Source organism: Nomascus leucogenys, chromosome 13 (assembly GCF_006542625.1).
Source record: "Nomascus leucogenys isolate Asia chromosome 13, Asia_NLE_v1, whole genome shotgun sequence".
NCBI classification, from domain to species: Eukaryota; Metazoa; Chordata; class Mammalia; order Primates; family Hylobatidae; genus Nomascus; species Nomascus leucogenys.
The window spans coordinates 91443234-91514281 of NC_044393.1; the positions used below are offsets into that span (position 1 = coordinate 91443234).

A 71048-nucleotide genomic window follows, 5' to 3' on the forward strand; every position below is an offset into this window, starting at 1 on the left:
ATCTTTTACGAGTAACTTAACACATTCCTAGGTTCCAGGGATTAGACCTGGACGTGGTTGGAGGGCCTTTGTTCTGCCTACCAAACCTAGGAACTTGGTAAGAGGGAGGAAAACAAAATGATCATCTGGAAACCAGAATACTGACCACCGTTTTACACCCCAGGCCTAACAGACACAAAAAGGGATGGAGCCCACAAGGAAACAGACACCTCAGGTCTCACAAGCTCGTCTGTAAACTATTCGCTCCTTAGGATGGGCAAGTCCCCTGGGGTGCAGGGGACTCAGCAGTATGCCTCTGTGCCAACAGCAAAAATGTGGCCCTAAACTGCTCCTTCTTGTTTAGCAATTAACCTAGTTGACCAACCCACAGAGCATAGGCTTCTCTCAGCTCTGTACACTGTACATCCTGAGAGGAAGTCGGTTTCTGAGATGCAAGACTCTTTTATAAGGAAAAGGCCAGATGTAAAGATTAATAAACGATGAACTTTGCTAGAGGTAAAAATAAGATGTAAATCAACTCTGGAGCATTTAATTTCCAAATGTTTATGAAAAAGACAATCTTCTTCCGGTTTTACTGTAGAGATAAATAATGAGAGAGATTCTGGACTCTGGGCTTTGCAAACTCACTAGAGTTCAAGAATAAATACACTCAGAGAGGTCTTTCACTGCAAAGAAGAGCTTTGAAATCGAATGAACTTTCAGGATATCAGTTTGGCTCCTGTATCTCTAACAATGCAGTTGACATGCTTGCTTTTCCTGGGGAGATCAGGGGCCAACTCCTAACTCGCTTGTGGATAGTTGAAGTGCATTCAAAGGAGTAAGAGCACAGAGCCATCAGGGAGAGGAATAGGAGAGTTTGCAGAGAATCTGGCTTTCTGTAAGACAATGAGTTCATCTTGAAATAATTGGAGTGTGAGGTGCAGATGAATATAGTTGGCAAGATCCTAGGTAAGATATACTATACAGAAGGCTTTATGAATTGCTAATATCAAGACAAATCCACAGGGAGCCTCCGTAGGTGTGCATTTGTGTCTCAGATCAATTACAGTTCAGTCCTGCCCGATTCATCTCCCAGAGATGCAGCCTCCATTTATTTTATTTTATTTTATTTTATTTTTATTTTTATTTTTATTTTTTTTTTTGAGACGGAGTCTCGCTCTGTCGCCCAGGCTGGAGTGCAGTGGCGCGACCTTGGCTCACTGCAAGCTCCGACTCCCGGGTTCACGCCATTCTCCTGCCTCAGCCTCCCGAGTAGCTGGGACTACAGGCGCCTGCCACCGCGCCCAGCTAATTTTTTTTTTGTATTTTTAGTAGAGACGGGGTTTCACCATGTTAGCCAGGATGGTCTCGATCTCCTGACCTCGTGATCCGCCCGTCTTGGCCTCCCAAAGTGCTGGGATTACAGGCGTGAGCCACCGCGCCCGGCCGCAGCCTCCATTTAAATAAGGAGTTTTCAAATTGGGGGTGGTGGCCCATTCAGTGACATCACTGACAGATGCACCTTGTGTGGATAAAATGTCACCAAATTCATTTCTTTGCTCATGCTCACAGAGGCCCTGGTCTGGAATGTTCCACATCTGCTCTCACTCTGCCATGGGCTCTTGGACCCTCTGTGTGTCCCTTTATATCCTGGTAGCGAGTGAGTTCTCCAATATTTATTATGGTCATGCTGGACCTCTGTCTAGATGACTCCTTATATTTTCCTTATTCTGTCCCCCAGTTCTGTCTTCTTTTATAGCACACACAGATGCTGGCATTAACCAGTCGCCCAGGCATAAAGTGACAGAGATGGGACAATCAATAACTCTGAGATGCAAACCTATTTCAGGCCACAGTGATCTTCTCTGGTACAGACAGACCTTGGTGCAGGGACTGGAATTGCTGAATTACTTCTACAGCCGGACCCTCGTAGATGACTCAGGGATGCCCAAGGATCGATTCTCAGCACAGATGCCTGGAATGATACATTCCAGATGTATCATTCTCCACTCTGAGGATCCAGCCCACGGAACCCAGGGACTCGGGCCTGTATTTCTGTGCCAGCAGCTTTGCCACAGCACTGCAGAATCTCCCCATCTCTGTGCAGAAACCCTGGTGCTTCCTCTTCTCCCCACAGCTCTCAGCAGTCATGAGTAAAGTCTTTCCTGCTCCTCTCTCACCATAAAAATTAAGTGGGTTTGGGGCATGACAAAGACAGAATATGGTAGGATATTAACATAAAAAATCATGTGTAGGGGATAATGTAGAAAATGTGTTTTGTGAATTTCTCACAAATTGTCTAAGGAGTCAGAATTCACAGGCATGTAAGATAAACCTTAATTACCCCCACTGTAGGGTTCCTTGCCTCCAGGTGTTTGCCATCCGCATTAGCAAGCTGAGAGCTCCTGAGAATGGCTATGTCTTTTGAACTAGTCTGCCCTCTACATTCTATTTTCACTCTAAGCTGTGAATACAAATTTCCCCTACAAGTTTTCTTGATTGTAAAAGAAAATTCTTTTCTATGGCATTTCTTATAATGTTAATTTCAACTTACCATTTATATAGGGATTTTGCATTGCACTTAAAGAGTAAACCTCCTGGGGGTAATACAGGCAGTGAAATAGGTTAGATGTAAGCTGCTCCTCCTGGACTCTAGGGATCTATTTGTCTTTATCCTGCTTAAGGAGAGCCAAGTTCTAGCTGAAGGCCTGTGCCAACTCACAGGACACTGACGTGGTCTCTTCCACTGCCTGCTTGGAGCTATCCACATGTATCCACACAGGCTGTCTAAAAGCACACAGGCCTGGCCAGTCTTACTTTCCTCCCTGATGCTGTGTCCTGGACACGCATATCTATATATTTTTTCTGGTTTATGCCGCATATTTCTACACAGCGCTTGCAATTCATTCTGAAGAGTCATAATTTCTTTCTTCTATAGTGGTACTTACATACTGATCACTTCTCAACCCCTATCAGGGTATCACTGGCAGTTGTAGCAAACTATTCCTGTATTTTGAGTGCCCAAGGCAATTTGAGTTTGACAAAGAGCACATTTGTGCTGTTCCTGCCTACTGGCCACTAGGAGGCACTGTGGCCTCATTGTCATCCAGAGTCTATGGGGGAGGGGCTGGGATTGCTCCCTGGAGGATCCTTAATGAAAATCCTGGAGTTGGACCTCGATTCAGGGAGCTGGGTTGGAGGTGTCTGCAATGAAGGCTGAGAATAAAGGGATTAGAGACCAATGCTTTTGCCTTTATTGATGCGGAGATGGGTTTTGCTCTAAATTGAGATTTGAATGGGGCTCTGAGTAGCAGACATGCTTGCAAGTGGATATACCTCTGAGCTCACTGAAGATGTGGAGGCACAAGGAGCTGGGGTGGTGAAGCGCCCGTGTTCTGGGCTGGGGAAAGCAGAGAAGCAGTTTTTGTGTCACAGGAGCCTTGTAGAGCCTGGCCCCAAGCCAGCCGAGGCTAGCCCTACCTGTTCTGTCAAATGTAGAGGGAAGAGCAGGTAGAAATGGAGGCGCTACTCTGGACCATGTCAGAGGGAGCCTCTCCTCGGGGAGCTTCAATCACAATGATGCTACCAGCAGCATAAAAACACTTATTAGCAAGGCTTAGGGTGGAGTAGGACAGAATTTTCTCCCCCAAGAACTTTTGCTCTGGGCAGGAAAATGCCGCAATCTAGCTCTAACTCTATTACTCCAGATGCCTCTGTGTCCCTGGAAGAAGGTGGGGTCTGAGCATATAAAAGTTGTGTTTGTTGGTTTGTTTTGCCTGCGTTGATTTCGTTTTTACATGTGATCGCGAATCTGACTCTACCAGTATTTTGTATCCGGCTTCTGCCTCTCTCTCTCTCATGAGTCCCATGGCTACTATAAGGTATTCAATTTCTATTGCTGCTGTAATGAATTACCACTAACTTGGTGGCTTACAACCACACAAGTATTACCTTACAGTTCTGGAGGTCAGAAGTCTAAAATGGATGTTACTGGGCTAAAATCCAAGTGTTGTCAGGGCTGCATTCCTTCCTGAGGCTCTAGGGAAGAACTGTTTTTCCTCCTTTTCAGCTTCTAGAGGCCACCAGCGCTCCTTGGCTCATGGCCCCATTCAATCTTCAAAGCCAACAAGGGCTGGCTGAGCCTTTGCTCACTCTGCATCACTCTGATGCTCACTTTTCATCCTCCCTCTTCCACATTTTAGGACCATTGTGATTACGTTGGGCCCCTATATTAAGGTCAGCTGATTGGCAACCTTACTTCACTTGGAACTTTAATTCCCCTTTATCAGGTAATTCAACACATTCATAGGTTCCAGGGATTAGGCCTGGGCATGGATGAAGGGCCATCGTTCTGCCTACCAAACCTAGGCACCTAGTAACAGGGAGGAAAACATGCTGGTCCCCTTGAAAACTGATTGATGACCACCGTTTTACATTCTGGAACTAACACACACAACAAAGGGATGGAGCCCACAAGGAAACAGACACCTCAGGTCACACAAGCTCATCTGTAAACTATTTGCTCCTTAGGATGGGCAAGTCCCCTGGGGTGCAGGGGACTCAGCTGTATGCCTCTGTGCCAACAGCGAAAATGTGGCCTTAAACTACTTCTTCTTTGTTAGCAAATAACCTAGTTGACCAATTCATAGAGCAGAGGTTCTCTCAGTTCTCTACACTCTACATCCTGAGAGGAAGTCAGTTAGTGAGATGTAAGATTCTTTTACAAGAAAAAGGCCAGGTGTAAAGATTAAGAAATGCTGAGCTTTGCTAGAGGTAAGAATAAGATGTAAATCAACTCTGGAGCATTTAATTTCCAAATCTTTGTGAAAAAGACAATCTTATTTCTGATTTATTGTGTGGATAGAGAATGTGAGAAATTCTGTGCTCTGGGCTTTGCAAACTCAATAGAGTTCAAGGATCAATAAACTCAGAGAGGCCCTTCACTGCAAAGAAGAGCTTTGAAATCTAATGAGCTTTCGGGACACCGATTCAGCTCTTGTATCTTTAACAATGCCGTTGACATGCTTGCTCTTCCTGGGTAACTCAGATGCTAACTTCTAACTCATTTAAAGGCATTTGAAGAACTAGGAGCACAGAGCCACCAGTGAGAGATATAGGAGAGTTTGCAGAGAAGCTGGCTTGCAAAAAGGCAATGAGTTCATCTTTAAATGCTTGGAGTTTGAGGTGCAGATGGATATAGTTGGCAGGCTCCTAGGTAAGGCATGTTATGGAGAAGGTGCTATGAATTGATAATATCAAAGCAAATCTACAGGGATCCTCTGCAAGTGTGCATCTGTATCTCAGATCAATTATAGTTGACTTCAGTCCTGCCTGATTCATCTCCCAAAAATGTAGCCTCCGCTTAAAGGAGCTTTCAAGTTGGGGGTGGTGGCCCATTCAGTGATGTCACTAACAGATGCATCTTGTGGGGGTAAAATGTCCCAAAGTATCTTTTTTTGCTCGTATTCATAAGGGCCCTGGTCTGGAATGTGCCACATCTCCTCTCACTCTGCCCTGGACTCCTGGACCCTCTGTGTGTCCCTTTGTATCCTGGTAGTGAGTGAGTCCTCACGTATTTCTCACCCTCATGCTGGGCCTCTGTATAGATGACTTCCTGTATTTTCCTTATTCTGTTTCCTAATTTTGCCTTCTTTTATAGCATGCACAGATGCTGGCATTATCCAGTCACCCAAGCATGAGGTGACAGAAATGGAACAAACAGTGACTCTGAGATGTGAGCCAATTTTCGGCCACAATCTCCTTTTCTGGTACAGACAGACCTTCGTGCAGGAACTGGAATTGCTGAGTTACTTCCGGAGCCGATCTATTATGGATGACGCAGGTATGCCCACAGATCGATTCTCAGCTGAGAGGCCTGATGGATCATTCTCTACTCTGAAGATCCAGCCTGCAGAGCAGGGGGACTCGGCCCTGTATGTCTGTGCAAGTCGCTTAGCCACAGCGCTGCAGAATCTCCCCCTCCCTGTGCAGAAACTCTGTTGCTTCCTTTTCTCCACAGCTCCCAGCAGTCCTGAGCAAAGTCTTTCCTGCCTCACCCTCCCCACAAGAATAATTAAGTGGGTTTGGGGCATGTCAAAGACAGAAGATGATACAATATCAACATACAAAATCTTGTGTAGGAGATAATGTCGAAAATGCATTTTGCAAATTTCTCACAAATTGCATATGGGGTCAGAACTCACACACAGGTAGGATAAACCTTAATTACCCACACCATAGGTTTCCCTGCCTTCCTGTATTTGCCACCCCCATCCAAACAGTGGGAGCTCCTGAGACTGGCTATGTCTTGCCTACTTCATTCCCTTTTCACTCTAAGCCATGAACAGAAATTTCCCCTGCAAGTGCTCTTTATTGTAAATGAAAGTTCTTTTCTATGATTGTGGGCATTCCTTTATAATGCTAATTTCAATTTACCATTTATATGCGGATTTTTACATTACACTTAAAGAGACCTTCAGTGTGGATAATACAGGCTGTTTAATACATTAGAAGTAAGCTACCCCTCTTGGCCTACAGGGATCCATTTGTTTCTATCTTGCATAAAGCAAGCCAGCTGCTAGCTAAAGGTCTGTGTGCACTCACAGGACACTGAGGAGATCTCCTCCACTGCCTGTCCTGGAACTATCAATATGAATATACACAGGGTGTCTAAAAGCACACAGGGCCAGGTGTGGTGGCTCATGCCTGTAATCTCAGCACTTTGGGAGCCTGAGGCGGGAGGATCGCTTGAGGTGAGGAGTTCAAGACTAGTCTCGGCCTCCCAAAGTGCAGGGATACAGGCGTTAGCCACCATGCCTGGCCTCTCCACCCAATTTTTAAGCCCATGAGAGCTATGGCTGTGCCTGCTGCATTTACCAACATTGGTGCCTGGCATGTGGGGACACCCATTTCACAGAAAATGGATGAGTGAATGAGAGGCTGAGCAAGTGATGAGTGGGTGGAAAAATCAATAGCAGGAACACGCTACATCTACTGTAACCTGGCAGAGACCTAGCATTAAGTACAAGAAAGCCCACCCCTTTGATTGCTGGCCCAGGTCGGTCTTGGAAAGTGATGGGTAATCACCATCATGGCAGCCACACCTGGGTCAAGGCTTCCTCTTGGCGGCTGCAGCACAAGACCTCCTCCAGGTCTCTGTGCTCTCCTTCAGGGTCTTTCCCCACAACAAATCGAGACAGATCAGAGATCCACTTCTAGAATTCCACCCTTAAAGGTTATTCCTTGAAACCACTTCTGGTAAAAAAATCTCCATTAAGTTTACAACAATAAAACAGGGCCACTACAAGTTTGAGAGTGTAACAGATTTATGATCAGAATTAGACTTTACGCATACGCGGGAGTCGCTGAGGAAGAGAAGGTCTGGAGGAGAGAAGTCAGAAGGTGAGGGAGCCAGTCAGTAGCCAGGGCTTCTGGAGCTCTGGGCAGGACAGGCTGGATTGGCAGAGACATGGGAGGATCAGAGCATGCCAGGCCATGCAGTGGGACCTTGAGCCAGGAGCAAGGAAAAGGCCAAGGAAACCTGCTTCTGGGGAAGCTGTTCCCACTCTATGGGGGCCACCCCTGCAGGTGCACTGCCAAACACTGGAGGCAGCCTGGCTGCTGTTTGCCAGCATCTGGGAAGATGAACTGGACACAGAGTGCAGAAGGAACAGGACTTCCTAGGTCTTTTGGATGCCTCTGTATCTGCTGGTCACAGACTCTCACTGTCTGACCACAATGACCTGCCAAGTGTAATAGTGACTGCTTTTCCTCTGTCTTCCAAATTTTACCAAATGTATCCTTGACCATCTCTACCCCAGAATGATAAGATAAATGGCATTCTGGGAAAGGCAGGCTCTTGCTTTGCAAAGTTGACTTAACACAATTCAGCCCAGGATGGATTCTCCCAGATTAAGGCTTTGGATCACACAACTGCCTCAACCTGCCATGGTCCCTGGACTCTTCTCCATGGACACCTGTGTTGCCCAGGTGAATGTGGACACAATTTGTATGTGGATGTTCCAGACACTGACTACCAACTTTTCTTTTAATCCTGTACCTGAAATCTACCTCCATCCAGCTGGTCTATATATGTATGAGATTTATTTTTTAAAAAGCAGAGAATTTGAATTCTATTCTAAATCTTTACTTGGGACTGTCCATAGAGCATTTTTGACCCTACTAAGCTATATTGTGGGTGTATTTGGCAGCCCAGAGTGCGGCAGACTGTTCTTGGGCCCATACATTTGCGAGTTAGACTGGAGATGCCTGTAAACATGACAGATTCTTGGTGTTGTTCACTCTCAGTCCAGGCCTCTCTGGAATGTCACAGACTACCATCAAACAAATAGATCCACAGTATGAAGAACATAAGGACATAAAAATTGCCAAACAGTATATCTAGTAATGCCTCATACAATCACTGAAAACAAAATAGTAAGTCAAACAGTTGATGAGCTGCTCCTGTGTCAATGATGGATCGGCAGGAGTGATCTAGAACGCAGCACAGAAAATTAAAAATGAAATATGAAAAAGTTAAAGAACAGGGAAGAAAAAAAGGATGTTTCCCATATATTAGAATATGCATATTTTCATAAATTCCCATTTTTTCTTGCATATGATTGCAGTTTTAAACAGATAAAATAGGTAGAATGTTATGAGGTGATATTTATGAGATGTTAGCTGAGAATTATTTAGAGGTGTTTAAGGACCTAAATTCAGAGTTTCCAGAACCAAAGTGAATCTCAAGTAAGACAAATAGTCAAGTCATTGGGAAATTGTAGAACATGAGGGACAAAGAGAAGATTTTGAAAGCAGTCAGAAAGAAAACAGAAATACCTCCCATAGGAATAGATGGAGAACAAGAGTAAGTCAAGACAGTGGTTAAAAATAACCATTAGCTCAATTGTCATTCTCCTTCATTTAAGGTGACATTGATTAAAAAAAAAAACTGTTATAAGTAGAATATGGAAAAAGACCGCTGTGGGTTTCTACCAAGGTATCTTTTCTGAATTACAGTTAACAAAGGTGGGAAATTATCCCAAAGAGAGGCATGAGGGCAGTTCGTGAGGGAACGCATGTGATGGCACAGACCCATTGGACATGTGTGATGGGAGGAATGGAGGAGGCTGGGGCATGAATGGGGATGGCAGAGGGGACCTTGACTGGCAGGAAACACAATGAGCTTAAACCCTTTGTGCCCTATGTTAGGGGCGCTGTTGGTACATCCTACAGACAGAGGAGCGGCTGTGGAATGCAAAGATGAACTCAGACAGGCAGCATGAGGCCTCTGTTTCCAGACAGCTCTGGAGCCCAAAGCGATGAGCCAAGCATTGATGTTAAAAAGGAGGTTATAAATATTTAAAGCATCACCTAAGTGTGTTCTAACAGAAATGCTGTGGCCCTGACATCCTGGGGATTGAGAGAGGAAGTGATGTCACTGTGGGAACTGCCCTGTGGAGACAAGGACGTCCCTCATCCTCTGCTCCAGCTCACAGCGACACCGATCTGGTAAAGCCCCCATCCTGGCCTGACCCTGCCATGGGTACCAGGCTTCTCTGCTGGGTGGTCCTGGGTTTCCTAGGGACAGGTGAGTCCTCAGAACACAAAGTAGTTTCATTTTTTTTCTGTGTGTAGGCATGTGTGTGTGTGAAGACTACAAATATTTTCCTTATTCTGTTGCCAAATTCTATTTCCACAGATCACACAGGTGCTGGAGTCTCCCAGTCTCCCAGGTACAAAGTCACAAAGAAGGGACAGGATGTAGCTCTCAGGTGTGATCCAATTTCAGGTCATGTATCCCTTTATTGGTACCGACAGACCCTGAGGCAGGGCCCAGAGTTTCTGACTTACTTCAATTATGAAGCTCAACAAGACAAATCAGGGCTGCTCAGTGGTCGGTTCTCTGCAGAGAGGCCTGAGGGATCCGTCTCCACTCTGAAGATCCAGCGCACAGAGCAGGGGGACACGGCGGTGTATCTCTGTGCCAGCAGCTTAGCCACAGCGTGGCACAGTTGCCTCCTTCCTGCTCACAAACCTCATCCTTCTCTCTCCTTGCAGCTCCTAGAGACCCTTAACAGAGGGCTCTCTTTACTCCTCACTTTTCTTGGGAAAAAGGCAGATGTGGACCTCGCTGTCCTTTGGGTAGGAAGAGACCACAGATTCATTCCTGAAACACAGTGACTGCAAATGTAGGTGGTGAAAACAATTACGGCCCACTGCACTCTAGGAGTCCTCGGAGCCAGCTCACTGCTCCAAGCAAGGAGTGGGTGTCTTAGCCTTGGCCTTCAGGGCAGACATGCATCTTCTGTAGGTCTTGGAGGCTGCTGTGCTGCCCACATACATGAGGTTGTCATAGGCAGGAAACACGCTTCTTCTTCATATGTTGGGGCATCTGGCATCTGGAAGGTCTGAGGCTACATCCCCAGGAACATCTTTCTTCTGAAGCCTGTTCTACCCGGTCACCTTGGAAGTTTCTGCAACAAAATATCAAACATCTCTTCCTGTTTGAAGTAAAGGTCTTTGCAAATTTGTGGTCCTTATTGATAAATACAATCATGGTAACAGTAAGACTTCACTTCTTCTGCCTACTTCAAGCCACGTGTATCCTTTATTTTGTTTGCATTTGCCATTGCTGCTGTCCTGACAGACAGAAGCATACATTCACCACCCCTGCCCGTTCACCTTGATTCCCTCGGGAAATCTAATTTCTAGACTCCGAGGGTTTTCATTGCTGTCCAGCTCTTTTGATTTGAAATAATTTTCCTGAGGCCAACTCAAGATGTGTTTTATTTATAATATTGATTCTATTTCTTTTTCTTTTATTCTTCATATTATGTATTATTATATAGTACTTGTTATAAATAGAAGTACAATGATTATATTGTAATAGAATCTTCAACTCGTCTGTGGGTGATGCTGCAGTTTGTATCTATGAAAGCGAATGCACTGGCCAGAGCTGATGTGATTATGGATCATGGGTTTCGGGGAGTCCTCAGTGTCCCAGACGCAGCCATGATAGAGGTGCCCTGAGTCTTTCATAGCTAGGAGGGGCATCACAGCCCTCCCAAATTCTCTGATCAGAAATTGTGGTTGTACAGACACCAAATTTCTTTCCCCAGAGAATGATGGTCTCTGGTTGGGAGTTGCTCTAGACTCATTTTTTATTGTGCCATCATCAAATCATTCCTTGCTCAGGTACCCTGTGTCTCCTGGGACTGAGTAAGGCCAAGGCACAGATGGGAATTCCTTGTCTTCCTAGACCTTGTCTCTAACTGCTGCCACCTTCCTCCACGTGACTCCTGAGACACCTGGTCGTAACAGTGGACAAGCTCTGACACTGAGGCTGAACAGAACACAGTTCACAGTTGTAAACGGTGCTGCAACAACATGAAACAAAAGCAATCAGGACTTCCAACTTATACAGAGAATGAACATACAAGAGTAGCAAAGGGCAGATATTACTAATGAACAAATGTTTCCTCGCATGGAATATTCAGATGCTGGAGTCATTGGGAACAGAGATGGCCAAGCAGCTACATGTAAGTTGTGAACCACTTACAGCCCCACTATTATTCTAGGCACTGACAGACCCTGCAACAAGGACTATTTTGCTTTGGCAGCTAAGCAGCTCCGCACCAGTCAGGAATGACTCTGCTTTTACTTCAGTCTGAGAGGTCAGAAGGGTCACACCCTCAATATTCTCCTCTCCAAGACGGAGTATGGCCACTCTCCATCTCAGTCCCTGGAAGTTGTCCAGCGCTCCCTGAGAATCCCTGCTCTGGGGCAGAATCACCAAGGCTTATCCTCGCCAGCTCCCCACAGGCTCCAGCAGGACTTTCCTGCCAGGTGCAGGGCACAGGAATGGCTCTGCCTGTCTCTTAGTTAGAGGAATGCCATGCAATGGTATTTGTATCAGAGGGACTGGGATTCTGAGTCTCCTTTAAAGTACTTCATAATATTTTCTTTGTTTTTTGTTTTATTTCGCCATCTCACCAATGAGGAGAGAAATCCCTTGGTAGTTATATTGTTTTTGGCACTTGGGAAGGTTTTTATGGTTAAGTCACATTAAGAAATTGTGCCTTTTTTTTCCGGTTCAGATATAATCCAAGGCAGTGAAAGAAACAGCAATAATTTTGAAAGCAGTCACTTATGCATCCTATGATAAAGGTGTTAAGTTTCATTGCCCACATCTAACTTTCAGTCTAGTGAAAATGAAAAGGCACAGTTAAGGGGCATGTGAGCATGCCATGAGAGAGGTTGATGCCAATTGAGAAGTCTGTGCCAATCCCCAGTACTGTGGGATTGAAGGGTAGGGAGAGATGACCTCTCCTTCAGACCGTGCTCAACAAGGAGGGAGTGAGAGTTCATCCATGGGAACCTGAGGAGGAGCAAATCCCAGGGGCATCTAACTCAGGCTGCAGGAACAAATGCTTGGAGAGGAAAATGGTCCAGTTCAGCTGTCACAGGAGACAGGAGAAAGCAAAGTCATCTAATCCACAGTCCCCTGGCTGATTTGCTTCCTTATGATAGTGTTTTGCACCAGTGTGTCCTCATCTCCCGCTGCTCCTCTGCCACTTTCATAATCATCTCTTCCCTCTTTGTGGCTCAGATCAGTAGATGTGCATTGTACAAGCTGATCATTTCCTGTAGCAGCCCCTTTGCTAGTCCTAGCTATATCCATCCTTATTTTCTGCATTAGGTACTGCTCCCTCCACCATTGCTTATTGCCTTGTAACAGGTCTCCTTTATATATTTCAATTTTACTTTCTATTAATAGACATTTTTGACTTCATCTTTTGCTTATCTATGCTTTTGGGGTAACACTGTCATTTTTGGAGGGCATTTTTGTTTATCTTTAGTCATTCAGATTAAATAATCTCTTTATATTTCAACGTCTGTGTTTTCTTCCTATTTTCAACCAAATATTATTTCCTTTCATTCCTCTCATTCTGTTCCTCTTTCTTTAGATTGTAGTTTTAAGGGAGAAAAAGACTATAACTGGAGCTATGTGATAAGAGTTATTCAGAATGAGGATGGGATATTAAGATTGGTAATTCAAAGCAATAGTCAGGGTTAGAACTAGTGTTGGGATGAGGGTTTAGGGAAGCTGTTCCTAAAACCTGCGGGATGGCACTTCTGGAATATTCTGGCAGCTCACTCTGCAGACACTTCCCAGCATTCCTTGGGCCATTGCAGAAGAAACTAATGAAACTTCAGTTATTGGCCACAAGATGGCAGTGTGGTCCACTGGGAACTAAAGGGCTCTGGGGAGTCTGGGAGAGCAGCCTAGGAGGGAAAGGGTTAAGAAAAATTAGGGCTTGGATCCAATATTATGCAGATGTTGCAGCGGTTTTCAGTTATTGCTAGGCTACCTACGGCTATGCAAGTGATGGGACATCCCTCTAATCTTTAATGAGATCTACAGTTGAAGAATGTTGGCTGGGCTGCCTTGGTGTGGGGCAGGTTCAGAGGAGCAACTGCCTCAGAGAAACAGGGGAAAGCCAGGGGCACACTGTGCCCTGATCTCAGTGCATCTCTGTTGCACCTCATCTTCCCTGCAGGTCTCGCCAGGCAACAGCTTTAACCTGCTTGAGTGATCTGGGATTCTGCAAGTTTATAAGTCGTACTGATAACATCACCTTGGCTGAGATTCCATTGGACACCAAGCACCTGTACTCTGGAAGACAAAAAATATTGATAACAATTTCTAAAACACCTAACTAAACAAACTACTGAAGGAAAATGTTAATAGATGCACCAAAGTGTGCCGTTAGATCTGAAGATAATCGACTAGTAGAATTATCGAAAACAGACTATAAATAAGTCTCTACTAAGTATTTGTGGGCATCGAGCAGTGTTTGAGTCCCCTCAGGGTAGATTAAGGAAGGAATTCAGTTATTATCTTCATGTTGGCTTGGATTAAAATCCATGAGCTCCTCATTTTATTTTCTTGTAAAATATTACAGAATAATATTGAGCAAATATTTCATTTTTCTCTGGCCTGTATCCCTGTTTAGCACTTACAGGTAAAGCGGACACCTAGAGGCAAGGTTTCTTTAGTTGGGATCCATTAACTGCAGGACTGGGAGGTCCATAGCTGGGCTTCACAGGGATTGCAAACCCCATGTGTCTGTGCTGTGCCCAACTCCCCTCTGTGAGGCTGCCAAAGGGGGAGGGCTGGGTTCCCCAGGACCCCACTCACAAAGAGGGGAACAGACTGTTTGCTTGGCAAAAGAAATCAATTCATCAATTGGCCAATCTGTTGAAATTCAAAATGAAAGCCTCAATTGTGAGACTGATGAATGCCCAATTTCCCAATTTATGAAACGTATAGCAGCTCAGGGTTCTCAGAATGATTTCAACAGCATATGAAGATATTCTTAGAAAGCTTTTGTTTGTCTACAGCTTTCCTTGATATTGATCCTCACTTGTTTTTCAGCCCACTCATCCGTTGAGATTAATTTGATGCCAAATTTCAATGCTGCCTATTTCAGTCACTGAGCACTTCTCACATTCTCCATATCTTACATAGATATGTGTGCTTCTGTCTTTTCTTATTTTTGTGTGATTCATTTTTAAATTGGGCTGTGCAGAATACAAGCATACATTTGTAAATGACTCTCTTCTTTTATGCAATTTAGCTGTTTACTTTTCAGTAATACTTTTTATTAAGGTATAATTAATACAGTGTAAAACACAAATATTAATAGAAGGACATCCTGGTACATTTTGACAAATGCATCTGCCAGTGCAACAGTAACTGAAATGATTATAGAAAAAATTTCCATCACTCAAGAAAGTGTCCTCATGCTCCTTTCCAATCAATTTCTATTCCAGAGATAAAAACTTGTTATTTTTATCACCATTGACTAACTTCGTCTATTCTTGGGCTTCATATAAATGGAAGCATGTAGTATTTTTACTGAATTATTTTCCTACAAAATTGGTATTTCTGAACTGTATTCATATTGTTGTATCAGTAGGTCATTCTTTCTTAAGACTAATATTCCCTTGCATAAATAGACCACAACTTGTTTATCCAAGCTCCTGTTGATGGACATCCATGTTATTCCTGTCTTCAACTATTACGAATAAAGTTGTTGTGAACATTCTTGTGGAATTCTTTTTTTTGGACATATGCATTCTTTTTTTTTTCTTTGAGGTATAGACTTAAGAGTGGAAATACTGACTCACAGTGTAGATGTGTGTGCTAGCTTGAGTGTCCCCACAAAAGCTCATGTTGAAATTTGTCAATATAATGGTATTGGGAGGTGGGACAGCTATGAATAGGTCATGAGGGATCTGCCCTCAGAAGGAGATCAATGCCCTATTGTGGGAGTGAGTGAGTTGTCTTGGGAATGGTCTTCTGATAAAAAGGATGAATTCAGTCATTTTCTCTGTCTTGGGTGCTTGCTTCCCCTTCCTTCTGCCTTGGATAACAGCAGGAGGCCCTCAGCAGTTATGGCCCTTTGATCTTGGACTTCTCAGTCTCCAGATCTACAAGCCAAATAAATCTCTTGTCTTTATAAATTACCCAGTCTGTGGTATTTCTCTATAGCAGTAAGAAAGAAATTGAAAGAAAAAATGGTACCGAGAGTGACGCTGTTGCTATAGTACCTGAAAATGTAGAAACAGCTTTGGTTAATGGGAAATGGGTAATGGATAGAGGCTGGAAGAATTCGGAGAAGCAGACTAGCAAAAGCGTAGATTGCTGAAACCGAGCATTAAGGGCAATTCTGGTGAAGGTTCAGGGGGAAATGAGGAACAAGGTATCAGAAATTGAAGTAAATGCCATCCTTGTTTTAAGCAGCAAAATCCCTGGCAAAATTGTGTCCTGTTCTAGAACTTTATGGAATATAAAAATTATGAGCCATTCACTAGGATATCTACTGAAATAAATATCTAAGTGGCAAAGCATTTAGGCTACTGTGTGACTACTTTCAGGCACCAGGAAATTTAACCCAGCAAGAAGGGAGCCAACGAAATAGATTTTGCAAACCAGCACAGGTGGTAACCTTACCTCCCTCTGCTCTCCTGTCTCCCAGAAGCCAATCTCACTCTGGAGTTATAGAAAAGGGGAGACAGTTAACATGATACACTGGGGTCAGCCTCTGAAAGCAGGGTGGTTCTGGAGGGATTAATATAAACTGTCCAGAGCACTACATGTAGGATGGCCTTGAGGGTGCTGAGTCAGAAGCTGGCTAGGTCTGTGCTGTGAGCTGATAAGGCCCTAGAATTATTTCTGGGGAATCTGCACTCTTAATAATTTACAGACAACACAGGTCTCCTTTGGATCTCATCAGATGGACTAAATCTTGGGAACTCTGCCCCACTGGCCACTGAGGAAAGGGGCTGGGAATGTTGCCTGGGACAGGAAAATATAATAAGAAACATTGGTGTGAATCTAGCATCAGAAAGATGATGTGAGGACAGCAAGGAAGAGGTGCAACTTGAGGTTTAATCACAGGCTCCTCACCCTCTGCTGATGGGCAGGTGTGTGAGCTCCAGCATGGCCACCACAGCACGAGGTGGGGGAAGGGTGAGAGGGTGATGGGGCAGCCTGTGAGCTGGGGCAGTGTAGGCAGAGGAGGAACTGTATCATCACAGAAGCTTCTGCCTTCACCCATCCCTTCAGCTCTGCAGGACAGATAGAGTCCAGGGTCTGTGGAGCACTAGACCTAAGGAAGTCTGCATGGGGAGGACAAAGGACAGTGACATCACAGGATACCCCTCCCATCAGGAAAATCAAGGCGAAGAACTCACTAGGCTCTTCCCTAGGAGGACAAAGCCCTGAATCAGATGCAGTGCTGCCTGCCCCACTGGGCCATGGGCCCCGGGCTCCTCTGCTGGGTGCTGCTTTGTCTCCTGGGAGCAGGTGAGTCCTGTGCAGAGGACAGCAGCCTCATTCTCAGCTTTCCCACCCGTGTCCTCCACATTATCTTGGGGAGGAGCTCCAGGCTGTCTGCTGTGCTCATCTTCCCTCTGCTTTTCTCACAGGCCCAGTGGAGACTGGAGTCACCCAAAGTCCCACACACCTGATCAAAACGAGAGGACAGCAAGTGACGCTGAGATGCTCTCCTATGTCTGGGCACACCAGTGTGTACTGGTACCAACAGGTCCTGGGCCAAGGCCTCCAGTTCCTCCTTTGGTATAACGAGGAAGCAGAGAGAGAAAGAGGAAACTTCCCTCGTAGATTTTCAGGTCGCCAGTTCCCTAACTATAGCTCTGAGCTGAATGTGAACGCCTCGTTGCTGGAGGACTCGGCCCTGTATCTCTGTGCCAGCAGCTTGGCACAGCCCGGCAGAGTCACTGACATTCTGTATATAAACTTCCTGCCTTAGCTTTGCCTTGAGAGCGGCAGGCCCCACCCAGGTTTCACTCCTTCAAGGGAAGCTTTTAGTTGTATGGAAGGCATGTCTTGTGTCCTACTGAGCGCAGAGCTCTCCTAACCAACAGAGCCCAGGTTTCCTGTGCCCTGAGTGTGCCCATTTCTCTGCTGCATCTTCTTGCAGCTTGTCACTTCCTGGGTAACTTCAGTAGAAGAGTAACTGCTGAGCCCAAGATGTGTGCTAGATTTTTGTGTATGTTACTTATCTTAAAGGCTTTCCACAATCTTGCAAATCAAACATTCTTATTCTTCCTTTACAGATGGAAGGCTCATGGACATTGAGTCATTTTCCCCAGTGTCTCTTGGCTTGTAAGGATCAGAAGTGGGAAATAAACTAGTCCATCCATTTTCCACCTACCCCCCTGCTCCATCATCACCTTCTGCATCCTGGTCAGTAAGTCAGAGCCCTCACACTGCCCTCTAGTGACCAGCAGGGCCGCAGTAGAGGCTCAGATGCCTTCAGGGGTCATTACTATGGCCTCTTTATTAGCAACTTTGAGGAAGGTTAAATTTCGCACTTTTTAAAAATCATTTATATGCATTCCCTGTGTCTTTTCCCAGTCTGTAGCTTATATTTTCATTTTTATGGTGTTTTTTGATGCACAAGAGTTTAATTTAGTGCAACAAAAACTAAAAACAATTCTGTTTGTGTGTAGACACAAACTCCTGTCTCATATAAATGTCTAAACATATTTTTCTTAATTTATTCTAGTAAAATTTTAGTTTGGCTTTTCACCATTAAGAATAAATGTACCTGAAATATATTTCATGTAAGAAATAGCATAAAGACCTAGGAATGGGAGGGAAACACATATGTTCAGTGAAGAAGCAACAGCCTATCAAAAAGATCCCAGAATGGACCCCCTGAGCTGACGGTGGAGAGGTAGGTGGAGGGTAAATGATCACAAACTTTATCAGGCTGTTGTCTGTTAGAAGAAAGACAGCCGGAAGCAGAGACCACATGGGTGAAGGTTTATGACTGGACTATAGGTTGAAGGTTGCAGCAGGTAGAGGGAGGAATAGCACGCAGTAGGCAGAGTCACTAGCTGGCAGGGGCAGTGGCATCACCAGTGACTCTACTGACATCCAGGAATTATGTCCCCAACAGACAATGTGAAAAAACTCCCCACTATCTGCCTATTTTTCCCTAGCCCTGCTATGGCTACCAGACTCCTCAGTGGTGTGGCCTTTTGCTTCCTGGGGGTGAGTGAGTCCCGTAAAACCTTTTCCTTGGCTGAGCACATCCCAGCCTTAACCTTTACGTCAGGTCTGCATTATTGGGGTCCCTCCTTGGGCACTCAACTTCCTTCTATCATAGACTTCACAGATGCTGGAACAACCTGATCCCAAGATACCAGAGAACAAAGGCAGGACGTGAAGTGACACGGAGACGCCTGAGACTGCCATCCATGAATACAGCTGCAGGTGTTAATAGGAGCCAAAGCTGGTGCACAGCTGATCCGTCCCAGCAGACACTACAGAGAAATCCCTGAATCTCTGTGACTTTCTCTCAAAGCCAAATAAGTTGCCTTGGTGTCAGACATTCTCTCCCAGAACTCTGTGCCCTCTTGCACCAGGCTTCACCCCACAGCCACCTTCCTCTGCACACAAAGCTCAGTGGAAGATACAGGTGGCCTTGTCTTTATGAGACCGTGATCTGGGCAGTGGAAGACATTGTCCCATAGGCGTCTCCCTAACACTTCCCAGGCTAGGGCTCTGAGAGCTTTCAGCAGCCCTGTGCATGGGAAACTCTGCCCTGTGCTGAGTTTCTCTCCCAGGCCAGTCTCAGCTGGACAAGGGAATGCACATCACCGTGATGTGAGCAGATGCAGCCTCTCTTCCAGCCCCCTCCTGCAGCTCTGGCCTCAGAAGTCCTCTTCCTCAGTTGCTCTCAGGAAGGAAAGTTCATTTGAAATTGTATATTGCAGACAGCATTGACAATACAGGTCTATGTGTGTCCAATCCCACCTTCCACTGGTAACCAATATTAACACTCTGGTGTGCTTCTTTTCACCTCTGTTTTCTGTGTCCATGAATAACTTTCTACCCAAGTTCACCTACAGAAAATGGGTTCGCCTGTACACTTTGCTGGCCACATGTCTACTCTTTTCTGTTAATATGCCTTGGTCTTTATTGTTCCAGATTGGTTGATATAGATGTAACTTTCTCCTATTAGCTGCTTCATATTGCATAATGAGGGTAGACAGGTACATTCGTGCTCTATTCTCTGATTCCTAAATTCTGCCAGATCTTTTCTAAAGGGACTGAATGGCCTCTTTAGGCTTCCAGGTTCTCCTCACCCCAGCACCCAGTTAATGATTCCAGGTTTTCTATCACTCTTAGTCCTGGCAGGTTTGAGACCTCTATCAGTTTCTCCTGCATGAGGAGACAGGGAGGGATAAAAGGATAGACGTTTATTAAACCTACCAGAGACTACACAGTATCTCAGTTTATCCTCATAAAGCATGGATAGGAATGTTAGTCATGTTTTATAGATGAGTCTAGATGAGGCTGGAGTCTAGGAAGGTTAACGAATGGCCTTTTCCATGGTCTCAGAGCTAATAAATGATGGAGCCAGATGAAGGACAGTCAGCTTGCTTCCATGTGGTATTGATAGAGGGGTCACTGGAGTTTGAGGGAGGGGAAGTCTAGAACCATCTGGGGCTGTCTTCAGATCAGATGCTAGGGGGCAGGAGAGTCTTTGTACCCTATAGCACTGCAGGTAAAAGCATCATGGTGTTAGCAGTGGAGAGGCATCAGAGTGGGTAAGCAGTTAGTGGTCTGGAACCAGAAGTTCTGAGATTTGAGAAAATTATTCCCATCACAAGATGTAGCAGAGACACTGATATGGACACACTAGGACAGGGAACTCTGTGAGGAGCTGTTGTTAACATGAGGGAGGGGGGAGAAGCAACTACGTGGTAACTTCCTATACGTGAAATGTAGAGGGAAAGAATGTTAAGTAGAATCCCATCTGATTTTAGTCAGTTTTGCTTTGTAAGTAGTTGGAAGGTGGGATATTTTGTTTTCAAGGTTAAGTAAACATCTGTACACCTCCTTTACCTAATGAAGGATGGTGGCTAAGTGAAAAATGGCACGGCCAATGGAGTCACAGTTTGTTTAATAAATAACTCAGAGTTCAAAGAGAGACTCTCATGGGCCAGAAATTGGTAAATGTTCCTGCGTTCTAAAATTAGGAGGGTCTTATTTTCTTTGAATCAGCAGAGAATGAAGCACAGGCAGTGGGGACAGACAGTTGGGAACACGGCAGAGTGGCCGCAGGATGTCGAAGACAAAGGGCATGTAATATCAAATTCTAAGCTGTAAAGTTGTGATGCAACCCTCCACCTTCTCCTAATGGTTTTTCTGGGATCAGCACAGACGCACACCTGAGGGAGTAATTTCTTTGGAAATGAAAGACAAAGAGTTCTGTTAAATATTAATAACAAGTCCACCTTACAAAGCACACCTGGAAATGGAAACAAGATTATTTCTAAGGCTTTTTCTACTCTAAGAGTCTCTAACTTGTTGGCAAGGTGAGAGGTGAGGATGGTGGAGTGTTGATCCACACGTGATGAGTGCTGTGAAGCTCTACCATGAGGCATATAGTGCTGACTGTGTATCAGAGCCCTAAGAAGAATAATGCCCTTTACGTTGTTTTGCCCTCTGCCATCCCAAACCCACTCCACCCGTAATTAAGCAGCCACGGCAATGAGGGGAGCCAGAAGGAATCAAACCCTGCCGCTTGCTTCAGTAGACAGAGGGACCTGTGGGAAGGGTGTTGGCTGAGTCGAGGAGAAGATGATGAGCTCAGAAAATAGACAAGGAGAAACCCCAGGGAAAAACTTGTGAAAACCTGGAGGAATCAAAAGACATGTTATTTGAGCTCCTTTGTATTTATTACCAAATTTTATTTATTACTAAATTAATATACAAAATGATATTCCCTATGAAACATGACATCTCAAATAAAAACAAAGCATTCGTCCTTACCCTAAAGTCTGCCCTCTCTCCCCGAGTCCCTCACGCATCAGGCCACCTTTGTGCCCACAGGTCATGGGCAGCACTCTGTGGTCACCATCATCCACACAGAGAGGTCAGTCAGCAGCGTGAGGTGGTTCTGCCTGATGTGGTCTCACCCCATGCAGGGAAAGCAAGAGCCCTGGGTGGAACTGAAGGTGCTCAGCTGGACTGTCGGAGTCCCATCTGTCAGTGGATTGACAAGAAATAGAGCAAAACGACTCCTCCAATGTTGATGAGCCTGCTCCTGGGATTTGGAAACTTGATAACAGAGAAAACCAATATAGACAAAGGATTTTAAATAGGATTATGGTTAATTAAGCAAATTAGGAAAGGATACTTGAAGGAGTATTAGGGACACAGGAATCAAAAACACCAGGAAGACATGGGGAGTTTCCCTAAGACTCTAGACTACAGCACTTTGCAGGTAACTAACACTAGAATATTAATTATAACATTGAAGAAATAAAATTTACATTGAATTACACACTGTTTACAAAAGGTCATGAAAATCTTGTAGACTTGTTTCAATTCAGACAAATGTGTCCTTCTCATTCTCAGCTGTTCACTGGTGCATTTATTTTGGATTTGACCATCCGGGGAATGGGCGTGGCCTCTCCTGACTGGAAGGCTCTGAGACCCAGACAGGGAGAATGAGGTCTCAGAATGACTCCCTTGAGAGTCCCGTTCCCCTTTGTCCAATGCACAGACCTAGAAGACCCCTCCATCCTGCAGTACCTGCCATGAGCATCAGCCTCCTGTGCTGTGCAGCCTTTTCTCTCCTGTGGGCAGGTGGGTCCTGGGCAGGGCCCCTTGTGTGGATTTCAAGGCCCAGCACCTTCCCATTGGGGCGGCAACATCAGGTTTGTTCTCCTTCTCTGCAGGTCCAGTGAATGCTGGTGTCACTCAGACCCCAAAATTCCACATTGAAGACAGGACAGAGCATGACACTGCAGTGTGCCCAGGATATGAACCATGACTACATGTACTGGTATCGACAAGACCCAGGCATGGGGCTGAAGCTGATTCATCACTCAGTTGCTGCTGGTATCACTGACAAAGGAGAAGTCCCCCAATAGCTACAATGCCTCCAGATCAAACAAAGAGGATTTCCCGCTCAGGCTGGAGTCGGCTGCTCCCTCCCAGACATCTGTGTACTTCTGTGCCAGCAGTTTCTCCACAGCGCTACAAGGCCGTCTCCTCTCTGCACATAAAGGCAGGGAGGCTCTGCCCTCATCCCCCACCCAAGGCTCAGGGATGCCCTGGGCAGAGTTTTCTGCACCAGGAACCTTGGAACCCCGAGTGGCCCCAAGTTGCCCAGACTGTACGAGCCTCACTCTGTGCCATGTGCCTCTGCAGGCATCTCAGCCAGGCCTTGCCTGATCCCGCATCCTCAGATGTCTCCTTTGTTGCTCTCTCTGGTCTTTCCTCGGAGCTATCCTTTTGGGGTGGGGCCAGGGCTTCCCCTGCTCCTACTTTTTTGCTCATTATCCTGAGTACGAGGCACCCAGGATGAAACAGGATTTGTATTTCAGATCCATCTAGACTCCCATCTCTCCCTGGTGACCGTGTTGCTTCCTCTCTCTAGAGTTTTCCCAGCCCCCACCCTCACGTGGTCTCTCCTGTGGCCCACCTTTCCCATCTGGGCAGTCACCCTCCAAGGCCTTCCTGGGTCTCTCCTCCCCTCATGTCCCTGCCCCTTTCTACTGCAGCCACGAGGGGAGCCCCTGTTCTGTGCCTCCTTTCTTCCCATCACAGAGACTTCAAAGGCCATTTTCTCTGCCCTGGGATGGAGCCTTCATTCCTCCAGTAGCCAGCTCCTACCTGTGCTTCAGATCTCAGCATGATCAGCCCCTCCTGCGGGAAGCACACCCTTGCCTCCCAGCTGAGATCAACTTTTCTCTCATAAGCTCTCATAGAATCATATGTCTGTTAGTAACCTTTAGCACAGTTGTTCTTTCTCAGATACTTGTCTGATTATTTCTGTGCTTCACCCAATTTTTTTTCTTTTCTTTTGGTTTTTTTTTTTTTTTTTTTTTTAAGACAGCTTCACTCTGTTGCCAGGCTGGAGTGCAGTGATGTGATCAGCTCACTGCAACTTCCGACTCTTTGGTTCAAGCGAATCTCCTGCCTCAACCTCCCAAGTAGCTGGGATTACAAGCACGCACCACCACAATCAGCTAATTCTTGTTTGTATTTTTAGTAGAGACGTGGTTTCACCATGTTGGCCAGGATAGTCTCGATCTCCTGGCCTCATGATCTGCCCATCTCGGCCTCCTAAAGTGCAGGGATACAGGCGTTAGCCACCACACCTGGCCTCTCCACCCAATTTTTAAGCCCATGAAAGCTAAGGCTGCACCTGCTGCATTTACTAACATTGGTGCCTGGCATGTGGGGAGACCCATTTCACGGAGAATGGATGAGTGAATGAGAGGCTGAGCGAGTGATGAGTGGGTGGACGAACCAATAGCAGGAACACGCTACATCTACTATAACCTGGCAGAGATCTAGCATTAAGTATAAGAAAGCCCACCCCTTTGATTGCTGGCCTAGGTCGGTCTTGGAAAGTGATGGGGAATCACCATCATGGCAGCCACACCTGGGTCAAGGCTTCCTCTTGTGGCTGCAGCACAAGACCTCCTCCAGGTCTTTCTGCTCTCCTTCATTGTCTTTCCCCACAACAAATCTAGACAGATCAGAGATCCACTTCTAGAATTCCATCCTTAAAGGCTGTTCGTTAAAACCACTTCCGGTAAGAAAATCTCCATCAGGTTTGCATCAATAAAACAGGCCCACTACAAGTTTGACAGTGTAATGGATTTATGATCAGAATTACATCATATGCATATGTGGGAGGAGCTAAGGAAGAGAAGGTCTGGAGGAGAGGAGTCAGAAGGTGAGGGCTCCTGGAGGTCTGGACAGGACAGGCTGGAGTGGCAGGGACATGAGAGGATCAGAGCATGCCAGGCCATGCAGTGGGACCTTGCGCCAGGAGCACAGGAAAAGGCCAAGGAAACCTGCCTCTGGGGAAGCTGTTCCCTCTGTGTGGGGCCCACCCCTGCAGGTTTACTGCCAAACATTGGGGGCAGGCTGGCTGCTTCTGGTCAGCATTTGGGAAGATGAACTGGACACAGGGTGCAGAAGGAACAGGACTTCCTAGGTCTGTTGGATGCCTCTGTATTTGCTGGTCACTGACTCTCACTGTTTGACCACAATGACCTGCCAAGTGTAATGGTGACTGTTTTACGTCTATCTAACAAATTTTACCAAATGTATCTTTGATCATCTCTAACCCAGAATGATAAGAGAAATGGCATTCTTATCTTGCCTTTGCAAAGTTGATTTAACACAATCCAGCACAGAGTGGATTCTCCCAGATTAAGGCATTGGATCACACAACTGTCTCAACCTTCCACAGTCCCTGGACTCCTCTCCTGGGTACACCGGTGCTGCCCAGGTGAACGTGGACACAATTTGTATGTAGATGTTCCAGGCACGGGCTACTAACTTTTCTTTAATCCTGTGCCTAAAGTCTCCCTCCACCTAGAGGCAGGGCTTTGCCTCTTTCTTCTATCTCCTTCGTGAGCTTCCATCCTGATGGAGTTGCATGGATATCAGACCTCTGTTCAGAGTGCAGCGACCTGTGGAGACAGTGGGAGGGAAGCTCACGTCTTGATGCCTTCCTCCACCCAGTTCTTTCATAACTGAAGCAAGTGCTCTGGTCTCCCTTTGGACTCTGCAGTATGAGAAATGGGCTTCATTAATTTGTAGCTGGTCAGCAGCTCAATGATTTGATGGCAAACCCAAAGTGAAATCCTCAGATCTGCAGAAATTGCCCTGCATTTCTGTGAAGATGGCAAGAATACTATGTGGTAGAGATGCCTTCTCCCCATGTAGAGACCTGGCCCCCAAACAGGACAGAGCAGAGAGAGCCAAAGAGCCCAAAACTTGTCTCAGATTGTTGAAAGGCAATTTCCCAGGATAATCCTGCTGACATTTAGTCCCTCATATTACATGCCTGACCACCCTTCCCCCTAGATCAGCTGAGTATTCAGCATATCACACATCCCAGCATCTTCTAACAAGGAAAAATCTTTGCACACCAGCCTCCTTCCTGCACCACATTGACTAACCCTGGAAACTTAGCCTTTCCAGAAAAAACCTCTGTCTTCTCCTGGCCCAGTCTAGCCCAGTAGGCTTAATTCATGATTTATGTCACCTTTTAACTTACTCAAAGGAGAACATATGATTTCAGAGTAAAGAATATTCCTTTTATTTGTATAAGTTGGACCTAAACAGTAAACTGAGTACTTTTCTTCCATCAGTGTCTTAAATTGGACAACAGTAAAACAAATCTTTGATGCTAGAACTTTAGGTCCTACTGTTTTTCATATGGAAGTTCCCAGTGTCCTGGGCACAGAATAGATGAGCATTAGTAAGTCAACTATGCCTGAGATGGGTTTCTATGCGTTTATAGACTAGTATTGTCTTGTTGAGCAAGCCTAAGAGCATTTGCTTCTTCAAGCTCATTTGTCAGTTTGTATGGGAATTTCTAATTTGAAATAAGTTACACTTTTTAATTTGAAAGAGTGTGAAGTCAGGCCGGATGCGGTGGCTCATGCCTGCAATCCCAGCACTTTGGGAGGCCAAGCCGGGCTGATTACAAGGTCAGGAGTTCAAGACCAGCCTGGCCAATATGGTGAAACCCTGTATCTACTAAAAACTTAAAAAAATCAGCCGGGCGTGGTGGTGGGCGCCTGTAGTCACAGCTACTTAGGGGGCTGAGCCAGGAGAACCGCTTGAACCTTGGAGGTGGAGGTTGCAGTGAGCCAAGATCACGACACTGCACTGCAACCTGGGTGACATAGCAAGACTACATCTAAAAAAAAAAAAGAAAGAGTGTGAAGTTTACAAATACAATAGAATTCCAGTATCTAAGTTATTTTTTGAAGTTTGGGGTTTCAGAAAAAAAAGGAAAGAAGTAGGGATATCCATAGGTTTGGCCATTTTTATATTAAATATATATGTGTGTATAGATGTGTGTGTGTATACATGGGCACACACAGATACATACAAATGTATACACACACAGAGATGAATATATGTATGTATACATAAATATATGTGATTTCTTCATGTAGTCATGAAGAAAATGTCATGACTACATGGCTTAATGGGATTTATTTATGAAAAGAGTTTTTCTAGAAATAATTAGAAAATTTGAATTCTATTCAGTATCTTTCCTTGGGACTGCCCAGAGAGCATTTTTGACATACCAACCTATGTTTTGGGTGTATTTGGCAGCCAAGAGTGCAGCAGACAGTTCTTGGGCGCATACATTTGCAAGTTCGACTGGAGATGGCTGTAAAAATGACAGACTCTTGGTGTTGTTCACTCTCAGTCCAGGCCTCTCTGGAATGTCACAGACTACCATCAAACAAATAGATCCCCAGTAAGAAGAATATTAGGACATAGCCATGAGGAAAAGTCAGCACAAACAACAAGCATTTGAAGTGCAAATCCGTAGACTTGAAATTTTGGCATTATAAGACATGAAAGTTTGGAGAGCTACATTTAAATGAACACGAGAGGGCACTGAAACAAGGAAAAAGAGAATGTCTGAAGCCATCAAGTAACTTTCATAAAAATTGTCAAATAATATATCTAGAAATGCCTCATACAATCACTGAAAACAAAATGGAAAGTCAAACAGTTGATTAGCTCCTCCTACAGAGATTTTTAGTGATGTCAAAGATGGATCAGCAGGAGTGATCTAGAATGCAGCACAGAAAATTAAAAGTGAAATATGAAAGAAGTTAAAGAACAGGGAAGGAAAAAATGGATATTTCCCATATATTAGAATATGCATATTTTTCATAATTTCCCATTTTTCTTGCATATGATGGCAGTTTCAAACAGATAAAATACGTAGAATGTTATGAGGTGATATTTCTGAGATGTTAGCTGACAATTATTTAGAGTTGTTTAAGGATCCAAATTCAGAGTTTCAGAATCAAAATGAATCTTATGTAAGACAAATAGTCAAGTCATAGGGAAATTGTAGAATATGAGGGGCAAAGAGAAGATTTTGAAAGCAGTCAGAAAGAAATGAGAAATACCTCCCATAGGAATAGATGGAGAACAAGAGTAAGTCAAGACAGTGGCTAAAAATAACCATTAGCTCAATTGTCATTCTCCTTCATTTAAGATGACATTGATTAAAAAAAAACTTTTATAAGTAGAATATGAAAAAAGACTGCTGTGAGTTTCTACCAAAGTATCTTTTCTGAATTATAGTTAACAAAGGTGGAAAGTGATCCCGGAAGAAAGGCATGAGGGCAGTTTGTGAGGGAACCCATGTGATGGGACCGTCCCGTGGGGCATGTGTGACTGGGGGAATGGAGGAGGCTGGGGCATGAATGGGATGGCAGAGGGGACCCTGACTGGCAGGAAAAATAATGAGCTCACTCCTTTGTTCCCTATGTTAGGGGCGCTGTTGGTGCATCCTACAGGACATGCCCAGCAGACAGAGGAGCAGCTGTGGGATGAGAAGATGAACTCAGAGATGCAGCGTGAGGCCTCCGGGTCCAGACAGCTCTGGAGGCCAAAGCGATGAGCCATGCATTGATGTTAAAAAGGAGCTTATAAATATTTAAAGTATCACTCAAGTGTGTTCTAACAGAAATGCTGTGGCCCTGACATCCTGGGGATTGAGAGAGGAAGTGATGTCACTGTGGGAACTGCCCTGTGGAGACAAGGACGTCCCTCATCCTCTGCTCCTGCTCACAGCGACACTGATCTGGTAAAGCCCCCATCCTGGCCTGACCCTGTCATGGGCACCAGGCTCCTCTGCTGGGTGGTCCTGGGTTTCCTAGGGACAGGTGAGTCCTCAGAACACAAAGTAGTTTCATTTTTTTTCTGTGTGTAGGTTGTGTGTGTGTGTGTCTGTGTGTGTGTCTGTGTGTATGCGTGATGACTACAAATGTTTTCCTTATTCTGTTGCCAAATTCTATTTCCACAGATCACACAGGTGCTGGAGTCTCCCAGTCCCCAAGGTACAAAGTCACAAAGAAGGGACAGGATGTAGCTCTCAGGTGTGATCCAATTTCAGGTCATGATTACCTTTACTGGTACCAACAGGCCCTGGGGCAGGGCCCAGAGTTTTTGACTTACTTCCAGAATGAAGCTCAATGAGACAAATCAGGAATGCCCAGTGATCGCTTCTCTGCAGAGAGGCCTGAGGGATCCGTCTCCACTCTGATGATCCAGCGCACAGAGCAGGGGGACTCAGCTGTGTATCTCTGTGCCAGCAGCTTAGCCACAGTGTGGCACAGTCACCTCCTTCCTGTTCACAAACCTCATCCTTCTCTCTCCTTTCTGCTCCTAGAGACCCTTAAGAGAGGCCTCTCTTTGCTCCTCACTTTTCGTGGGAAAGAAGTAGATTTGGACATCGGCTGTCCTTTGGGTAGGAAGAGACCATAGATTCATTCCTGAAACACAGTGACTGCAAATGTAGCTGGTGAAAACAATCACGGCCCACTGCACTCTAGGAGTCCTCGGAGCCAGCTCACTGCTCCAAGCAAGGAGTGGGTGTCTTAGCCTTGGCCTTCAGGGCAGACATGCATCTTCTGTAGGTCTTGGAGGCTGCTGTGCTGCCCACATACATGAGGTTGTCTTGGGAAGGACACTTGCCTCTTCTCCTGCATATGTTAGAGCATCTGACATCTGGAAGGTCTGAGGCTACATCCCCAGGAATATCTTTCTTCTGAAGCCTATTCTATTCCTGTCACCTTGGAAGTTTCCTACAACAAAATATCAAACCTCTCTTCCTATTTGAAGTAAAGGTCATTGCAACTTTTGTGGTCCTTACTTGATAAATACAATCATGGTAACAATAAGACTTCATTTCTTTGCCTACTTTAAGCCATATGTATCTTTTATTTTGTTTCCATTTGCCATTGCTGCTGTCCTGATAGACAGAAGCATGCATTCACCACCCCTGCTTGTTCACCTTGATTCCCTCAGGAAATGTGATTTTTAGACTCTGAGGGTTTTCATTGCTGTCCAACTCATTTGATTTGACATAATTTTCCTGAGGCCTTTAATTCAAGAAGTGTTTTATTTATAATATTGAATCTGTTCCTTTTTATATTATTTCTCATATTATATATTCTTATATAGTACTTGTTATAAATAGAAGTACAGTGATTATATTGCAATAGAATCCTCCACCTGTCTGTGGGTTATGCTGCAGTTTGTATCTATGAAAGTGAATGCACTGGTCAGAGCTGATGTGATTATTGATCATGGGTTTCTGAGAGTCCTCGGCGTCAGACCACTTCTCCAAGTCTGGGGTTCAGTGTCCCAGACGCAGCCATGATAGTGGTGCCCTGAGTCTTTCATAGCTAGGAAGGGCATCATAGCCCTTCCAAATTCTCTGATCAGAAATCGTGGTGGTACAGATACCAAATTTCTTTCCCCAGAAAATGACGGTCTATGGGAGGGAGTTGCTCTGGACCCACGTTATATGGTGCCATCATGAAATCCCTCCTTGCTCAGGTGCCCTGTGTCTCCTGGGACTGAGTAAGGCCAGGGCACAGATGGCAATTCCCTGTCTTCCTAGACCTTGTCTCTAACTGCTGCCACCTTCCTCCACGTGACTCCTGAGACACCTGGTCCTAACACTGGACAAGCTCTGACACTGAGGCTGAAGAGAACACAGTCCACAGTTGTAAATGGTGCTGCAAGGACATTTAACAAAAGTGAGCAGGGCTTCCAGTTTATACAGAGAATGAACACGCAAGAGGAGCAAAGGGCAGACATTACTAATGAACAAATAGGAAGGAATAGGGTTTCTGCTCTAATGGAATCATTCCGTTGTCTTAAGGTAGGCAGGAGAAACATTTCATTGCAATTACTTCAAGTCAAAGGCTAGCAGATCCCCAACCAACCAGCATAACTCTTTGCTCTGTGATCTCGGCAGCTTCAGAGGACTCAGAAATCCTTTCTCTGCACAAACCTCCCTTTGTCCCTTCCAAGACCCAGGATCACACACTCTGATCCTCTCATGAAAATAATAAGGTGTGCTATAGTTGCTTGGGCCTCATTTTTAGTGTGTTGAGTTGGAAGCATTGAAGAACTTTGAAAGCTTTGCTCTTGACTCTAGGGATGTGCTAGAGCCAGCTTGTATGACTCAGAAGAACCAAGTAGGCATACTCTTCCCAGCTCCCTGTTCAGTGACGGCATGCTGGGAGCTTGAAATCTGCCATGGTGGGTATGCTGGTACAACAGAAATTAGGAAATGCTACCAGCCACGCCCCCACCTTCACAGACACCCAGTTTAGCAGCACATCACTGGGGTATTTTCTGATGTCCCTGTTATGTCATTTCTTGTGGGGCCAAAAGAGCTCAGAATTAATCTCCCCTCTACTCTTGTTCTTAGAAGCCATCATCTAAGGGGGACTTTATTATTCCTATTTCTATTCAACCCCCAAATTCTCTTGCTCTGAAGGTCTGTGTTTCCTACAAGCATGCCAGTCTGGAACATGACAACTATTTTGAATGTACCTAAAGGTATCACTGAACCTGTGCATTATTTACAGATTGTCTTTCTTCCTATGGAACATTCAGATCCTGGAGTCACTGGAAACAGAGATGGCCAAGTAGCAAGTCTAGGTTGTGAACCACTTACAGCCCTGCTGTTCTTCTGTGGCATGGACAGACCCTGAAACAAGGACAGTTTTGCTTTGGCAACTAAGCAGTTCCGCACCAGTCAGGAATGACTCTGGTTTTACTTTAGGCTGAGAGGTCAGAAATGTCACACCCTAAGTATTCTCCTCTCCAAGACGGAGTATGGCCACTCTCCATCTCAGTCCCTGGAAGTTGCCCAGAGCTCCCTGAGAATCCCTGCTCTGGGGGCAGAATCACCAAGGCTCATCCTCACCAGCTCCCCACAGCCTCCAGCAGGGCTTTCCTGCCAGGTTCAGGGCACAGGAATGGTTCTGCCTGTCTCTTAAATTAGAAGGAGGCCATACAATGATGTTTGTATAGGAGGGACTGGGATTCTAGGTCTCCTTTAAAGTATTTCATAATATTTTCTTTGTTGTTTTATTTTGCCATCTCACCAATGAGGAGAGCAATCCCTTGGTAGTTATATTGTTTTTGGCACTTGGGAAGGTTTTGTGGTTAAGTCACATTAAGAAATTGTGCCTTTTTTCCTGTTCAGATATAACCCAAGGCAGTAAAAGAAACAGCAGTATTTTTGAAAGCAGTCACTTGTGCATCCTATGATAAAGGTGTTAAGTTTCATTGCCCACATCTAACTTTCAGTCTAGTGGAAATGAAAAGGCACAGTTAGGAGGCATGTGAGCATGCCATGAGAGAGGTCGATGCCAATTGAGAAGTCTGTGCCAATCCCCAATACTGTGGGATTAAAGGGGATGGAGAGCTGACCTCTCCTTCAGACCATGGTCAACAAGGAAGGAGTGGTAGTTCTTCCGTGGGAACCTGAGGAGGAGCAAATCCCAGGGTAATCTAACTCCGGGTGCAGGAGCAAATCCTTGGAGAGGAAAATGGCCCAGTTCAGCTGTCACAGGAGACCGAAGAGAGCAAAGTCATGTACTGCAGAGTCCCCTGGCTGATTTGCTTCCTTATGATACTATTTTGCACCAGCGTGCCCTCATCTCCTGCTGCTCCTCTGCCTCTTCCAGAATCATGTCTTCCCTGTTTGGTGCTCAGATCAGTGGATGTGCATTGTACAAGTTGATCATTTCCTGTAGCAGCCCTTTCGCTAGTCTTAGTTATATCCACCTTTATTTTCTGCATTAGGTACTGCTCCCTCCACCATTGCTTATTGCCTTGTAAGAGGTCTCATTTTATATATTTCAATTTTCCTTTTTTTAATAGACATTTGACTTCATCTTTTGCTGATCTAAACTTTTGGGGTAACATTGTCATTTTTGAGGATATTTTTGTGTATCTTATTGATTCGAATTAAATAATCTCTTTATATTTCAACAGCTGTGTTTTCTTCCTATTTAAAACCAAATATTATTTCCTTTCATTCCTCTCATTCTGTTCCTCTTTCTTTAGATGATAGTTTTAAGGGAGAAAAAGTTAAACTATAAGTGGAGCTATATGAAAAGAGTTACTCAGAATGAGGGTGGGATATTAAGATTGGTAACTGAAAGCAATAGTCAGAACTAATGTTGGGATGAGGCTTTAGGGAAGCAGCTCATAAAATCTGTGGGATGGCATTTCTGGGATATTATGGCAGCTCACGCTGCAGACACTTCCCAGCATTCCTTGGGCCATTGCAGAAGAAACTGATGAAACTTCACTTATTGGCCACAAGATGGCAGTGTGCTCCACTGCGCTCTAAAGGGCTCTGGGGAGTCTAGGAGAGCAGCCTAGGAGGGAAAGGGTTAAGAAAAATTAGGGCTTGGATCCAATATTATGCAGATACTGCAGCAGTTTTCAGTTATTGCTAGGCTACCTACAGCTATGCAAGAGGCGGGAAGTCTCTCTAATCTTTAATGACATCTACAGTTGAAGAATGTTGGCTGGGCAGCCTTGGTGTCAGGGCAGGTGCACACAGAGGAGCAACTGCCTCAGAGGAAAAGGGGAAAATGAGGGGCAGGATGTGCCCTGAGTCCAGTCCATCTCTGCTGCACCTCATCTTCCCTGCAGGTCTCGCCAGGCAACAGCTTTAACCTCCTTGAGTGATCAGGGATTCTACAAGTTTATAAGTCGTACTGATAACATCACCTTGGCTTAGATTCCATTGGACACCAAGCATGTGTTCTCTGGAGGGCATAAAATGTTGATAACAATTTCTAAAACACCTAAGTAAACAGGCTACGAAGAAAAATGTTAGGAGATGCACCAAACTGTGCCATTAGACCTGAAGATAGTTGACTAGTAGAATTATCGAAAAAAGACTATAAATAAGTCTCCACTAAGTACTTGTGGGCATAGAGCAGTGTCTGAGTCCTCTCAGGGTAGATTAAGGAAGGAATTCAGCTATTATCTTGACTTCGGCTTGGATGAAAATCCATGAACTCCTCAATTGATTTTCTTGTAAAATATTACAGAATAATATTGAGCAAACATTTTATTTTACTGCAGCCTGTATCCCTCTTTAGCACTAACAGGTAAAGCAGACACCTAGAGGCAAGTTTCTTTAGTTGGGATCCCTTAACTGCAGGACTGTGAGGTCCACAGCTGGGCTTCACAGGGATTGCAAACCCCAGGTACAGGGAACCCCGTGTGTCTGTGCTGTGCCCAACTCCCCTCTGTGAGGCTGCCAAATGGGGAGTGCTGGGTCACCCAGGACCCCATTCACAAAGAGGGGAGCAAGCTGCTTGTTGGGCAAAAAAAATCAGTTCACCAATTGGCCAATCTGTTGAAAGCCAGAAAGAAAAGAAACGCTCAATTGTGAGACTGATGAATGCCCAGTTTCCCAAGTTATAAAATGTATAGCAGCTCAGGGTTCTCAGAATGATTTCAGTAGCATATGAAGATATTTTTAGAAAGTTTTTGTTTTTCTAAAGCTTTCCTTGATGTTGATCCTCAGTTGTTTTTCATCACTTGAGCTTATTTTGTTGCCAAATTTCAATGTTGCCTATTTCAGTCACTGAGCACTTCTCACATTCTCCAAATCTTACACAGATATGTGTGTTCTTGTCTTTTCTTATTTTTGTGTGACTCATTTTTAAATTGGGCTGTGCAGAATACAAGCATACATTTGTAAATGACTCCCATATTTTATGCAGTTTAGCTGTTTAATTTTTAGTAACAATTTTTATTAAGGCATAATACAGAGTAAAACAAAAATATTAATACAAATACAAAACATACATTTTGGCAATTGCATATGCCAGTGCAACAGTAACTGAAATAATTATAAAAATTTTACTTCACTCAAGAAAGTGTCCTCATGCTACTTTCCAATCAATTTCTATCCCAGAGACAAAAACTTTTCTATTTTTATCACCATTGACTAGCTTTGTCTGTTTTTCATCTTCATATAAATGGAATCATATTTTTATTAGTTATTTTTCTCCAAAATTAGTATTTCTGAAGTGTATTCATATTGTATCAGTAGGTCATTCTTTCTTATGACTAATATTCCATTGCATAAATATACCACAAATTTTTTATGCATTCTCTTGTTGACGCCTATCCATGTTATTCCTGTCTTCAACTATTATGAATAAAGTTGTTGTGAACATTCTTGTGGAATTCTTTCTTTTGGACGTATGCATTCTTTTTTCTTTTTTTAAAACCTACACTTAAGAGTGGAAATACTGACTCATAGTGTAGATGTGTGTGCTATGCTTGAGTGTCTCCACGAAAGCTCATGTTGAAATTTGTCAATGTAATGGTATTGGGAGGTGGGACAGCTAGGACTAGGTCATGAGGGATCTGCCCTCAGAAAGAGATCAATGCCCTTATTGGGGGAGTGACTTAGTTTTCTTGGGAATGGTCTTCTGATAAAAAGGATTAATTCAGCTGTTTTTTCTGTCTTCGGTGCTTGCTTCCCCTTCATTCTGCCTTGGATAACAGCAGGAGGACCTCATCAGCTATGGTCCTTTGATCTTGGACTTCCCAGTCTCCAGATCTATAAGCCAAATAAACCTCTTGTCTTTATAAATTGCCCAGTCCATGGTATTTCTCTATAGCAGTAGGAAAGAAATTGAAAGAAAATATGGCACCATGAGGCTGTTGCTATAATACCTGAAAATGTAGAAGCAGCTTGGTTAATGGGAAGTGGCCAACGGATAGAGGTTGAAAGAATTGGGAGGAGCAGACTAGCAAAAGCCTAGACTCCTGAAAGCAGAGCATTAAGGGCAATTCCGGTGAAGGCTCAAGGGGAAATGAGGAACAAGGTATCGGAAATTGAAGCAAATACTATACTTGTTATAAATAGCAAAAACCTTGGCAAAATTCTGTCCTGTTCCAGGACTTTATGGAATATAAAATTATGAGCCATTCACTAGGATATCTACTGAAAGAAATATCTAAGCGGCAAAGCATTCAGGTTAGTGTGTGACTACTTTTAGCCGCCAGGAAATTTCACCCAGCAAGAAGGGAGCCATGGGAATAGATTTTGCAAACCAGCACAGATGGTGACACTGCCTCCCTCTGCTGTCCTGTCTCCCATAAGCCAAACCATGTGCTGTGAGCTCTTAAAATCCTAGAATTATTTCTGGGAAATCTACACTCTTAATAATTTACAGACAACACAGGTCTGCTTTGGATCTGATCAGATGGACTAAATCTTGGGGACTCCGCACAACTGGCCACTAAGGAAAGGGGCTGGGAATGTTGCCTGGGACAGGAAAATATAATAAGAAACATTGGTGTGAATCTAGCATCAGAAAGATGATGTGAGGACAGCAAGGAAGAACTGGAATGTGAGGGTTTAATCACAGGCTCCTCACCCTCCGCTGATGGGTAGGTGTGTTAGCACCGCAGCACTAGGTGGGGGAAGGGTGAGAGGGTGATGGGGCAGCCTGTGAGCTGGGGCAGTGTGGGCAGAAGAGCAACTGTATCATCACAGAAACTTCTGCCTTCACCCATCCCTCCAGCTCTGTAGAACAGGTGGAGACTCTAGGATCCACTGAGCACTGGACATAAGGAAGGCTGCATGGGGAGGACACAGGACAGTGACATCACAGGATACCCCTCCTATCAGGAAAGTCAAGGCCCAGAACTCACTCGGCTCTTCCCCAGGAGGACCAAGCCCTGAATCAGGTGCAGTGCTGCCTGCCCCACTGTGCCATGGGCCCTGGGCTCCTCTGCTGGGCGCTGCTTTGTCTCCTGGGAGCAGGTGAGTCCTGTGCACAGGACAGTAGCCCCATTCGCAGCTTTCCCACCCGTGTCCTCCACTTTACCTTGGGGAGGACCTCCAGGCCGTCTGATGTGCTCATCCTCCATCTGCTTTTCCCACAGGCTCAGTGGAGACTGGAGTCACCCAAAGTCCCACACACCTGATCAAAACCAGAGGACAGCAAGTGACGCTGAGATGCTCTCCTCAGTCTGGGCACAACACTGTGTCCTGGTACCAACAGACCCTGGGTCAGGGGCCCCAGTTTATCGTTCAGTATTATAGGGAGGAAGAGAATGGCAGAGGAAACTTCCCTCCTAGATTCTCAGGTCGCCAGTTCCCTGACTATAGCTCTGAGCTGAATGTGAATGCCTCGTTGCTGGAGGACTCGGCCCTGTATCTTTGTGCCAGCAGCTTGGCACAGCCCGGCAGAGTCACTGACATTCTGTATATAAACTTCCTGCCTTAGCTTTGCCTTGAGAGCTGCAGGCCCCACCCAGGTTTCACTCCTTCAAGGGAACCTTTTAGTTGTTTAGAAGGCATGTCTTGTGTCCTACTGAGCGCAGAGCTCTCCCAACCAACAGAGCCCAGGTTTCCTGTGCCCTGAGTGTGCCCGCTTCTGTGCTGCATCTTCTTGCAGCTTGTCACTTCCTGGGTAACTTCAGTAGAAGAGTGACTGCAGAGCCCCGGATGTGTGCTAGATTCTTTGTATTTCTTATGTAGCTTAAAGTCTTTCAACAACCTTGCACATCAATCATTCTTATTCTTCCTTTACAGATGGGAGGCTCAGGGACATTGAGTCATTTTCCCTGGTGTCTCCTGGCTTGTAAGGACCAGAAGTAGGAAACAAACTAGTCCATCCATTTTCCACCTACCCGCCTGCTCCATCATCACCTTTTGCGTCCTGGTCAGTAAGTCAGAGCCCTCACACTGTCCCCTAGTGACCAACAGGGCCGCAGTAGAGGCTCAGATGTCTTCAGGGGTCATTACTATGGCCTCTTCATGAGCAACTTTGAGGAATGTTAAATTTCACACTTTTAAAAAATCATTTATATGCATTCCCTTTGTCTTTCCCAAGTTAGCAGCCTACATTTTCATTTTTGTGGTGTTTTTTGATGCACAAGAGTTTAATTTAATGCTACAATTTTGCTTGTGTGTAGACAAAAACTGCTTTCTCATATAAATGTCTAAAGATATTTTTCTCAATTTATTCTACTAAAATTTAAGTTTGGATTTTCACCAATAAGAATAAATGTACCTGAAATATATCTCATGTAAGAAATAAGACAGAGACCTAGGAATGGGAAGGAAGCACATATGTTCAGTGAAGAAGCAATCATCTGTCAAAAAGAGCCCTAAAGTGGACACCTCGTGCTGACGGTGGAGAGGTAGGTGGAAGGCAAATTATCATGAACCTTGTCTGTCTGTTGTCTTGTAGAAGAAAGACAGCCAGGAGCAGAGACAACATGGGCGAATGTTTATGACTTGACTGTAGGTTGAAGGTTGTAGCAGGTAGAGGGAGGAATAGCAGGCAGAGGGCAGAATCACTAGCTGGCAGGGGCAGTGGCATCACCAGTGATCTACTGACATCCAGGAATTATGTTCCCAAGGCACAAGCTGAAAAACCTCCCACAATTCGCTGATATTTCCCTGACCCTGCCTTGGCTACCAGACTCCTCAGTGGTGCAGCCTTTTACCTCCAGGGTGCAGGTGAGTCCCCTAAAGCCTTTTCCTTGGCTCACTACGTCCTAGCCTAAGCCTTTACCACAGGTCTACATTATTGGGGTCCCTCTTTGGGCGCTCAACTTCCTTCTAACATAGACTTCATACAAGCTGGGATAACCAGATCCCAAGATACCAGAGAACAAAGGCAGGACGCGAAGTGACATGGAGATGCCTGAGACTGCCATCCATGACTACATGTGTAGGTGTTAATAGGAGCCGAAGATGGTGCACAGCTGATCTGTCCCAGCCCACACTATAGAGAAATTGCTGAGGGTCTGTGACTTTCTCTCAAAGCTAAATATGTGGCCTTGCTGTCAGACAGCCTCTCCCAGACCTCTGTGCCCTCTTGCAGCAGCAGTCACCCCACAGCCACCTTCCTCTGCACACAATGCTCAGTGGAAGATATAGGTGGCCTTGTCTTCAGGAGACCGTGATCCAGGCAGTGGAAGACATTGTCCCATAGGAGTCTCCCAACACTGCCCAGGCTGGCGCCCTCAGATTTCTGAGCAGCCCTGTTCATGGGAAACTGCCCTGTACTGAGTTTCTCTCCCAGGCCAGTCTCAGCTGGATGATGGAATGCACGTTACCATGATGTGAGTGGATGCAGCCTCTCTTCCAGGCCCCTCCTGCAGCTCTGGCCTCAGAAGTCCTTTTCTTCAGTTGCTCTCAGAAAGGAAAGTTCATTTGAAATTGTATATTTGCAGACAGCATTGACAACACAGGTCTATGTTCTTTTCCCTGTCGGCCTTCACAACTCCATCTTCCCCACACCACACTCATGTCAGTCCACAGCCTCCTCCACGTGATGTCTGCGCCCAGCTGTCCTCTCCCTTCCTCTGCACCCTCACCTCCATGTCAACCACAGACGCCTCAGTTCAGGCCATTCCTCATGTGTCATGCTCCTCCCCACAAAGGCCTTTCCACTCCACGCTGCATCCTGTGGCTCATCAGAAGTCTCTTCTTTTTTGTTCTTTCTCCAAATCTCAGTCTAACTACCACCATCTTTAGGGAGACCCTCCTTCAAGAGTTTTCCTAGGCTGTACCTCCTTAATATAAATCCTCACGGCTTATAATGTGCATTAGTATTCACAGATTTAACACCATTGTCATTTTCCATGACTTCGGGTGACTAATGGACTCTTTTGCACTCTAGACTGTAAAATGCATCATTTTAGGAATTGTGGATGTTTTGTTCCTGATTTTATTGTCAGTACCAACAGCAGTTCCAGGTGCCAGTGGCCAATCTTGAAAGAATAAAGGATGGATAGTGAAAGGCCCTGTGGATTCCCACTTAGAGTGTTTCAGAAGTGTGGATGCATTAAATGGGAACCTCTATGCCTTCATCTCCTAGGATCTATTGAGTCCTGGAAACAGATGAGAAATCCCTGTCATGGATGAGTAACTGGATCCAAGCCTTTCTGCAGGACTGAACTTCCTCACTGCCCATCGCCTTCCTGGCTTGTCTCCTCCTTCAATCTCCTTCCCTCACAGGTGTCCTGGATTTGGGCGTCTCACAGACACACGGCACCTAATCATTGGCAGAGTGATTTGAAATATAACATAAAACACTGGCATTAAAAGGTGATGGAGGCTGGGTGCAGTGGCTCATGACTGTAATGCTAGCACTTTGGGAGGTCAAGGTGGGCAGATGATGAGGTCAGGAGATCGAGACCAGCCTGGCTAACATGTGAAACTCCATCTCTACTAAAAACACAAAATCAAAATTAACCAGGCATGGTGGCAGGCGCCTATAGTCCCAGCTACTCAGCAGACTGAGGCCAGAGAATGGCGTGAACCAGGGAGGTGGAGTGAGCTGAGATCCCACCAGTGTACTCCAGCCTGGGCGAGAGAGCAAGACTCTTTCTAAGAAAAATAAAAAACAAAGGTCATGGAGAAGAAAACAAATGGCTTCTCCATTCTTTGGGTGGCTTTGAGGCCATGGTGCCTGCTACACTGAACTATATCATTAGTGTCCATTTCCATGAACTGGTGGGCAATGCCAGAGACACAGAGTTCATGGTCACCAGCTTCCTCCAGCCCACACCTGATTTTGGTGCAGGGCACTGAGCAGAGACCTTTGCTTATTCCCCTCCTTTGCCAGGTAGGAAAGGCTGGATGTGAGACACAGGCTCCATTTACAGAGCAGGGCTGTGTGTGAGTCCCTGAAGAATTGTGAGAGCCATTCTGGGTGGAAATAATTAAATATAAAATCACCAAGGATGGCCCACAGATAGACCGAAGCCCCAATTTTGCCAGAATGATTTGCATCTATGCTTTAAAGACAAATGCAGTTTTACCTCTTTAGAAAATAAAGACCAAAAACAGACTAGCTATTTAAAATAACTGAACCTTAAACAGACCAAAGTCAGAACATCTTCCCTAGGGACAGCATTTTCTTCCACCCACTCGCTAAAGCTGTATTTGAGAAAGCTGTGTGCTGTTGATAAATGTGGAATATTGTTACAATCGACACCGTAATAACACTGCTACTTGGATCAGAAACAAAGAGCATTTCTAAAGCTTGAACAATGTAAAACTGGAAAGGAGCTCTCACTGAGTTTGGAAATGCAGGCACTAGAGGGTGCTCATTTCTCTTCCTTTTCCAATCAGGGGGCTATTCAAAGCCTGTTCTAGAACAAGGGGTGAGATCCTCCACTTCCCCGTAGTGATCAGGCTTTCAGAGGTAGAAGCCTTATTAGTTCATAATCAGCACAAACTGACCTCACCTTCAAATGTATGGACCTCGATGCTCACCCTCCTCAGCAGTCAGAGACTGGCTGTGTTCACCAGGAGCTCATGTGCTTTCATGGAGCACACTTTCTCCTCGGTTTATTAAAAAAAAAAAGTGGGCCATTATAGGGGGTTCCATAAACAGAAGCTTTCTGTACTTTGCCCATGTAGACACTACGAATTCTGATGCCTGATGAAAGGTGTAAACGTAAAGCTTGCATGTGGTTAAGAACTTTTAATAAACAAATTAAATAATATATAAAGAAAATGTGAATAATGCTCTCGAATCCAATCCCACCTTCCACTCGTAACCAATATTAACGCTCTGGTGTGCTTCTTTTCACCTCTCTTTTCTGTGTTCCTGCATACCTTTCTACTCAAGTACACCTACAGAAAATGGGTTCGCCTGTACACTTTACCTGCCACATGCATACTCTTTTCTGTTAATATACCCTGGTCTTTCTTGTTCCAGATTGGTTGATATAGATCTAACTTGCTCTTATCAGCTGCTTCATATTGCATATGAGGGTAGACAGGTATATTCATGCTCTATTTTCTGATTCCTAAATTCTGCCAGATCTTTTCCAAAGTGACTGAATGGCCTCTTTGTGCTTCCGCGTTCCTCTCACCCCAGCACCCAGTTGATGATTCCAGGTTTTCCATCACTCATAGTCCTGGCAGGTCTGAGGGCTCCATTGGTTTCTCCTGCATGAGGAGTCAGGGAGGGATAAAAGGATAGACCTTTATCAAACCTACCAGAGACTACACAGTATCTCAGTTCATCCTCATAAAGCATTGAGGGGAATGTTAGTCGTGTTTTATAGATGAGTCTAGACGAGGCTAGAATCCAGGAAAGTTAATGAATGACCTTGCCCATGGTCTCAGAGCTAATAAATGGTGGAGCCAGATGAAGGGCAGTCGGCCTGCTTCCATGTGAAATTGATAGAGGGGTCACTGGAGTTTGACAGAGGGGAAGTCTAGAACCACCTGGGGCTGTCTTCAGATCGGACACCGGGGTTAAGAGAGTCTGTGTACCCTACAGCACTGCAGGTACAAGCATCATGGTGTTGGCAGTGGGGAGGTACTAGAGTGTGTAAGTGGTTAGTGGCCTACAACCAGAAGACCTGAGTTTTGAGAAAATTATTCCCATCACAAGATGTAGCAGAGACACTGATATGGATATACTAGGAAAGGGAGCTCTGTGAGGAGCTCTGTGAGGAGCTGTGGCCTAATCATGCATCAGGCCACGTTTGTGTCCATAGGTCATGGGCAGTGCTAGGTGGCCACCATCATCCACACAGAGAGGGCAGTCAGCAGCATGAGGTGGTTCTGCCTGCTGTGGTCTCACCCCAGGCACGAAAAGCAAGAGCCCTGGGAGGAGCTGAAGGTGCTCAGCTGGGCTTGTCAGGAGTCCCATCTGTCAGTGGATTGACAAGAAACAGAGCAAAGTGATTCCTCCAATGTTGATGAGCCTGCCCGTGGGATTTGGAAACTTGCTAACAGAGAAAACCAATATAGACAAAGGATTTTAAACAGGATTATGGTCAATTAAGCAAATTAGAAAACGATACTTGAAGGAGTATTTGGGATACAGGAGTCAAAAACACCAGGAAGACATGAGGAATTTTCCTAAGACTCTAGACTACAGCACTATGCAGATAACGAACACCAGACTATTAATTAGAAAAAATAAAATTTACAGTGAATTACAAACTGTTTACCAAAGGTTATGAAAATCTTGTAGCCTTGCTTCAATTCAGACAAATGTGTTCTTCTCATTCTCATTCTCTCTGGTGAATTTATTTTGGATTGAACCATCTGGGGAAGGGGCGTGGCCTCTCCTGACAGGAAGGCTCTGGGGCCCAGGCAGGGAGAATGAGGGCTCAGAATGACTCCCTTGAGAGTCCAGTTCCCCTTTCATCAATGCACAGACCCAGAAGACCCCTCCATCCTGGAGCACCTGCCATGAGCATCAGCCTCCTGTGCTGTGCGGCCTTTTCTCTCCTGTGGGCAGGTGGGTCCTGGGCAGGGCCCCTTGCATAGATTTCAAGGCCCAGCACCTTCCCATTGGGGCTGCAGCATCAGCTATTTCCTTCTCTGCAGGTCCAGTGAATGCTGGTGTCACTCAGACCCCAAAATTCCACATCCTGAAGACAGGACAGAGCATGACACTGCAGTGTGCCCAGGATATGAACCATGACTACATGTCCTGGTATCGACAAGACCCAGGCATGGGGCTGAGACTGATTTATTACTCAGTTGCTGCTGGTACCACTGACAAAGGAGAAGTCCCCGATGGCTACAGTGTCTCCAGATCAAACACAGAGGATTTCCCGCTCAGGCTGGAGTCGGCTGCTCCCTCCCAGACATCTGTGTATTTCTGTGCCAGCAGTTACTCCACAGCGCTGCAAGGCTGTCTCCTCCCTGCACATAAAGGCAGGGGAGGCTCTGCCCTCCTCCCCCACCCAAGACTCAAGGATGCCCTGGGCAGAGTATTCTGCAACGGGAACCTTGGAACCCCAAGTGGCCCCCAGTGGCCCAGACAGTATGAGCCTTGCTCTGTGCCAGGTGTCTCTGCATTCAGTCTCAGCCAGGCCTGGACTGGTCCCAGGTCCTCAGATGTCTCCTTTGTTCCTCTCTCCTACAAACCCTCCTTTTGGGGTTGGGCCAGGGCTTCCCCAGCTCCTACTTTTCTACTCATCATCCTGAGTCCGAGGCCCCCAGGATGAAACAGGATTTGTATTTCAGATCCGTCTAGACTCCCGTCTCTCCCTGGTGACCATGTTGCTTCCTCTCTAGGGTTTCCCCCAACCCCCACCCTCCTGTGGCCCACCTTTCCCATCTCTGCAGTCATCCTCCACCCCCTACTTCCCTGCCCCTCTCTACTGCAGCCATGAGGGGAGCACCTCTCTGTGACTCCTTCCTTCCCATCACAGAGACTTCAAAGGCCATTTTTTTTTGCCCTGGACTGGAGCCTTCCTTTCTCTAGTGGCCAGCTCCTACCTGTGCTTCAGATCTCAGTATGATCAGCCCCTCCTGTGGGAAGCACTCCCTCCCCTCCCAGGTGAGATCAACTTTCCTCTCATAAGCTCTCAATGAATCATATGTCTGTTAGTAACCTTTAGCACAGTTGGGCTTTCTCAGATGCTTGTCTGATTATTTTTGTGCTCCCCCCATTTTTTTTTTTTAAGACAGAGTCTCACTCTGTCGCCAGGCTGGAGTGCAGTGGCATGATCTCTGCTCACTGCAACCTCTGATACTCTGATTCAAGTGATTCTCCTGCCTCAGCCTCCCGAGTAGCTGGGATTACAGGCATGTGCCACCACACCCAGCTAATTCTTGTTTGTATTTTTAGTAGAGATGGGGTTTCACCATGTTGGCCAGAATGGTCTCGATCTCCTGGCCTGATGATCTGCCCGTCTTGGCCTCCCAAAGTGCAGGGATACAGCGTTAGCCACCACACCTGGCCTCTCCACCCAAACTTTAAGGCCATGAGAGCTAAGACTGTGCCTGCTGCATTTACCAGTATTGGTGCCTGGCATGTGGGGAGACCCATTTCACAGATAATGGATGAGTGAATGACAGGCTGAGTGAGTGATGAGTGGGTGGACAAACCAATAGCAGGAACACGCTACATCTACTGTAACCTCGCAGAAATCTAGAATTAAGTACAAGAAAGCCCACCCCTTTGATTGCTGGGCTCAGGTTGGTCCTGGAAATTGATGGGGAATCACTATCATGGCATCCACACCTGGTTCAAGGCTTCCTCTTGTGGCTGCATCACCTGACCTTCTCCAGGTCTCTGTGCTCTCCTTCATTGCCTTTGCCCACAACAAATCTAGACAGATCAGAGATCCACTTCTAGAATTCCATCCATAAAGGTTGTTCCTTGAAACCACTTCTGGTAAGAAAATCTCCATCAGGTTTGCATCAATAAAACAGGGCCACTACAGGTTTGTGAGTGTAATGGATTTATCATCAGAATTACACCGTATGCATATGTGGGAGCTGAGGAAGAGAAGGTCTGGAGGAGAGAAGTCAGAGGGTGAGGGAGCCAGTCAGTAGCAGGGCTCCTGGAGCTCTGGGCAGGACAGGCTGGAGTGGCAGGGACATGGGAGGATCAGAGCATGCCAGGCCATGCAGTGGGACCTTGAGCCAGGAGCACAGGAAAAGGCCAAGGAAATCTGTTTCTGGGGAAGCTGTTCCTTCTGTGTGGGACCCACCCCTGCAGGTTTACTGTCAAACACTGGGGACAGGCTGGCTGCTGTTGGCCAGCGTTTGGCAAGATGAACTGGACAAAGGGTGCAGAAGGAACAGGACTTCCTAGGTCTGTTGGATGCCTCTGTATCTGCTGGTCACTGACTCTCACTGTCTGACCACAATGATCTGCCCATTGTTATAGTGACTGTTTTATGTCTGTCTTCTAAATTTTACCAAATGTATCCTTGACCATCTCTAACCCAGAATGATAAATGGCATTCTGGGAAAGTCAGACTCTTACATTTGCAAAGTTGACTTAACACAATCCAGCACAGTATGGATTCTCCCAGATTAAGGCATCAGATCACACAACTGTCTCAACCTGCCATGGTCCATGGACTCCTCTCTGGGGGACACCTGTGCTGCCCACGTGAATGTGGACACAATTTGTATGTAGATGTTCCAGATACTGGCTACTAACTTTACTTTTAATCCTGTGCCTGAAATCTCACTCCACCCAGAGGCAGGGCTCTGCCTCCTGCTTCTATCTCCTTCCTGAGCTTCCATCCTGATGGAGTTGCATGGACATCAGAACCCTGGTCAGAGTGCAGAGACCTGTGGAGACAGTGGGAGGGAAGCTCACATTTTGCTGCCTTCCTGAACCAAGTTCTTTTATAACCAAAGCAAGTGCTCTGGTCTCCCTTTGGACTCTGCAGTATGAGAAATGTGCTTCATGAATTTGTAGCTGATCAGCTCAATGATTTGATGGCAAACCTAAAGTGAAATCCTCAGATCTGCAGAAATTGCCCTGCATTTCTGTGAAGATGGCAAGAATACTGTGTGGTAGAGACGCCTTCTCTCCATGTAGAGACCCGGCCCCCAAACAGGACAGAGCAGAGAGGGCCAAAGAGCCCAAAACACGTCTCAGATTGTTGAAAGGCAATTTCCCAGGACAATCCTGCTGACAACATTTCATCCCTTGTATTACACGACTGACCACCCTTTCCCCCAGATCAGCTGAGAACCCAGCATATCACACATCCCAGCATCTTCTAACGAGGAAAACTACTTCACATTCCAGCCTCCTTCCTGCACAACATTGACTAACCCTGGAAACTTAGCCTTTCCAGAAAAAAGCTCTGTCTTCCCCTGGCCCAGTCTAGCCTGGTAGGTTTAGTTCATGATTTATGTGACCAAAGGAGAACATATGATTTCAGAGTAGTAAAGAATGTTCATTTTATTTGTGTAAGTTGGACCTAAACAGTAAACTGAGTACTTTTCTTCCATCAGTGTCTTAAATTAGACAACGGTAAAACAAATCTTTGATGCTAGAACTTTAGGTCCTACTGTTTTTCATATGGAAGTTCCCAGTTACCTAGTCTACGGCATGGAATAGATGAGCGTTAATAAGTCACTCTATGCCTGAGATGGTTTTCTATGGGTCTCTTTTCTGAATTACAGTTAACAAGGGTGGGAAATGATCCCGGAAGAAAGGCATGAGGGCAGTTTGGGAGGGAACCTATGTGATGGGAGAGTCTCATTGGCACGTGTGACTGGGGGAATGGAGGAGGCTGGGGCATGAGTGGGATGGCACAGGGGACCCTAACTTGCAGGAAACACAATGAGCTCACCCCTTTGTGCCCTATGTTAGGGGCGCTGTTGGTGCATCCTACAGGACATGCCCAGCAGGCAGGGGAGCGGCTGTGGGATGAGAGGATGAACTCAGAGATGCAGTGTGAGGCCTCCAGGTACAGACAGCTCTGGAGCACAAACCAGTGAGCCATGAATTGATGTTGTTAAAAAGGAGGTTATAAATATTTAAAGTGTCACCCAAGTGTGTTCTAATATAAATTCTGTGACTCTGAGGTCCTGGGGATTGAGAGAGGAAGTGATGTCACTGTGGGAACTGCCCTGTGGAGACAAGGACGTCCCTCATCCCCTGCTCCTGCTCACAGCGACACTGATCTGGTAAAGCCCCCATCCTGGCCTGACCCTGTCATGGGCACCAGGCTCCTCTGCTGGGTGGTCCTGGGTTTCCTAGGGACAGGTGAGTTCTCAGAACACAAAGTAGTTTCATTTTTTTCTGTATGTAGGCGTGTGTGTGTGTGTGTGTGATGACTACAGATGTTTTCCTTATTCTGTTGCCAAATTCTATTTCCACAGATCACACAGGTGCTGGAGTCTCCCAGTCCCCAAGGTACAAAGTCACAAAGAGGGGACAGGATGTAGCTCTCAGGTGTGATCCAATTTCAGGTCATGCAACCCTTTATTGGTATCAACAGGCCCTGGGGCAGGGCCCAGAGTTTCTGACTTACTTCAATTATGAAGCTCAACAAGACAAATCAGGGCTGCCCAATGATCGGTTCTCTGCAAAGAGGCCTGAGGCATCCATCTCCACTCTGACGATCCAGCGCACAGAGCAGCGGGACTCGGCCGTGTATATCTGTGCCAGCGGCTTAGCCACAGCGTGGCACAGTCGCCTCCTTCCTGTTCACAAACCTCATCCTTCTCTCTCTTTGCAGCTCCCAGAGATCCTTAACAGAGGCCTCTCTTTGATCCTCACTTTTCATGGGAAAGAAGTAGATTTGGACAAATGTAGCTGGTGAAAACAATCATGGCCCACTGCACTCTAGGAGTCCTTGGAGCCAGCTCACTGCTCCAAGCAAGGAGAGGGTGTCTTAGCCTTGGCCTTCATGGCAGACATGCATCTTCTGTAGGTCTTGGAGGCTGCTGTGCTGCCCACATCCATGAGGTTGTCATGGGCAGGAAACACGCCTCTTCATATGTTCAGGCATCTGGAAGGTCTGAGGCTACATCCCCGGGAACATCTTTCTTCTGAAGCCTCTTCTATCCCTGTCACCTTAGTTTTCTGCCACAAAATATCAAACCTCTCTTCCTGTTTGAAGTAAAGTTCTTTGCAAATTTGTGGTCCTTACTTGATAAATAAATCATGATAACAATAACACTTCTTCTGCCTACTTTAAACCACGTGTATCTTTTATTTTACTTCCATTTGCCATTGCTGCTGTCCTGATAGGCAGAAGCGTGCATTCACCACAGCTGCCACTTCACCTTGATTCACTCAGGAAATCTGATTTTTAGACTCTGTTTTCATTGTTGTCCAACTCATTTGATTTGAAATAATTCTCCCGAGGCCTTTAACTCAAAAAGTGTTGTATTTGTAATACTGAATTTCTATTCCTTCTTATTTTTCATAATATATGGTGTTATATAGTACTTGTTATAAATAGAAGTACAATGATTATATTGCAATAGAATCTTCTGCTGTCTGTGGGTGATGCTGCAGTTTGTATCTATGAAAGTGAATGCACTGGTCAGAGCTGATGTGATATGCATTATGGGTTTCGGGGAGTCCTCAGTGACAGGCCACTTCTCCAAGTATGGGACTCAGTGTCCCAGATGCAACCATGATAGAGGTGCCCTGAATCTTTCATAGCTAGGAGGGGCATCAAAGTCCTTCCAAATTTACTGATCAGAAATTGTGGTGGTACAGACACCAAATTTCTTTCCCCAGAGAATGACAGTCACTGATGGAGAGTTGCTCTGGACCCGTTTTTTTCTTGTGTCGTCATCAAATCGCTCCTTGCTCAGGTGCCCTGTGTCTCCTGGGACTGAGTAAGGCCAGCGCACAGATGGGAATTCCCTGTCTTCTGAGACCTTCTGTCTAACTGCTGCAACTTTCCTCCATGTGATTCCTGAGACACCTGGTCCTAACAGTGGACAAGCTCTGACACTGAGGCTGAACAGAACACAGTCCACTGCTGTAAATGGTGCTGCAAGAACATGTAACAAAAGTGAGCAGGGCTTCCAATTTATACGGAGAATGAACATGCAAGAGGAGCAAGGGGCAGATGTTTCTAATGAACAGATAGGAAGGAATAGGGTTTCTGCTCTAATGAAATCATTCTGTTGTCTTAAGGTAAGCAGGAGAAACATTTCATTGCAATTACTTCAAGTCAAAGGCTAGCGGCTCCCCGATAAACCAGCATAACTCTTTGCTCTGTGATCTCAGCAGCTTCAGAGGCCTCAGAAATCCTTTCTCTGCACAAACCTCCCTTTGTCCATTCCAAGACCCAGGATCACACACTCTGATCTTATCATGAAAATAATGAGGTGTGCTATAGTTGCTGTGGCCTCATTTTAGTATGTCAAGTAGGAAGTATTGAAGAACTTTGAAAGCTTTTCTCTTTAGTGTACGGCTTATATGACTCAGAAGAAGCAAATAGGCATACTTTTCCCAGCTCCCTGTTCAGTGAAGCCATGCTGGGAGCCTGAAATCTGCCATGGTGGGTATGCTGGTACAACAGAAATTAGGAAATGCTACCAGCCATACCCCCACCTTCACAGACACCCAGTTTAGCAGCACATCACTGGGGTATTTTCTGATGTCCCTGTTATGTCATTTCTTGTGGGGCCAATATGGCTCAGAATTTATTTCCCCACTACTCTTGTTCTTAGAAGCCATCATCTAAGGGGGCCTCAATTGTTTCTGTTTCTATTGAACTCCCAAATTCTCTTGCTCTGTAGCTCTGTGTCTCCTACAAGCTTGCCAGCCTGGAACATGACAACTATTTTGAATGTACCTAAAGGTATCACTGAACCTGTTCATTATTTACAAATTATCTTTCCTCGCATGGAATATTCAGATACTGGAGTCATTGGGAACAGAGATGGCCAAGCAGCAACTCTGGGTTGTGAAATACCTACAGCTCCGCTATTCTTCTGTGGTACTGAAGACCCTGAAACAAAGTCTATTTTGCTTTGGAGACTAAGCAGCTCCACACCAGTCAAGAATGACTCTGCTTTTACTTTAGGCTGAGAGGTCAGAGGATCACACCCTCAGTATTCTCCTTTCCAAGATGGAGTATGGCCACTTTCCATCTCAGTCCCTGGAAGTTGTCCAGCGCTCCCTGAGAATCCCTGCTCTGGGGCAGAATCACCAAAGCTCATCCTCATCAGCTCCCTACAGGCTCCAGCAGGGCTTTCCTGCCAGGTTCAGGGCACAGGAATGGCTCTGTCTGTCTCTTAGTTAGAAGGAGGCCATACAATGATGTTTGTATAAAATGGACTGGGATTCTGGGTCTACTTTAAATTATTTGAAAATATTTTCTTTGGTTTTTTTTTTTGTTTGTTTGTTTATTTTGCCATCTCACCAATGAGGAGAGCAATCCCTTGGTAGTTATATTGTTTTTGGCACTTGGGGAGGTTTTTGTGGTTAAGTCACATTAAGAAATTGTGCTTTTTTTCCTGTTCAGCTATAACCCAAGGTAGTGAAAGAAACAGCAATAATTTTGAAAGCAGTAACTTGTGCATCCTGTGATAAAGGTGTTAAGTTTCATTGCCCACATCTAACTTTCAGTCTAGTGGAAATGAAAAGGCACAGTTAGGGGGCATGTGAGCATGCCAGGAGAGAGGTCGATGCCAATTGACAAGTCTGTGCCAATCCCCAGTACTGTGAAATTGATGGGGAAGGAGAGATGACCTCTCCTTCAGACTGTGCTCAACAAGGAGGGAGAGGGAGTTCATCCATGGGAAGCTGTTGAGGAGCAAATCCCAGGGGCATCTAACTCAGGCTGCAGGAACAAATCCTTGGAGAGGAAAATGGTCCAGTTCAGCTGTCGCAGGAGACAGGAGAAAGCAAAGTCATCTAATCCACAGTCCCCTGGCTGATTTGCTTCCTTATGATACTATTTTGCGTCAGCGTGTCCTCATCTCCTGCTGCTCCTCTGCCTCTTCCAGAATCATCTCTTTCCTGTTTGGTGCTCAGATCAGTGGATGTGCATTGTACAAGCTGATCATTTCCTGTAGCTGCCCCTTTGCTAGTCTTAGCTATATCCATCCTTATTGTCTGCATTAGTTACTGTTCCCTCCACCATTACTTATTGTCTTGTAATAGGTCTCGGCTTATATATTTCAATTTTACTTTTTATTAATAGACAATTGACTTCATCTTTTGCTGATCTATACTTTTGGGGTAACATTGTCATTTTTGGAGGATGTTTTTGTTTATATTTAGTGATCTCTTTATACTTCAACGTCTGTGTTTTCTTAGTATTTAAAACCAAATATTATTTCCTTTCATTCCTTGCATTCTGTTCCTCTTTCTTTAGATGGTAGTTTTAAGGCAGAAAAAGTTAGGCTATAACTGGAGCTAGGTGATAAGAGTTATTCAGAATGAGGGTGGGATATCAAGATTGGTAACTCAAAGCAATAGTTAGGGTTACAACTAATGTTGGACTTAGGGTTTAGGGAAGCTGCTCATAAAACCTGCGGGATGGCACTTCTGGAATATTCTGGCAGCTCACTCTGCAGACGCTTCCCAGCATTCCTTGGGCCATTACAGAATAAACAATGATGAAGCTTCCCTTATTGGCCACAAGATGGCAGTGTGGTCCACTGGGGTGTAAAGGGCTCTGGGGAGTTTGGGAGAGCAGCCTAGGAGGGAAAGGGTTAAGAAAAATTAGGGTTTGGATTCAATATTATGCAGATGTTGCAGCAGTTTTCAGTTATTGCTAGGCTACCTACAGCTATGCAAGAGGCGGGAAGTCCCTCTAATCTTTAATGACATCTACAGTTGAATAATTTTGGCTGGGTGGCCTTGGTGTCGGGGCAGGTGCAGACAGATGAGCAACTGCCTCAGAGGAAATGGGAAAAGCGAGAGGTGGGCTGTGCCCTGAGCCCAGTGGATCTCTGCTGCACCTCATCTTCCTTGCAGGTCTGGCCAGGCAACAGCTGTAACCTGCTTGAGTGATCTGGGATTCTACAAGTTCATAAGTCTTACTGATAACATCACCTTGGCTGAGATTCCATTGGAAATCAAGCACGTGTTCTCTGGAGGACAAAAAATATTGATAACAATTTCTGAAACACCTAAGTAAACAAACTACTGAAGGAAAATGTTAGTAGATGCACCAAACTGTGCTGTTAGAGCTGAAGATAATAGACTAGTAGAATTATACAAAGGAGATTATAAATAAGACTCTACTAAGTATTTGTGGGCATCGAGCAGTGTCTGAGTCCTCTCAGTGTAGATTAAGGAAGGAATTCGGCTATTATCATGACTTTGGCTTGGATCAAAATCCATGAACTCCTCAATTGATTTTCTTGTAAAATATTACAGAATAATATTGAGCAAACATTTTATTTTTCTCCAGCCTGTATCCCTCTTTAGCACTAACAGGTAAAGTGAATACCTAGAGGCAAGGTTTCTTTAGTTGGGATCCATTAACTGTAGGACTGGGAGGTCCATAGCTGGGCTTCACAGGTAGTGCAGACCCCACGTGCAGGGAACTCCGTGTGTCTGTGCTGTGCCCAACTCCCGTCTGTGAGGCTGACAAAGGGGGAGGGCTGGGTTTCCCAGGACCCCACTCACAAAGAGGGGAGCAAGCAGCTTGCTGGGCAAAAAAATCAATTCAAAAATTGGCCAATCTGTTCAAAGCCAAAATGAACAGAAAATCTGAATTGTGAGACTGATGAATGCCCAATTTCCCAAGTTACGAAATTTGTAGCAGCTCATGGTTCTTAGAATGAGTTCAACAGCATACGAAGATATTGTAAAAAGCTTTTGTTTGTCTACAGCTTTCCTTGATATTGCTCCTCAGTTGTTTTTCAGCCCACTCATCAGTTGAGCTTATTTTGATGCCAAATCTCAATGTTGCCACTTCAGTCACCAAGCACTTCTCACATTCTCCATAACTTACACAGATATGTGTGCTCCTGTCTTTTCTTATTTTTGTGGGATTCATTTTTAAATTGGGCTGTACAGAATACAAGCATACATTTGTAAATGAATCCCATATTTTATGATTTAGCTGTTTACTTTTTAGTAATACTTTTTATTACAGTATAATAGAGGGTAAAACAGAAATATTAGTACAAGGACATCCTGGTAAATTTTGACAAATGCATACACCAGTGCAACAGTAACTGAAATGATTATAAAAAATTTTCTGTCATGCAGGAAAGTGTCGTCATGCTCCGTTACAATCAATTTCTATCCCATAGATAAAAATTGTATTTATTTATTTATGAGACAGAGTCTCACTCTGTCACCCAGGCTGGAGTGCAGTCATGTGATCTCAGCTCACTGCAAGCTCTGCCTCCCGGGTTCATGCCACTCTCCTGCCTCAGCCTTCGGAGTAGGTGGGACTATAGATGCCCGCCACCACACCCAGCTAATTTTTTGTATTTTTAGTAGAGACGGGGTTTCACCGTGTTAGCCAGGATGGTCTTGATCTCCTGACCTTGTAATCTGCCAGCCTCAGCCTCCCAAATTTTTGGGATTCCAGGCATGAGCCACTGCGCCTGGCCAAAACTTTTTCTTATTTTTTCACCACTGACTAGCTTGGTCTGTTCTTGAACTCCATATAAATGGAATCATATAACATTCTTATTGAGTTATTTTCCTCCAAAATTAGAATTTCTGAAGTTTATTCATATTGTTGTATCAGTAGGTCATTTTTTCTTATGACTAATATTCCATTGCATAAATATACCACAACTTGTTTATCCAAGCTCCCGTTGATGGATATCCATGTTACTCCTGTCTCCAACTATTATGAAGAAAGTTGTTGTGAACATTCTTGTGCAATTCTTTCTTCTGGACATATACATTCTTTTTTTTAAATTTATTTTAGGTATAGACTTAAGAGTGGAAATACTGACTCACAGTGTAAACGTGTGTGCTATGCTTGCCTGTCCCCACAAAAGCTCATGTTGAAATTTGTCAATGTAATGGTATTGGGAGGTGGGACAGCTATGAATAGGTCATGAGAGATCTGCCCTCAGAAGGAGATCAATGCCCTATTGTGGGAGTGAATGAGTTGCCTTGGGAATGGTCTTCTGATAAAAAGAATGAATTCAGTCATTTTCTCTGTCTTGGGTGCTTGTTTCCCCTTCCTTCTGCCTTGGATAACAGCAGGAGTCCCTCAGCAGTTATGGCCCTTTGATCTTGGACTTTCCAGTCTCCAGATCTATAAGCCAAATAAACCTCTTTATAAATTACCCAGTCTGTGGTATTTCTCTATAGCAGTAGGAAAGAAATGGAAAGAAAACATGGTGCCGAGAGTGACGCTGTTGCTATAACAAGGACCTGAAAATGTAGAAGCAGCTTCGGTTAATGGGAAATGGGTAATGGATAGAGGCTGGAAGAATTCGGAGAAGCAGACTAGCAAAAGCCTAGATTGCTGAAAACGGAGCATTAAGGGCAATTCTGGTGAAGGCTCAGGGTGAAATGAGGAATAAGGTACGGAAAACCGAAGTAAATGCCATCCTTGTTGTAAGTAGCAAAATCTTTGGCAACATTGTGTCCTGTTCTAGGACTTTATGGAGTATAAAAAATATCAGACATTAGCTAGGATATCTGCTGAAAGAAATATCTAAGCGGCAAAGCATTCAGGCTAGTGTGTGACTACTGTCAGGCACCAGGAAATTTCACCCAGCTAGAAGAGAGCCATGGGAATAGATTTTGCAAACCAGCACAGATGGTGACACTGCCTCCCTCTGCTGTCCTGTCTCCCATAAGCCAAACTCACTCTGAAGTTAGAGAAAAGAGGAGACAGTTAACATGATACACTGGGGTCAGCCTCTCAAGGCAGGGTGGATCTGGAGGGATTAACATAAACCGTTCAGAGAACTCCATATAGGATGGCCTTGAGGGTGCTGAGTCAGAAGCTGGCTAGGTCTGTGCTGTGAGCTGATAAGGCCCTAGAATTATTTCTGGGGAATCTGCACGCTTAATAATTTACAGACAACACAGGTCTGCTTTGGATCTGATCAGATGGACTAAATCTTGGGGCCTCTGCACTGCTGGCCACTCAGGAAATGGGTAGGGAATGTTGCCTGGGACAGGAAAATATAGTAAGAAACCTTGGTGTGAATCTAGCATCAGAAAGATGATGTGAGGACAGCAAGGAAGAGCTGGAAACTGATGGTTTAGTCACAGGCTCCTCACCCTCTGCTGATGGGCAGGTGTGTGAGCTCCAGCATGGAACACCACAGCACCAGGTCGGAGGAGGGTGATAGGGTGATGGGGCAGCCTGTGAGCTGGGGCAGTGTAGGCAGAGGAGCAATTGTATCATCACAGAAGCTTCTGCCTTCACCCATCCCTCCAGCTCTGCAGGACAGGTAGAGAGTCCAGCATCCATGGAGCACTAGACCTAAGGAAGGCTGCATAGGGAGGACACAAGACAGTGACATCACAGCATACCCCTCCCATCAGGAAAATCAAGGCCCAGAACTCACTCGGCTCTTCCCCAGGAGGACCAAGCCCTGAATCAGATGCAGTGCTGCCTGCCCCACTGGGCCATGGGCCCCGGGCTCCTCTGCTGGGCGCTGCTTTGTCTCCTGGGAGCAGGTGAGTCCTGTGCAGAGGACAGCAGCCCCATTCTCAGCTTTCCCACCCCTGTGTCCTCCACTTTACCTTGGGGAGGACCTCCAGGCCGTCTGATGTGCTCATCCTCCATCTGCTTTTCCCACAGGCCCAGTGGATGCTGGAGTCACCCAAAGTCCCACACACCTGATCAAAATGAGAGGACAGCAAGTGACGCTGAGATGCTCTCCTATCTCTGGGCACACCAGTGTGTACTGGTACCAACAGGCCCTGGGTCAGGGGCCCCAGTTTATCATTCAGTATTATGAGGAAGAAGAGAGAGGAAGAGGAAATTTCCCTGATCGATTCTCAGCTCGCCAGTTCCCTAACTATAGCTCTGAGCTGAATGTGAACGCCTTGTTGCTGGGGGACTCAGCCCTGTATCTCTGTGCCAGCAGCTTGACACAGCCTGGCAGAGTCACTGACATTCTGTATATAAACTTCCTGCCTTAGCTTGGACTTGAGAGCTGCAGGCCCCACCCAGGTTTCACTCCTTCAAGGGAAGCTTTTTGTTGTTTGGAAGGCATGTCTTGTGTCCTACTGAGGGCAGAGCTCTCCCAATCTACAGAGCCCAGGTTTCTTGTGTCCTGAGTGTGCCCACTTCTGTGCTGCATCTTCTTGCAGCTTGTCACTTCCTGGATAACTTCAGTAGAAGACTGACTGTTGAGCCCCAGATATGTGCTAGATTCTTCGTATGTGTTACATAGCTTAAAGGTTTTCCACAATCTTGCAAATCAAACATTCTTATTCTTCCTTTACAGGTGGAAGGCTCAGGGACATTGAGTCATTTTCCCCAGTGTCTCCTGGCTTGTAAGGATCAGAAGTAGGAAACAAACTAGTCTATACATTTTCCACCTACCGCCCTGCTCCATCACCACCTTCTGCGTCCTGGTCAGTAAGTCAGAGCCCTCACACTGCCCTCTAGTGACCAGCAGGGCTGCAGTAGAGGCTCAGATGTCTTCAGGGGTCATTACTATGGCCTCTTTATTAGCAACTTTGAGGAATGTTAAATTTCACACTTTTAAAAAATCATTTTTATGTATTCCCTTTGTCTTTCCCCAGTCTGCAGCTTATATTTTCACTTTTATGGTGTTTTTTGATGCACAAGAATTTAATTTAATGCAACAAAAACTAAAAACAATTTTGTATGTAGACAAAAACCGCTTTCTTATATAAATGTCTAAGCGTAGTTTTATCAATTTATTCTAGTAAAATTTAAGCTTGGATTTTCACCACTAAGAATAAATGTACCTGAAATATATCTGATGTAAGAAATAAAATAGAGACCTAGGAATGAGAGGGAAGGACATATGTTCAGTGAAGAAGCAATAGCCTGTCAAACAGAGCCCTAAAGTGGACCCCCGGAGCTGATGGTGGAGAGGTAAGTGGAGGGCAAATGATCATGAACCTTGTCCATCTGTTACCTTGTAGAAGAAAGACAGCCAGGAGTGGAGACCACATGGGTAAAGGTTTATAACTTGACTGTAGGTTGAAGGTTGTAGCAGGTAGAGGGAGGAATAGCAGGCAGAGGGCAGAGTCACTGGCTGGCAGGGGCAGTGGCATCATCAGTTGACTCTACTGACATCCAGGAATTATGTCCCCAATGCACAAGTTGAAAAACTCCCCACAATTTGCCTATTATTCCCTGACCCTCCCATGACCACCAGACTCCTCAATGGTTTGGCCTTCTGCCCCCTGAGGGCAGGTGAGTCCCCTAAAACCTTTTCCTTGGCTCAGCACATCCCAGCCTAAGCCTTTACGTCAGGTCTGCATTGTTGGGGTCCCTCCTTGGGCACTCAACTTCCTTCTATCATAGGCTTCACAGAAGCTGAGACAACCAGATCCCAAGATACCAGAGAACAAAGGCAGGACATGAAGTTACACGGAGATGCCTGAGACTGCCATCCATGACTACATGTGCAGGTGTTAATAGGAGCTGAAGCTGGTGCACAGCTGATCTGTCCCAGCACACACTATAGAGAATCCCTGAGGGTCTGTGACTTTCTCTCAAAGCCAAATATGTGGCCTCGGTGTCAGACAGCCTCTCCCAGACCTCTGTGCCGTCTTGCACCAGCTTTCACCCCACAGCCACCGTCCTCTGCACACAAAGCTCAGTGGGAGATATACTTGGCATTGCCTTCATGAGACTTTGATGCAGGCAGTGGAAGACATTGTCCCATAGGAGTTTCCCTAACACTGCCCAGGCTGGGGCCCTCAGATTTCTGAGCAGCCCTGTGCATGGGAAACTCTGCCCTGTGCTGAGCTTCTCTCCCAGGCCAGTCTCAGCTGGACGAGGGAATGCACATCATGGTGATGTGAGCAGATGCAGCCTCTCTTCCAGGCCCCTCCTCCAGCCCTGGCCTCAGAAGTCCTCTTCCTCAGTTGCTCTCAGAAAGGAAAGTTGATTTCAAAACTGTATATTTGCAGACAGCACTGACAACACAGGTCTATGTTCATTTCCCTGTCAGCCTTCACAACTCTATCTTCCCCACATTGCGCTCATGTCAGTCCTCAGCCTCCTCCACGTGATGTCTGCGCCCAGCTGTCCTCTCCCTTCCTCTGCATCCTCACCTCCACGTCAACCATAGATGCCTCAGTTCAGGCCATTCCTCATGCGTCATGCTCCTCCCACCAAAGGTCTTTCCACTCCGCACTGTATCCTCTGGCTCAACACAAGTCTCTTCTTTTCTGTTCTTTCTCCAAATCTCAGCTTAACTACCACCATCTCTAGGGAGACACTCCTTCAACAGTTTTCCTAGGCTGCACCTCCTTATTGTAAATGCTCACAGCTTATAATATGCATTAATATTCTTAGATTTGGCACCATAGTCATTTCTCTGACTTTGTGTGACTATTTCACACTTCTCTTGCATTCTAGACTGTAAAATGCATCATTTTAGAAATTGTGGGTGTTTTGTTCCCCATTTTATTGTCAGTACCAACAGCAGTTTCAGGTGCCACTGACCAATCTTGAAAGAATAAAGAACAGATATTGAAAGGCCCTCTGAGTTCCCACATAGACTGTTCCAGAAGTCTGGACACATTAAATGGGAACCTCTATCCCTTCATCTCCTAGGGTCAAATGAGTCCTGGAAACAGATGAGAAATCCCTGTCATGGATGAGTAACTGGATCCAAGCCTTTCTGCATGACTGATCTTCCTATCTGCCCATCGCCCTCCTGGCTTGTCTCCTCCTTCAATCTCCTTCCCTCACAGGTGTCCTGGATTTGGGAGTCTCACAGATACATGGCACCGAATCACTTTGAGGGAGTGATCAGAAACATAATATCAAACACCGGCATTAAAAGGTCATGGAGAAGAAAAGAAATGGCTTCCCCATTCTCTTAGGCCGAGTTTTCCCAAGGCACAAATATCTCTTTGGGTGGCTTTGAGGCCATGGTGCCTGACACACTGAGCGATATTAGGGGGGTTCATTTCCATAAGTTGGTGGACAATGTCAGAGACACAGACCTCATGGTCACCAGCTTCCTCCAGCCCACACCTGATTTTGGTGCAGGGCACTGAGCAGAGACCTTTGCTTGTTCCCCTCCTTTGCCAGTTAGGAAAGGCTGGTTGTGAGACAGAGGCTCCATTTACAGAGCAGGGCTATGTGTTAGTCCCTGAAGAATTGTGATTCCCTGAAGAATTCTGGGTGGAAATAATCAAATATACAATCACCAAGAATGGCCCACGGATAGACGGAAGCCCCAATTTTGCCAGAATGATTTGCATCTATGCTTTAAAGACAAATGAAGTTTTACCTCTTTAGGCAATAAAGACCAAAAACAAACTTGCTATTTCAAATAATTGAACCTTAAACAGACCAAAGTCAGAACATCTTCCTTAGGGACAGCATTTTCTTCCAGCCACTCGCAAAAGCTGTATTTGAGAAAGCTGTGTGCTGTTGATAGATGTGGAATATTGTTACAATTGACATGGTAATAACACTGCTACTTGGATCAGAAACAAAGAGCATTTCTAAAGCTTGAACAATGTAAAACTGGAAACGAGCTCTCACTGAGTTTGGAAATGCAGGCACTAGAGGGTGCTCATTTCTCTTCCTTTTCTAGTCAGGGGGCTATTCAAAGCCTGTTCTAGAACAAGGGGTGAGATCCTCCACTTCCCCGTAGTGATCAGGCTTTCAGAGGTAGAAGCCTTATTAGTTCATAATGAGCCAAGATGAGCTCACCATCAAATGTATCGACCTTGATGCTCACTCTCCTCAGCAGTCAAAGACTGTGTGTGTTTACCAGGAGCTTATACGCTTTTACAGAGCACACTTTATCCTCGGTTTATTCCAAAAAATGGGCCTCTATAGGGGGTTCCATAAACAGAAGCTTTCTGTACTTTGCCCATTTAGACACTACAAAGTCAGACACCAGATGAAAGGTGTAACTTAAAGCTTGTATGTGGTGAAGATTTTTTAACAAATAATATATAATGAAAATGTCAATAATGCTCTCAAATCCAATCCCACCTTCCATTGGTAACCAATACTAAAGCTCTGGTGTGCTTCTTTTCACCCCTCTTTTCTGTGTTCCTGCATACCTTTCTACCCAAGTACACCTACAGAAAATGGGTTCACCTCTACACTTTACCTGTCACATGCATACCCTTTTCTGTTAATATACCCTGGTCTTTATTGTTCCAAGTTGGTCAATATAGATGTAACTTGCTCCTATTAGCTGCTTCATATTGCATAATGAGGGTAGACAGGTACATTTGTGCTCTATTGTCTGATTCCTAAATTCTGCCAGATCTTTTCTAAAGTGACTGAATGGCCTCTTTAGGCTCCCAGGTTCTCCTCACCCCAGCACCCAGTTGATGATTCCAGCTTTTCCATCACTCATAGTCCTAGCAGGTGTGAGAGATCCATTTGGTTTCTCCTGCATGAGGAGACAGGGAGGGATAAAAGGATAGACCTTTATCAAACCTACCAGAGACTACACAGTATCTCAGTTCATCCTCATAAACCATTGAGGGGAATGTTAGTCTTGTCTTATAGATGAGTCTAGACGAGGCTAGGGTCCAGGAACAGTAATGAATGGCCTTCCCATGGTCTCAGAGCTAATAAATGTTGGAGGCAGATGAAGGAGAGTCAGCTTGCTTCCATGTGGAATTGATAGAGGAGTCACTGGAGTTTGAGGTAGGGGAAGTCTAGAACCATCTGGGGTTGTTTTCAGATCGGACACCAGGGGTAGGACGGTCTGTGTACCCTACAGCACTGTAGATACAAGCATCATGGTGTTGGCAGTGGGGAGGTACTAGAGAGGTAAGTGGCTACTGGCCTGGAACCAGAAGATCATAGCTTTAAAAAAAATTCTTCCCATCACAAGATGTAGCAGAGACATCGATGTGGATAAACTAGGCCAGGGATCTCTGTGAAGAGCTGTTGTTAAAATGAGGGAGGGAGAAGCAACTAAGTGGTCACTTCCTATACATTAAATGTAGAGGAAAACAATGTTAACTAGAATCCCATCTGATTTTAGTCAGTTTTTTGTTTAAGTAGTTGGAAGGTGGGATAATTTATTTTCAAGTTTAAGTAAGCATCTATACATCTCCTTTACCTTGTGAAGTCTGGTGGTGAAGGGAAGAATGGCAAGGCCAATGGAGTCACAGTTTAATAAATAACTCAGAGTTCAAAGAGAGACTCTCATGGGCCAGAAATTGGTAAATGTTCTTGCATTCTAAAATTAGGGGAATCTTATTTTCTTTGAATCAGCAGAGAAGGAAGCACAGGCAGTTGGGAGGGACAGTTGGGAATAAGGCAGAGTGGCCACAGAATGTCAAAGACAAAGGACATGTAATACCAAATTCTAAGCTGTGAAGCTGAGATGCAACCCTCCTTCTCCTAATGGTTTTTTTAGGTCTCAGCACAGATGCACACCTGAGGGAGTAATTTCTTTGGAAATGAAGAACAAATAGCTGTGTTAAATCTTAATAACAAGTCCACCTTACAAAGCACAACTGGAAATGGAAACAAGATTATTTCTAAGATCTTTTCTACTCTAAGAGTCTTTAACTTGGTGGCAAGGTGAGAGGTGGGGGGTGGGGGGATGGTGTTAATCCACACACGATGAGTACTTTGAGGCTCTACCACAAACAATATATTTCTGAGTGTGAATCAGAGCCCTAAGAAGAATAATGCCCTTTACGTTGTTTTGCCCTCTGCTGTCCCAAACCCATCTCACCCATAATTAAGCAGCCATGGAAATGAGGGGAGCCAGAAGGAATCAAACCCTGCTTCTTGGTTCAGCAGACAGAGGGATCTGGTGGAAGGGTGTTGCCTGGGTCTAGGAGAAGATGATGAACTCAGAAAATAGACAAAGAGAAACCCCAGGGGAAATCTTATGAAACCCTGGAGGAATCACAAGTCAAATTTCTCCTGGAAGATGGTGGCAGTGACTCACCTTCAGGTACAACTGGCTGGTGCTACAGAGCTAAGATGGACTTAGTGTGTTGGCAGTTTGCAAAATCTGGGCCATTTGGTCATTTTCTTCAGTGACTTTTTAAAGTGAAGTTTTACTTCCAACATTGCCCTGATGTGTGGGTCCATTCTTCTGGGGGTTAGGGTTAGAGTTGCTCTATTACTTGAGTACCCATGAAGTATTATTGGTCATAGAATGAGCAGGATTATCAGGAGTAGAAGGGATAGGGAGAGGGAGAACTGTGAAGTGAAGCAGTAGGGTTGAGTGAAGAGTATTTTAGATATATGGGTACATAGAGGGATCAAACCCCAGGTAGCCCCCAGCCCCTATGGAAGGAAGGTCAAGATTTGACAACTAGGAGAGGCATGATTACACCATGCAGTTTGATCAAGGACTGAGAAAGCTTTCTAGACAAATGACAGGTAATGACCCACACTGTGAATCGGTATTGAATGTGAGATGTCAATATATATTCATATATACACTTATATATCTAAAATAAGAAGTCAACCTTAAAAACCCTGAAAATATAACCCTGAAAACATAAACCCTCACTATTACAGGATGTGCAGGTGGTTTGGGACCTGTGAAGACCCTCACACAGGATTAAAATCCAGTAGGCAGAGGTCTCCGATTCTTTGTTAGCTACAGAAGAAGATGTACTACGATGGACACCTAGGGGGTCTGGGGGTCTTTCCATCCCCTTCCCAGATCCACACCTAGAGGAGTGTCAGGCAGCACAATTCAGAGAACCACCAGAAAAGCTGTGAGAATAGGACTCTACTCTGAATCCAGCTTCTCTCAGCTCTGCACCCCTTGCTGTGTAGGAGTCAGTGCAGGAGAAAGCTGACTGGGTGAGAAGAGAAGGGACCCTGAACCATGCCAGGGGAGACCTGTGAACTGGGAAATGAGCAGCAACAGCACCACCACAGACACACACTCGCCAGGCACAGGGAGAGGACAGATCCTGGCCTCTTGTAGCACCAGAGCTCTGAACGCCCTCTACCTGCTCAGTCTCCCATGGGACCCAGGCTCTTCTCCTGGGCACTGGACATGCCTTGGTTTCTCAAAACCAGCTGTGTCCTGGATGCACCTGGGGGAATCTCAGCTCTGAGTATGCCAAGCCTTGCCAGAGGAAACATGTCTTTTGAAAACCCACGGGGTCTGTGTTAAAAACAACAATTTCCCTCTCAGAGCATGAGGGGATTCCATGTTCCTCTGCTCAGTTGTGCTTTGTCTCCTGGGAGCAGATGGCTCTAGAAACCTTTGAGGGAAATCCCTGTCCCTGAAACTGCTGTGCCTCACTTCCAAACATTCCCCATGCAGCCTCCTAGGTCCTAGCTCCAGGTACTATCTCCATTCATGAAACTGTGCTCACACAGACCTCTTGAAAGCAGGTGATGGGGATGGAGCAGCAATAGGTGTGAATACACCCTACTTTATGGCATCATCTATGGGAAGCAATGTCAGCTGGAAATGCACTAGCATGAATTTTATACTATTGTGATGTAGCACTTCTGAGATTGAAGGTACAATGGCATATTCCAAGCTGGTCAACCAAACATCTCACTCCATCAGCTGGACACACGTCCCCTAGTGGGGTGGGATTCTGTGGGTCTCCTTCCGCCAGCAGCAAAGACCTTGCTGAACCATCTCCTCTGCTTTGCTTCAAACTTTTCCTCCACTTTTCAGGATCTTCTAAAATCTGGGTCTAACTTGCCTGCAGTGAGAGGAATTGTGACTATTGTCCCTCATATGAAAGAGGGTGCCCATGAAGTTTTAAGAGTTAAGTTAGGAATGAAAATGAGAAATTAATTGCTCATAATGCAGACCGTTAGGAACCCCAAGGATTAATTCAACTCCCTATTTTTTAATTGTACTACTCCCATCAGAATGTCAAGGGTAAAACAGTTCTGACTCTTTCTAAAGGCTATGGAACATTTATTTATTTCAGAGGTGACTTAGAAACACAGGAGGTGTCGTGATAAGTAGTGGAGACAAAAGAGAGACAGTATTGAGATTAATAAATTCATATGGGGAATTGTTCAATTGTTCTTTTTTTAACCTTTAGAATGAGTTGAAGATCCCAACTTAGCTTGGTGCCTGCTGGAGGCAACGTTTCTTCCCTTGCCCCTTTGAGCTCTGAATTCAAACTCTTTCTGGAAAAAGACGCGGCAATTCTCTCCTTCACTTCCCAAACACGTCCCACTCCTACCCAGACCATGGATGGGCAGGAAAATGCAGGAACAGAGCCAGAAACAGGAGATCTCCAAGGAAAGTTGACAGTCAGCATTGGGATCTTCTGTGTAAAGTGCTGTTGAAGCAGCCAGGTGGCATGTCCAGCCGACAATGTGAAAGGAATAAGAGAAGTGAGAAGATTTCCCAAAGGTGGAGGATGGAATGCGGGCAGCAGCCTCCTGGAGGGCAGAGTGGGGAAAACAAAATGGACCTAACAGAAGCTGTGTGTGCGGAAACCCACTTCTGACTTACCACTTTTCATGAATTCTATGCTTCATGGTGTTACACCGTTTATTGTTTCTGATGAGTGACAGTAATTATTTTCTTTCTTGCTGGTACATAATAAAGTGGTGCACATCAGAGTTGCTGCCATCTTATAATTAACTCATCAGTATCAGGTGATCCTGAGGCTCAGTGATGTCACTGTGGGAACTGCTCTGTGGGGACAAGGATGTCCCTCATCCTCTGCTCCTACTCACAGTGACTCTGATCTGGTAAAGCCCCCATCCTGGCCTGACCCTGCCATGGGCACCAGGCTCCTCTGCTGGGTGGCCTTGTGTCTCCTGGGGGCAGGTGAGTCCTCAGAACACCAAGCAATCTCATTGTGTCTGTGTGTGTTTGTGTGTGTGTATGTGTGTGCATGTGTGTGTATATGTGTGTGTGCGTGTATGTGTGTGTGCATGTGTGTGTATGTGTGTGTGATGACAATTGTTTTCCTCCTGTTCCCAACTTCTATCTCCACAGATCACGCAGATACTGGAGTCTCCCAGGACCCCAGACACAAGATCACAAAGAGGGGACAGAATGTGACTTTCAGGTGTGATCCAATTTCTGAACACAACAGCCTTTATTGGTACCAACAGACCCTGGGGCAGGGCCCAGAGTTTCTGACTGACTTCCAGAATGAAGCTCAACTAGACAAATCAGGGCTGCTCAGTGATCATTTCTCTGCAGAGAGGCCTAAGGGATCTTTCTCCACCCTGAAGATCCAGCGCACAGAGCAGGGAGACTCGGCCATGTATCTCTGTGCCAGCAGCTTAGCCACAGTATGGCACAGTCGCCTCCTTCCTGCTCACAAACCCTCAGGCACTTACTTCTCTTTCCAGCTCTTAGAAGCCCTGAACAAAGGAGCTGCCCTGCTCTTTCCTCAGCAAGGAGAATGAATGCATTTGGAACTGCAGGTGTTCTTCTGATACTAGGAGGTCAGAATATAACCTCTGAAATACAGGAACAGGGAACACTGGGTAGTAATAATTTTGGCTTTTGGATTTCTGGGATTCCTTATATATAGTTCAAATTTCCATAATTAGGATATAACAGAGCTTAGTCTCAGGGATAGTGACTAAGTAACTATTCTCTTATAGAACTATAAAGTTTTAGCACATTTATATTAAACTACTATTACCACGTGTAACCAACTCAGACCTACAATCTACCATGGAGTGGGGAAGCCAAAAGCAAACACTGTTAAGGCCATTTACAGTTACCACCCTTGGAAGAAAATTGGAATCTTTAGCAAGAATTTCCATCAAAATCAATTTTTCAGAAACAACTATTACCCACAATAATGCACATTAACTCATGTTCATACATTGCTTTTTTTCCTTCTGAAAATCTTGTAGTCATTCTATGTTTAATTTCCTTCTCCAGTCTAACTTAAAAAAATAGAAATACAAATTGAGATTGTTTCATAAGATAAACCCCACCTGGGAAGGTGTTAAAAGGACACAATTCAAAGAAAACCTGAATAAAATTATATCAACCACATAGGATTCTTTGAGGTTTCCAAAGAAGACGTACCAATTTACATTCCCATGAGAGGTATATGAGAGTTTTGGATGGAATTTTTTTTTTCTCTCTCTCTGTAGATTAGTTTTTCCCTCTACTAATAGTTTCTCTTGATAAACAGAAGTTCTTAAGTGACAATCATTCCATGTTTCTCCCTTTTCAGTTAGTGTTTTGTATTTTGGTGTCCACTTTAGGAAATCCTTGCTTACTTCAAAATGATCATGTTTTCTTATATTTCCTTCTAACATCTTTATATTTTCCACTTTTCACACTTAGACTCACAATTGAACTGGAATTAATTCTTTGTAGGTGATATGAGGAAGAGGTCAAGTTTTATTTTTCCAAATGATTATTCAATTTACCCAATACTATTTGTTAGTGGTAATAGTTTTGCCATCACTCGGTAATATCTCTTTTGTCATAAATCAGTCATTATACATGTGTGGCCTTTTTTCTCGGATCTCTATTCTGTTACATTGGTCTATTCTGTCAGTTCTTGCACTGATAATATGCTGTCTTACTACAGCTTCATCCTCATTCTTAATATCCGGTAGAATGATTTCTCAAGCTTTGTTCCTTTTTATCAAGTGTTCTTGAGCACTCTTGACACTTTTTTTTCCATATACATTTTAGAATCAGCTTGCCACATTATTCAGGAAAAAGATAACAACTGCTGGGATTGTTTTTGTTTTTGTTTGTTTCCAACTGACTTAAGTGCATCACAGAACAAAGCTAAAAATATTAATAGAAATATAAAAATATCTACCACCCAAAAATATAAAATACAAAATATCTGGCATCAATCAAAAATTACAGACCTGCAAAGAAGCATGAAAATAGGATCTATAATGAAGAGAAGGATTAATTAATAGGAACCAACTCAGAAATGACAAATTGGCAGACAAACACAGTCAAACAGTTATTGTAACTCTGGTCTGTAAGTTCAAAGTTTTGTAGAGATGGAGAAAGCCATAATGAGATCCAAACAAAGCTTCTAGAGATAAAAATTACAATGTCTGTGATGAAAAATACACTGGAAGAAGTTAGCATCAGATCAGACATTACAGGATAAAATATTAATATACTTGAAGAAATAACATAAACAATTCTTAATGAAATACAGAGAATAGGAGGGGGCCGTCAGTAAACTGGGGGACAACTTTAAGTAGCTTAATATGTAATTAGAGTACCAAAAGCAAATTTTTAAACTTAAATTTCTTTAAAGGATAATTGGCTATTTACACTGAAATAATTCCAACACAGTGCAGGGATTCTAATATATGTAAAAGTAAATCTATAACAAGGCTAGCACAAAGACAGGGGAGGAATAAATGAACACATATATCATCGGAAGGTTTCCATAATCTGAGTGAAGTCACTTGAAGGTAGACTGTGTTAAAGTAGAGATACATACTGAAAATCATAGGGCAACCACTAAGATGACAAAACACAGCATTATAGTTAATAAGCCAACACAACACAGAGTTATAAAAATGCTCAAATAATCCATAAAAGCAACATAAAAAGAAAAAAGGAATATAGAAGAGATGGGATTGATAGAAAACAAATAGAAGGCGATAGACACAAAAGTAACCACATCAACAATCACATCAAATCTAAATAGTCTAAAAGCACAGATTGTACTATTGAATATTATCGAATAATATCAAAAAAACAACTATATGCTGCTTATCAGAATACTATGGAGACTCAGAATGTAAAAAAATATAAAAGTATGGAAAAAGATGTACTATGCCAACACCAATTAAAGAAAGCCAGACTAGTAATGTTAATATCAAACAAAATAAATTTCAAGCAGAGAATATCATCTGAGATAATGAAAGTCATATCCTAATGACAAAAGTATTCGTCTGTCAAGAGGTCGTAATAATAAAATATTTACATACCTGAAAATGGATCTTCAAAATCCCAAGGCAAAAACAGAACTGCAAGGAGAAACAGACAAATCCACAATTATAATCAGAGATTTCAATACCCCTCTTTTATTAATTGGTTTAACAAGTTGACAAAAACAAAAGAAGAGTAAGGATACAGAAGATATGAACTACACCAACAACCAACTTGACTTAATTGACGTTTACAGAACACTTCATCCAACAGCAGCAGAATACATGTTCTCTTGGAGTGAGCACTGATTGTGTGCCAGCATGGACTATGTACACTGGGCCATAAAACAAGCATCCATGCATTAAAAGTATTCAAGTCAAACCAAGTGTGCTCGCTGGTCACAGTGAAACTTCCTTAGAAATCAATAAGAGAAAGATTTCTGGAAAAGTCTCGAATATTTCAAAATTAGAAAATAGTTGTCTAAATAACTCATAAGGCAAAGAATAAATCAAAAGATAAAAGGTAATTTACAATTATTTTAATAGTCTCTTTTGGTCTTTTTTTTCTTTTTGACTAAATATTGGTGAGAATGAAGATAAATGAGACCTTTTTTTTTTTTTTTTAGACCGAGTCTCACTTTGTCACTGAGGCTGGAGTGCAGTGGCACGGTGTCAGCTCACTGCAACCTCCGTCTCCTGGGTTCAAGCAATTCTCCTGCCTCAGCCTCCCGAGTAGCTAGGATCACAGGTGCCTACCACCTTGTCAGGCTAGTTTTTATATTTTTAGCAGTGACGGGCTTTCATCATGTTGGGCAGGCTGGTCTCAAACTCCTGACCTCAGGTGATCCACCTGCCTCGGCCTCCCAAAGTGCTGGGGTTACAGGCATGAGCCACCGTGCCTGGCCCAGCCCTTTCTTTTTAGGGGGGAGAGTAAATTGTAAAACCCTTTTTGTCTAATAATTTAGCAACATACATCAAAAGTTAATATTGCTAACACTCCTTGACCCAGAGTGTTTTTTATTGAACGAATTTATTTTAAGGAAATTGCTATATATGCATAAAATGTTTGAGAATGTCCAAAAGAAAAGAAATTATTTTAAACTGAACAAATATAAAAATATATCAAAGTTGGTAGGATGCTGCCAAAGCAGGACTGAGGGGAAACTGAAGAACGGGATAATTTTCTATTCATTCTGAGGCCAGAACTACCCTGATACCAAAACGAGACTAAGAGATTCCAAGAAAGCTACTGACTAATATCTCTCAGGAACACAGATTCAATGATCCTTTTACAATTACAGACTAGAGAGGCCAACAATATGGAAGAGGGATAGTACAACATGGTCAAGTAGGGTTTATCTCAGTAATGCGGTGTTGTCTGACATTCAAAAAACAGACTACGTCATTTACCTTATCTGTACTAAAAATATGAAAACTATACGATCATATCTATAGATAACTTAAACATTTGATAAAATTCCGTATCCTTTCTTGATGAAAACTGCTATCAAACTCAGAGTAATAAGAAAGTTTCTTTACCTAAAAAAAGGACATTTATGACATCCTATGGTTAAATAGGAGAATATTTTTTGCAAGCAAACTGTGATAAGTCAAAGATGCATATGTAATTCCCAGATCAAGTACTAAAAACAGCAAAAAGAGGATAAAATAGTCTTTTCAGCAAATAGTTCTGGAAAAATGGGATAATATGGAAAAATAACGAATCTCTAGCCTTATCTCACTCCATAAACCAGATGTGGGCAAACTATGGCCTCCAGGCCAAATTTGGCCTTTGTCTGTTTCCATACAGCCCAGAAACTAACAATAATTTTACATTTTTAAATGATTGAAAAAAAGTAAAAAGTATTTTGTTACATATGAAAACCTAAAATATTCAAATTTCAGTAAACATAAATGAAGTTCTATTGGATCATGGCCACAGTCATTCACGTATACATTGTCAATGGTTGCTTTTGCACTACAATGATAGAATTGAGTAGTCGAGACAAATACTGCATGATGCACAAAACCAAAAAATTTATTATCTCAACCTTTACAGAAAAACTGCTGACCCTTCCCATAAACAAAAATTAGTAAGAGACACCAAAAAATCCCAGATAATCGAAAAACTAGAACCCAAAAGCTTCTGGAAGAAAACATAGCGAGCTCTCTTCATGATCATGGGGTAGGCAAAGATTTCTTAAGGACAAAAGAATGTTCTAGCCATAAAAAAAGCAAACTGTTCTTTATGCAAATCCCAAAAAGTTCTTCAAAATATATTAAGAAAAAGTAAATGTATATCTGAGAAAGGGCTGGATTCATATTATAAAGAATTCCTACACATTAGTCATAAAGAAGACAATTCACTAAAAACAAAAAGTTGACTAGAGTATTAAAAAAATAAAAGATATATAAGTAGGCAGTTTCTTTTCATGAGACTAATGTGTTTATTTCTCCAGCTTAGATGATTGTTTCGCTGATAGCATGTCACTGTCAGCTGCCTCCAGGAATTACCTTTGGTTAAAGGGACTGCTTTGCCTAGGTCTCACCCCATTCCTATGGCAGCTGGCATTTAATGACTGGCTGATATCTCCCTTCCTACACCATTATTTGATGAAATTTAAAATTTAAATTAAAATGTAAAATTTTTGTTTCTTGTTTAGAAAAACATTTGCTTTATGTCTCCCTCACTACCCTGCGCAAAATTTGAGTTTGAGGCAGGTAAACCTGAAATCAGCAAGAGCTATGCTGTGTCCTGGGAGATCCTGATGTCTAATTTAGGAAGCACCCAGTCTCCCTAGTCAGGGTCCTTAGAGCTTCATCATAGTGACTACACACTGGCCACTTGAGGGCACTGTGGATCCACTGAGTGGGCCACTGATAGCACTGTCTGAGAGAGAGAGGGTTAAGGGAGACAGTCTTGATTTCGTCTCTGTATCAGGGATATTACTAGATGAACCAGAGGTACTGCTGGCACGGGAAGAGTTAATCATAGTCTTATCAGATCAACCGATATGCAACGTGTATTTGTCATGACAGGAAGCCATGAACTGCAGCCTTGTGTGGCCTCTCTAGCAACCTAGGTTTGATGGGGAGTGTGATGAGGGTTTCAGCAGGGCAGCCTGGATAACCCAAGCCAGGTGGAGACAAAGGAGCATCTGCCTCAGATGAAAATCTCAGAATCTGTGGGGATGGCTGTCTGCCCGGAAGCCTGCCCCCTCTCGCTCAGCACAGCTAGCTTCCCCTGCCCTGCAGGAAGCTGGACAGGATGGGGGAAAGCCTGAGTTAGCTGAGCTAGTCCTGGAGTACAGGGTGCCTATGGGAGCCTACAGGACGATGACATCAGAACAGTGACATCACAGTAAAAACCTCCAGAAACGGTGAGGAGGAGCAGAAGCCCTGCTTTCTCACCCCAGGAGACCAGCACCCTGAGCAGGGAGATGCTTAGTCCTGACCTGCCTGACTCTGCCTGGAACACCAGGCT

The 71048-nt window shown here is 44.6% G+C and overlaps 1 protein-coding gene, 1 pseudogene and 9 gene segments (V, D, J or C); all 11 read left to right on the plus strand.

The window, feature by feature from the left end:
• The first annotated feature begins 1593 nt into the window (after positions 1-1593).
• Positions 1594-2164, plus strand: LOC115838040. The segment is given in 2 exon segments: positions 1594-1639; positions 1739-2164. Coding segments are annotated over 2 exon segments (472 nt in total).
• A 3302-nt stretch (positions 2165-5466) lies between these two features.
• LOC115838041 lies at positions 5467-9303 on the plus strand. The segment is given in 3 exon segments: positions 5467-5539; positions 5639-6060; positions 9190-9303. Coding segments are annotated over 3 exon segments (609 nt in total).
• A 159-nt stretch (positions 9304-9462) lies between these two features.
• Positions 9463-11010, plus strand: LOC115838042. The segment is given in 3 exon segments: positions 9463-9568; positions 9680-10122; positions 10903-11010. Coding segments are annotated over 3 exon segments (600 nt in total).
• Positions 11011-16720: 5710 nt separating this feature from the next.
• Positions 16721-17321, plus strand: LOC115838043. The segment is given in 2 exon segments: positions 16721-16855; positions 16978-17321. Coding segments are annotated over 2 exon segments (420 nt in total).
• A 4810-nt stretch (positions 17322-22131) lies between these two features.
• Positions 22132-22771, plus strand: LOC115838044 (annotated as a pseudogene). Its single transcript, XR_004033111.1, has 2 exons — positions 22132-22180; positions 22273-22771. The product of XR_004033111.1 is annotated as a T cell receptor beta variable 6-9-like (transcript).
• Positions 22772-28113: 5342 nt separating this feature from the next.
• Positions 28114-36687, plus strand: LOC100585398. The segment is given in 3 exon segments: positions 28114-28190; positions 36146-36221; positions 36344-36687. Coding segments are annotated over 3 exon segments (497 nt in total).
• Positions 36688-42596: 5909 nt separating this feature from the next.
• On the plus strand, positions 42597-43402 carry LOC101177905. The gene is made up of 2 exons (XM_030826777.1): positions 42597-42687; positions 42777-43402. Exons 1-2 carry the CDS (start codon positions 42597-42599, stop codon positions 43400-43402), a joined length of 717 nt encoding a protein of 238 aa, XP_030682637.1.
• A 3428-nt stretch (positions 43403-46830) lies between these two features.
• On the plus strand, positions 46831-47479 carry LOC101178034. The segment is given in 2 exon segments: positions 46831-46920; positions 47037-47479. Coding segments are annotated over 2 exon segments (492 nt in total).
• Positions 47480-55062: 7583 nt separating this feature from the next.
• Positions 55063-55716, plus strand: LOC101177794. The segment is given in 2 exon segments: positions 55063-55248; positions 55373-55716. Coding segments are annotated over 2 exon segments (420 nt in total).
• Positions 55717-64165: 8449 nt separating this feature from the next.
• LOC115837961 lies at positions 64166-70653 on the plus strand. The segment is given in 3 exon segments: positions 64166-64502; positions 64674-64975; positions 70648-70653. Coding segments are annotated over 3 exon segments (357 nt in total).
• A 317-nt stretch (positions 70654-70970) lies between these two features.
• LOC100593792 overlaps positions 70971-71048 on the plus strand; it is a 576-nt gene continuing 498 nt past the window's right edge. Inside the window, 1 exon segment of the V gene segment in view lies at positions 70971-71048. This exon segment is cut by the window's right edge and continues 35 nt beyond it. Coding sequence covers positions 71005-71048 — 44 coding nt within the window.

Excerpts from the sequence above, each read along its gene's own strand:
- LOC101177905 (XM_030826777.1), top strand. The coding sequence starts at position 42,597 with ATGCACAGACCCAGAAGACCCCTCCATCCTGGAGCACCTGCCATGAGC. Across the intron at positions 42,688-42,776 it reads CTTTTCTCTCCTGTGGGCAG|GTCCAGTGAATGCTGGTGTC; the intron begins GTGGGTCCTGGG and ends CCTTCTCTGCAG.